Source organism: Salvelinus alpinus, chromosome 13 (genome assembly GCF_045679555.1).
Source record: "Salvelinus alpinus chromosome 13, SLU_Salpinus.1, whole genome shotgun sequence".
Lineage (NCBI taxonomy): Eukaryota > Metazoa > Chordata > Actinopteri > Salmoniformes > Salmonidae > Salvelinus > Salvelinus alpinus.
Window position 1 is genome coordinate 46933303 of NC_092098.1, and position 62594 is coordinate 46995896.

Below are 62594 nucleotides of genomic sequence, written 5' to 3' on the forward strand. Positions count from 1 at the left end.
TGCAGGACACAGGTAGCCTTCACACACCTGAATACCCCCAGGAGGCAGTCCCAGATGGCTCTGGTCACCCAACCTTGCAGTGCCCTACACGTTAACTGTAGGCAATCGTTTAGAAGGAATCTCCAGTTACAAGGTATCTAGGAATATGGAAGACAATGTCATGATTAGACTTACATCACCAGGTCATTGTGTATTACTAAAGTATAATATACCTGATAACAAATCATGATAACATTGGATTGATAGATGCATGGGCACACATATGTGCATGTGACAATAACAGGATAATATCAAGGATAGCATCACAAATGAATACATAAATATCACTTGAAGCTTGATGAGTTGATCATTTGAATCAGCTGTGCAGTACTAAGGCAAAAACAACAATGTGCACCCCTTTGAGTCCCCAGGACTGAGAACCACTGCTCTTCATATGTAGACAGGCTTGCATAGCTCTCTTTATCTGAGGACAGAAAACCTCACAAGAAACAGACTTCATTATAGTCAAATTACACCGAACTGAATATTATGTTACTATTATCTCCGTCCTCACTTCTAGGGACAGGAATTACACAAGTACCTGCCCTATCCAGAATAGCCTACTCTCTCACTGACAGTTGGGGCTGCTCTCCTTTCACCCTCCTCCATTGCTGTTAGCAAGCTACCTACAAATGCATTTGGAGTTTGTTTTTTACAGTGATAAATACATCAAGATAGCTAGCTAATATGAAGTTAGGTAGCTGATGATATTTAATTCACTTAGCAATCTATACAGTATGTCAAGTTGGCTAGATAGCGAGCTAGCCGACCGGCTAGCTCATTTGAGTTAGTCTGAACTGTAGCTAGTTAGCTAATAATACATAGCTTTTTTTTACATTTTCTAAATGTATTTACTTACTTGAATAGGTTCTCCCAGCCATGTGGACAATTGGAAACAAGGCAACAAAGACTTTGTCACTAGAGCGTTTTAGAGGATATTACTTTTGAACTATGTACCCATTTAATAACCACACCTTCATACAAACATGGTATGCCGAATTCTTGACGCACAAGCTATTTGCTGCCATATGCTGCCAGCACGCCCACAAGCGAGTCACAATGGACGGCCAAAGCGGCACGCGGCAATTTACCGCTATCTAGTGTACATGTACCGTTAGGCCTACTTGTAGCTAACAATTTGGTTAACATTAGCTAACAGTTTCAGCTACTTCTGTGGCTTAACAGTAAACGGACAGGAGGGAGTATGCCAGACCCCCCTAAAAGAGGCTTACCCCCACCTAGCCATGAATCTCTATTAACGTCCCTGGTGTGTACATACTAAAAGGTAATTGTCCAATGAACGGAAAATAAATCTGAAAAACACTTGGTTTATCTCAGCTTCAAGATTGAGTTTTTCTGCTCTCGTATTGTAAATGCAGGCTGATCTGCTCCGCTTGCATCTCTTGCACTGAGATGCAGTGCCTTAGACCGCTGCGCCAATCAGGAGCCCAAGGAGGTGTGGTATATGGCCAATATACCACGACTAAGGGCTGTTCTTATGCACGACACAGCGCAAAGTGCCTGGACACAGCCCTTAGCTGTGGTATAGTGGCCATATATCATAAACTCCTGAGGAGCTTTATTGCTATTATAAACTGGTCACCAACATAAATAGAGCAGTAAAACTCAATGTTTTATGGTCTGATATACCATGGCTTTCAACCAATTACAATTCAGGACTCAAACCACCCAGTTTATAAAAGCACATAATCCCAAAGTAAGTGCTCCAAAACACTCCTTTCTTAGATTCCTAATCCATGTGCCAACCAGGAAGAATAGAGTCCTGACCCATTTACATTTTAGCAGACACACTTACCCAGAGTTCCTTACAATAGTGAATGCATACATTCTTATACTTAATTTTTCTTCTTCATACGGGTCCCCTGTGGAAATCAAATCTACAATCATGTGGCTTTGCAAGCGCCATGCTTTACACAGGACTCTACAAGGATATACCAGTGGGAGCACAATGACATATTGATCCCAAAAACCAGGACTGCAATCCAACTGTAAAATGATTACAGTACAGCATGCCAGCCTGATTCTGCTAAATTGGCAGAGTTATGATTGGGACTAGTTCCATTAAGTATTTGTGTGCGTGTGTGCGTGTGTGTTTTCATGCCGGGGTGCTTTGTTTTTGTTGTTTGGTGGCAGTTACAGAATATCTTATTGTACAGATCAAAGATACATATGCCACAGCACATGTCGAAAAACTGTCAACTACAGCTGGAGACTACAGCATTGCATAATTAAACCTCTCTGCTCAAGCTGCTTTAACTCTGACACATACTGATGTTATGTCACCATCTTGTGGCCTATTGGTGGTCTAAATCTGGAAGATTTAATTACTGTGCACAAACCATCTCTGAGGCAACATGAAATGAATACAATCCATTAATAAGCATAACTGCATTGTGAAAAAGACAATGCCGTACAGAGGGTGTACCTCGACTCTCCATGTTGGTATATGCATATGTTATACACAAACAAGGTGTATGAAAAAATTGGTTTGAGATCATCTGATTTGCCTCTACGGCTCTGTCATTTCCAAACACGTTGACAAATTGCAGAAGGGTTGTCAATTCACAGTAGCCAATTTGCATTTTTTTCTCTGCCAATGAGAGCCAAACTAAACAGTCCTCCAGGTTTCAAGTTAATTTGTCACATGCACAAGTACAGTGAAATTATTAATATGCAAACCCTACCCAACAGTGCAGTACTCACTATCAAAAAAGTTTAACTAATTAAAAATGTGAACATTTAAAAAACAGACAAAATAAGAGAGGAGGCTATATACAGGGTATACTCCCAGTACAAAGGGTTACAAGACCATGGTGTACTTACATGGAAACAATGTTACAATACATAAAGACACTGTCCTCTTCATCAGACCCCACTTGTTTCTCCATCCTCTTCCCTCAGTATCACCATGGTTCCTCTCCCTAGTTGCCTGGCAACCAGCTACTCCTGGAAATTGAGGAGACTATAGTTGACATTATAATTAAAGACCACCCCCACCATTTACAATAACTACATTTATTAAAGAAAATAATTGCAAAACAAAATCATATCTCTGTAGTTAATTTTTGTAATATAGGCCTAAATTACAAAACAATTCACATTTAGGTTATTTATAAATCAGCCACATGGCCAATAGTCTAACACTTGAATTACCTCAAGGGTTTTTTAAAAGAGCCATGTGGTATTATTATTCAAATAAACAGAAGATGCTGTCTGACAATGTGAGTCAGATAAACATAATTGAGTGTGCAAATTGCAGCAATTGGGGTTGTTATGTAACACTCACATGGCCATAAAAAAAAAAAACATCACAAATACAGATGTCTTTTTTCCCAGTCTCACCCACACCAGACCTATAATCACCATCCCATCTTAGATGGACACTGTCTATTTGATCTGTCACATAGGAAATGTATGAATTAATTAGGCACAAACTGATTTCATCATTATGCAAAACCAAGTCCTGTAATCCATAGGCCTATATCTAAGTTGTTATGAGGTGGTCTACATTTACCAGTAGGTCTATGCAATTTACAGGAAAGATATAGGTACATTGTGAGTATTGCTGACAAAAGACATTCATTTTTTATCAAACAAGACAATGAATATGAGCTGGTCATTACTCCCTGTCATCAGTACATTTGGTATTTTTTAAAGTTTGAACTGTGTTTACTAACCAAAGAGTTCCCTCTTTGTAACCAAAAGCTAAGAGCCATTTTATTCTTGATCTGAAAATGTGGTCTGAGGCGCGGTGTGGATGGTGTGGCGCAATAGCGAAGCCTCCAGAGGCACGCAGAGGCCAAATTGAGCTCTGTACCGCATCGCGGTGCTCCTCTCAAATGTTTTAACAATGCGGAGTGCTCCGTATAGCTCCGCATTGACATGATTGTTTGACGGTCGGTGAGGGCGGGAGGTCATGTATAACACAAACACAATAGCGCTGCTCGGCGAAACGAAATAAGTATGAATGCCCCGACTTCTGCAGAGTCCATATCACCGTAAATGCTGCACGGCCAAAGCAGAATTCGGAATGACCATGCAGGGCCTATCAAGATGAAAGGCCTAGCGTAGTAACTAGGTAGGACACTACCCAATAAGCAACTTCCGTATTGCAAAGCATTTTGGTACTTGTGTACACTTCCAAATCATTCTTCCACATAACTAGATAGTTTGTAGTTTTAGACCCACGAGCAGTTCTTTTGTGTCGTTTCCTCAATTGATATCATTAGTGTTACACTGGTTTATGAACAACGCTGAAATTAAACAAACATCGGTATGGCGGAGGGTGCCAGCGGTAACGCGGTGAATCTTCCTCCCGGAGATCCTCAGCTAATCGGTCTCATCGTGGAACATCTCAAGAACCGAGGCTTGTTCGACGAGTTCCGCAGAGATTGCCTGGCAGATGTGGATACAAAGGTACTATATATAGGTTTTTTTCCTGACTAACTGGCTGTCAACATTTATTTTACTCAGTTAACTAGCACGTTTACGCTTTGTGTCCAATCATGTTTTTAGCATAGCTAGCTAACGTTAGCTAGCCAGTTGTGCTGGAAAATGTTCTCAGCTATTGATCAATGCCGGTGTACTTCTGTCATTGCCGTCAGCCTGCCTACCAGAATCTGCGACAAAAAGTTGACAACTTTGTATCCACTCATTTGAGCACTCAAGAATGGAACCCATCAATCAACAAAAATCAAGTGCGAAATGGGCTAAGACAAAGCGTCGTGCAGTAAGTAGCTACAGTACTTCATATACTCATAACTCTGCTTGTAAGTGTCAAATGCGTTGCTGACAGTACATATTACAGAGGATAGTGAAATCTGCACATTGGATGGCTACGCTCATGTCCCCAGTCTGGCCTGCGGTATGTGCTATCAGTTGCTGCTACTTATGTCACAGTCATTAGTCATCTGTACTGTCTCTGCTGTCTGTCAGGTCAGGCATGCTGGAGTCTGGAGTGGACAGAATCATCACCCAGGTGGTGGATCCCAAATTGAACCACACTTTCAGGCCCCACATTGAGGATGCCATTCATGACTTCCTGTCTGCTGAGAAGGAGGAGGGTCCATCCAACACTCAATCAGAGACTGAGCAACAAGAGGCTCCAAGCCACACTGGACCCAAAACGCTATGAGGTCAGTGTGTTTTTTAAAATTTATTTAATTTTATTTCACCTTTATTTAACCAGGTAGGCCAGTTGAGAACAAGTTCTCATTTACAACTGCTACCTGGCCAAGATAAAGCAAAGCAGTGTCACACAGACAACAACACAGAGTTACACATGGAATAAACAATAAACAAGCCAATAACACAATAAACAAGTCAATGACACAGTAGGAAAAAAAGAAAGTCTATATACAGTGTGTGCAAAAGGCATGAGGTAGGCAATAAATAGGCCATAGTGGCGAATAATTACAATTTAGCAGATTAACACTGGAGTGATAAATGAGCAGATGATGATGTGCAAGTAGAGATACTGGTGTGCAAAAGAGCAGAAAAGTAAATAAAAACAGTATGGGGATGAGGTAGGTAGATTGGGTGGGCTATTTACAGGTGGACTATGTACAGCTGCAGCGATCGGTTAGCTGCTCAGATAGCTGATGTTTAAAGTTGGTGAGGGAAATAAGTCTCCAACTTCAGCGATTTTTGCAATTCGTTCCAATCACTGGCAGCAGAGAACTGGAAGGAAAGGCGGCCAAATGAGGTGTTGGCTTTGGGGATGATCAGTGAGATATACCTGCTGGAACGTGTGCAGGTGTTGTTATCGTGACCAGTGAACTGAGATAAGGCGGAGCTTTACCTAGCATAGATTTATAGATAACCTGGAGCCAGTGGGTCTGGCGACGAATATGTAGCGAGGACCAGCCGACTAGAGCATACAGGTCGCAGTGGTGGGTGGTATAAGGTGATTTGGTAACTAAACGGATGGCACTGTGATAGACTGCATCCAGATTGCTGAGTAGAGTATTGGAGGCTATTTTGTAGATGACTTCACCGAAGTCGAGGATCGGTAGGATAGTCAGTTTTACTAGGGTAAGTTTGGCGGCGTGAGTGAAGGAGGCTTTGTTGCGAAATAGAAAGCCGATTCTAGATTTGATTTTGAATTGGAGATGTTTAATATGAGTCTGGAAGGAGAGTTTACAGTCTAGCCAGACACCTAGGTATTTATAGTTGTCCACATATTCTAGGTCGGAACCGTCCAGGGTGGTGATGCTAGTTGGGCGGGTGCGGGCAGCGAACGGTTGAAAAGCATGCATTTGGTTTTACTAGGGTTTAAGAGCAGTTGGAGGCCACGGAAGGAGTGTTGTATGGCATTGAAGCTCGTTTAGAGGTTAGTTAGCACAGTGTCCAAAGAGGGACCAGAAGTATACAGAATGGTGTCGTCTGCGTAGAGGTGGATCAGGGAATCGCCCGCAGCAAGAGCGACATCATTGATATATACAGAGAAAAGAGTCGGCCCGAGAATTGAACCCTGTGGTACCCCCATAGACTGCCAGAGGTCTGGACAACATGCCCTCCGATTTGACACACTGAACTCTGTCTGCAAAGTAGTTGGTGAACCAGACGAGGCAGTCATTAGAGAAACCAAGGCTATCGATAGAGTCTGCCGATAAGAATGATTGACAGAGTCGAAAGCCTTGGCCAGGTCGATGAAGACGGCTGCACAGTACTGTCTTTTATCAATGGCGGTTATGATATCGTTTAGTACCTTGAGCGGGCTGAGGTGCACCCGTGACCGGCTCGGAAACCGGATTGCACAGCGGAGAAGGTACGGTGGGATTCGAAATGATCTGTTTATTAACTTGGCTTTCGAAGATTTTAGATAGGCAGGGCAGGATGGATATAGGTCTGTAACAGTTTGGGTCTAGGGTGTCAGTTTGGGTCTAGGGTGTCACCCCCTTTGAAGAGGGGGATGACCGCGGCAGCTTTCCAATCTTTAGGGATCTCGGACGATACGAAAGAGAGGTTGAACAGGCTGGTAATAGGGGTTGCAACAATGGCAATAGTTTTAGAAAGAGAGGGTCCAGATTGTCTAGCCCAGCTGATTTGTACGGGTCCAGGTTTTACAGCTCTTTCAGAACATCTGCTATCTGGATTTGGGTGAAGGAGAAGCAGGGGAGGCTCGTGCGAGTAGCTGCGGGAGAGGCGGAGCTGTTGGCCGGGGTCTAACACCTTAACATAAACATCATGGGCACATCTATAGGCATTGAACTAGAGTATAATCTCAAAGTTTCACGTTCTCACAGTTTGTCTTCTCTCCTTTTACTTCAGGTACAGAGAAACGTTTTCTGCTGAAGGTAGAAATCTTCTAGTGCTCCATCCGGCTGGATGTACAAGGACCTACTGTCTAGTAATCATGGAGCAAGAGGTTTGCACAACTCTTAGTCTTTCTTCATGTGGAGAAACCAAGCCGTGGATGTTAGCTGTCAATGCTAACAGCTACCAAATAATGCCCATAACAAGTCAAAGGGGTGCAAATGACACTATGGTATTGCACCCTCAAACTCAACTCTGGACCTCGAAGCCAGTTCCGCTGCATTTTTTCATTGTTCCCTTCTAATCAGGGACTGATTTTGACCTGATACACCAGGTTGTGTACAATTCATTATCAGGTAGAAGAAAACCTGCAGGCAACGGACCTCGTAGGCTAAGAGTTGAGTACCCCACCCAGGTATAGCACATGGAATTTTGTTTGTGGTTATTGAATTAAAGAGACTGGTAACTTTTTTTCTTTTCTTTTTTCTTAAGAGCAGGAAGTAGCCATTGTAATGTTGGCTTACAGATTTTGTTCCTCAGTTTGACACTTATTGGTGAATATTGTAAATGTCATTCACCAATAAATTAATGATTTGGTAGAAATGTGTACACTGCCCTGTCATTTGTTAAACTGTGTCAATACTGTGCTGTACTGGCTGTGGTAAGACTACATAGCTCAGTTAGCCTAGAGCAGCGTTTCCCACACTTTGTCCTCAGGACCCCAAGGGGTGCAAGTTTTGGTTTTTGCCTTCGCAGTACACAGTTGATTTCCTATATTTTTATTAGATTGGAATGATCACAGCATTATCACATTTGGATCCATCCAGAGCACAATCAGTGAGATCTCTTCAGGGTAGGAAGGTGTACTGCGTTACATAGAAGACACAGTCCATAAAAGGGAGTGCTGCAGTTTTTGCTAGTTCAAGACTTAACATCTGGAGTACAACCCAGGTTATGAAACTAGCTGCCAGGGCGGAGGGAGTAGAACAGGCTGCCTCTGACTGAGGCTTGTTGGCATTCCTCTGGGCAGGCAGGGTGCAAGTTGATTGGCAGTGCCTGGGAGCACGGCATGGTTGCTGTCTCAACACATCCATGCTATATTTCTCTCGCTGCCCTCAGCCGTGTAGGAGTGAGGCTTAGCTCCATGGCCCTAAGATGCAGCTCCAAGGCCCCCAGTAAAGGGAGGGGGACGAGGGGCTCTGGATGAGCTGTGCAGAGTGTTCCCGCCTGGCTGGGACAAAGGTTGAATTGTCAGAGCTGCCTGGATGGAGCTGCTTCTGTCATTCACCACCTCGCCTCTGAGGACGTGCATACTAGCAGGCCCGCTGTGCTGCACCACTGAGAACTGGCAAGCAAGGCCTTTGTTCTTTTTTTTTTAATCAGAGACCTCCACACACCGACACTACAGAATGGCTTTTAGGAGTGGTATAAAGAATTCTGTAAGGAACTTCTGTGTAGTAGACCGATAAGCATTTATGGCAAGTGGATACTAGTGACACATTGGACTTTGAAAACACACATACACAAATTGAATAAAGGACCTGGTGGTGTGTCAGCTTTTCAGAGACCAGCAGCATGGCTATGTGACTCCAGCCCCCACCCTGACATCAGTGTCTGCTGCTCACGCTAATTAAGATGCTTTGCCACAGTTCCTCCATCTGGGGAAACTCAATCCTGTCCTGATTTTAACGCTACAATTGTCAGCTGTCTGGTGTGAGTAATCAGAATCCAGGGTGAGGAATTTAATGCTCTGGCTCCACTGCACTCGAGCTGGAAGTCTCTGGTCTTCACTTTGTCTTGTCAGTAGCGGAAAGTGGGGTAAGTTGAGCCACCCTTGTTTCTAGGAAACCATACAAAAAATTAATAATTTTACCAAATATTTAGGAAAAGGTAATTTCATGGAGTCTAAAGGAAGAAACCACATGGAAAAAGTCAAATTAATATATACTAGAGGTTTCATGATGCTTCTATCTAAACCAAAGTAGATAATTTTATACATCAGTTGGGGTCTCTAAGTTTCAGTATGAGGTCCTAAACCTGCATAAAAGTGCATCCTTGTAGCTGTGTGGGCTAATTTAGACCAAATGTTTGCCTTGGGGTAAATTTAGCCAATGTTTGAGCAAATTGAAGTGTTTTCTTACCAGGTGTAGTGCAAGGCATTATCAACAGGGCCTGGCCAATGTTAAGTGTTAAAAAAAGTGTTTGTTAAAAGATGCTTAAAATGTTAAAAAAATATGGAAAAAATGTGATTGTGTTGAATTGTTTGGGAAATAAAGTTAGACATGGTTTCAAAAAGTTAGTGGTAAAATGTCATTCAGTACATACATTTGTAGGTGGCTTAACTTACCCTGTCCTGTGGCTCAACTTACCCCATACCCGGAGTAAGTGCCAAGAGACCTTTTTTTCCAAAATGTTCTTAACTGTATGTTTACATGTATTTTGAATATTTCTAGGGATACACAACATCCTGAAATATATGTAGATATCTTTGTTAGAAAGAATACTATACTGAACAAGTGAGCCATATCAAGAAGCTGATTAAAATGCATGATCATTACACAGGTGCACCTTGTGCTGGGGACAATTAAAGGTCACTCTAAAATGTGCAGTTTTGTCACACCACATAATGCCACAGATGGCTCATGTTTAGAGGGTGTGTGCAATTGGCATGCTGACTATATGAACGTCCACCAGAGCTGTTGCCAGATGATTGAATGTTAATTTCGCTAGCAGAAGCCGACCTCCCAACGTCGTTTTAGAGAATTTGGCAGTATGTCCAACTGACCTCACAACTGCAAACCAGGTGCAACCACACCTGCCAAGGACCTCCACATCCAAGCTTTTTCACCTGCAGGATCGTCTGGGACCAGCCACCTAAACAGTTGTTGAAACGGAGGAGTATTTCTGTCTGTAATAAAGCCCTTTTGTGGGGAAAAACTCATTCTGATTGGCTAGGCATGAAATTGTTGCATAATGTGTTTATATTTTTGTTCAGTCTATATTTATCTTGACAGAGTAAAGCTGAATATATAAAATGGCTAAATTTAAACCACTCTCCACTACCTTTTCTACAGGTCACAGTATGTGGTTGGGATTACCCATGAACCCTTATTGAATTTTGGTCACTTATTACGCATGCATTATACAATTAAAAGCAATGCCAATTTATGACCAGATGGTCTCAACACAATCACATTATTCTGAACAGTAAAGGTCAAGTTGTGTTCCAGTCCAGAACTCTCACAACAGCAACAGCAACATCTTCCTCCCACACAATGGAGGAGCAGAGTGTACAGGGCTGTACAGTACCAGATGCTTTGGCAGTATCTGAAATGTAAGACAACCCCCACTAGGGGGCAAAGTGATCCTAACAAGCTCAGGGACATCCTCCTCTAGCTGTTGGTCGAGTCTGGCTTGACCCGGCTAAACTGCAAAGTATCATGTATAGTTTCTGGAGAATAACATAGTATCATGTATAGTTACTGGAGAATAACAAAGTATCATGTATAGTTTCTGGAGAATAACATAGTATCATGTATAGTTTCTGGAGAATAACAAAGTATGCAACCAATACAACAGGGAGAGGTATGTTTTTATTTGAATATAGCTGGTCAGCTGTGGGGTTTCAATCAATCAAATTTATAAGGCTCCTTTTTATATCAGCCAATGTCACAAAGTACTATACAGAAACCCAGCCTAAATTCCCAGACAGCAAGCAATGCAGATGTAGAAGCACAGTGGCTAGGAAAAACTCCCATAGAAAGGCAGGAACCTAGGAAGAAATGTAGAGAGGAACCAGTCTCTAAGGGGTGCCGAGTGGAGATTATAACAGTGCCAAGATGTTCAAATTTTCATAGAGGACCATTGTTGTGCTGCTGCTCTGTTCCTGGTCACTATCTTGTGTCAGTATGTGAGCAACACATCATGACGTAATCATGACTCCCTAATTAGAATTTTGGAATATTGCACAATCATAGCAATCATTTCAATTATTTAGAAAAAACTAATATTTGTAGGACATAGCAAGCCGATTTACCATCATCGTCAATTGTAAACAAACAAAAAAAAACTCAAAACCCAAACTCTGCCCAGTACTAAATCGCTCACGGATGAGATAGGACACAGGGTTGAACTATGCATTGTGTAAGAAACCAAGTGACACAGCACTTTTGGCCTCAGATTTGCAGCAATTAAGTTCAGGGTCCTTGGAGGGTACTGGTAATATAGTGTGAAATTGTGTGTTGTGTTCACTGCACATCTTGGGGGCAAAAGTCTCAGCTGTCATTGCATTGGTTTTCTGAACCAGAGTAATTATTGAAATGGGACAGAGTAGGGGTAAATTCACCCCCTCCCCTTAACCCCATTAGAGCACAGCTGCACGTTGGACCCAGAGTTGTCCCTCAGAGGCCCAAGCCACAACAGTTAAATCCCCATTCCTCTGCAAAGCCTTGGTGCATCTGTTCATTTAATTACCCCTCATATTTCTCACACGTTAGTGGGGGGATTCATTACATATAGTGGTACACTGAGGTTGCCCGATCCAGGACCTCTCTGCCCAGATGTGCATTAGGCAAGGTCATTTTCACCACTAGACACAAGCTCCTCAGTCTCCACTCTCTTCTTCAGCCAGGGACTATACAGACGTAATGAGTATTAAACGCTGTGGCGTGATGATCTTGGCTGCCTATGGAAGCAATCCCCTTTTAAAACTTTAATGGAGGACATACTGTATGTATGATGAAATGTGTTAGCAAATGTTATTTGCGAATTTTTGTTTTGGAACATATTTGCAAAATTATATCTTGAAAGTAATTAGTTGTGAAATAAGCACTCCATAAGGACTGAGAGGATAGTGACTGGCTACAGTATATCTATCAAAATACATCTAGGATCCATTCATTATTACATAGTGAGAATTATAAGCAGGCATATGTACTTATTAGAAAATTGTATTTATTGTACATTGTCGTTACAAATATTGTGAATTTTGCCATTACAGGTACATTCGGCCCGCTTATTCATAGTGAGAGGGAAGAAAGCAAGTTAGCAACATCAGCACAGCTTGGCTATCCCTCTGCAGATGTCAGCTCTTGTGTAATTTCATTGATTTATCCACTTGTTTTTGGCATGAGTCTGAAACACACGTTCAATGTCAGGCAATGTGCAGATTGGAGGAGACGTTGTGTGGAGAGTGAGGCCCGTGGTGTTTTCCCACGTGGTCGGGGTCCTCTAGTAGGGGACACAACAAGCCCTTTCTCTACTCTCTCTGCATGCATTGTCTGAGCCTTCCTGACCTATTACAGCAGAACACAAACCAGGTGCCTTCAACAATAACAGGAGGTTTTATAGAAGTATCACACGTCCTCCATCCTCAACCCACGTCCTCCATCTCTTTACTTTGAAGCAATAGAACAGGTGGTATCATACAACCTTTAGTCCTCATTCATGAGGACATTCCAATGAGTTGTTGTTGATGCTGCAGGGTATCTACAGTACAGTCCCATGACTTACAGTGCCTTGCAAAAGTATTCATCCCCCTTGGCGTTTTTCCTATTTTGTTGCATTACAACCTGTAATTTAAATGGATGTTTATTTGGATTTAATGTAATGGACATACACAAAATAATCCAAATTGGTGAAGTGAAATGAAAAAAATTACTTCTTTCAAAAAATTCAAAAGAATAAAAAAATGAAAAGTGGTACGTGCATATGTATTCACCCCTTTGCTATGAAGCCCCTAAATAAGATCTGGTGCAACCAATTACCGTCAGAAGTCACATAATTAGTTAAATAAAGTTCACCTGTGTACAATCTAAGTGTCACATGATCTGTCACATAATCTCAGTATATATACACCTGTTCTGAAAAGTGTCTGCAACACCACTAAGCAAGCGGCACCATGAAGACCAAGGAGCTCTCCAAACAGGTCAGGGACAAAGTTGTGGAGAAGTACGGATCACGGTTTGGTTATAAAAAAATATCTGAAACCTTGAACATCCCACGGAGCACCATTAAATAAAAAATTGAAAGAATACGGCCCCACAACAAACCTGCCAAGAGTAGGCCGCCCACCAAAAGTCAGGGGCCAGGCAAGGAGGGCATTAATCAGAGAGGAAACAAAGAGACCAAAGATAACCCTGAAGGAGCTGCAAAGCTCCACAGCAGAGATTGGAGTATCTGTCCATAGTACCACTTTAAGCTGTACACTCCACAGAGATGGGCTTCATGGAAGAGTGGCCAGAAAAAAAGCCATTGCTTAAAGAAAAAAATAAGCAAACAAGTTTGGTATTTGCCAAAAGGCATGTGGGAGACTCCCCAAACATATGGAAGAAGGTACTCTGATCATATGAGACTAAAATTGAGCTTTTTGGCCATCAAGGAAAATGCTATGTCTGGTGCAAACCCAACACATCATCACCCCGAGAATACCATCCCCACAGTGAAGCATGGTGGTGGCAGCATCATGCTGTGGGGATGTTTTTCATCGGCAGGGACTGGGAAACTGGTCAGAATTAAAGGAATGATGGATGGCGCTAAATACAGTGAAATTCTTGAGGGAAACCTATTTCAGTCTTCCAGAGATTTGAGACTGGGACGGAGGTTCACCTTCCAGCAGGACAATGACCCTAAGCATACTGCTAAAGCAACACTCGAGTGGTTTAGGGGAAACATGTAAATGTCTTGGAATGACCTAGTCAACGCCCAGACCTCAATCCAATTGAGAATCTGTGGTATGACTTAAAGATTGCTGTACACCAGCGGAACCCATCCAACTTGAAGAAGCTGGAGCAGTTTTTCCTTGAAGAATGGGCAAAAATTCCAGTGGCTAGATGTGCCAAGCTAATAGAGACATACCCCAAGAGAAGAGACTTGCAACTGTAATTTCTGCAAAAGGTGGCTCTACAAAGTATTGACTTTGGGGCGGGGGGGTGAATAGTTATGCACAAAAAGGCTTCTGTTCTTTTGTCTTATTTCTTGTTTGTTTCACAAGAAAAAATATTTTGCATCTTCAAAGTGGTAGGCATGTTGTGTAAATCCAATGATACAAACACCCCAAAAATCCATTTTATTTCCAGGTTGTAAGGCAACAAAATAGGAAAAATGCCAAGGGGGGTGAATACTTTCGCAAGCCACTGTAGGTGTCTAGAGAGTTATGTTTCAAATGATTTCCATTAAGACATGTAGTATTTCAATGAACTACGTCCGTCTCCCAACTATATATTGATTGTTGGTACTATAGCTGTGCTATACAGAGCAACTGTCCCTGCCTCAACTCAGTTACGTCATATCAAAATGCAGCCTCTGGGATGTGTGTACTATACCTGCTTTACCCTTTCTCTTCTCTTTAGTCCATCTACATTAACGAGCTACTCGAGTTGTGTTTATACAGCGTGCACACACACACAATGCTGCATTCTACAACTCTGACAGTTAGGCAAGACAACAACCGTGTTTACATTTTGCATTTTTCATAACACGGTCATGTGAGGGACAGGCGGTACAAGAGTGCACTTGAACATTGTGTGTTTGAGCATAAACAATGTTTATGCTTATGTTTGCAGGTCAGGGGTCATTCAGTGGGAGATCAACACTGTTCTGTTAGGTTGTTTTTAAAGCTCTCTGCGAGGATAAAAGAGAGTCCAAATATGGGGCGCACTATTTGTAAACCCACCCACACACAAGACCTCTTCACCCCCTCCCCCCACCCCCTTAAAACAAAACAACTCCCCCTCCTACCTCCAATCATCCAGGGTCAGGGGGAGGAGACTAGGGACTGCCATGTCTGTGTGGCGCTGTTCCACTGGGGCCCTGTGATGTCATCATGGTGTGCTGCGCATGGTCCTGCTGCCCTTGGGCTTACTGTGCTGTCATAAGGTCCGGAAGAATCATTCACAAAAACAGGTAGGACACCTTGTGACTGTCAGGGAGCAGGGGGTCAGCCCCTTATGACGCTGGAAAGGGCTCATGCACATACGCTTGAGTTGGATGCCTCTCATGTTTGACACACCAGGCCCACGAGATGACATTTTCTACACGGAGATCTGGTTCAGAATTCGGCCCCTCCAGTGATTTATGGACACTAGCTCATTCAACAGTGCTATGAACATAGGGATAACTCATATGTGCGGTCGTATTGGAAATAGCCACCTCGTCAGTCAGTGCCAGTCACTATGTTTAAATCTACTATTTCGGGGCCTCCCGAGTGGCGCAGCGGTCTAAGGCACTGCATCGCAGTGCTCGCTGCGTTACTACAGATCCTGGTTCGATTCCGGGCTGTGTTAAATACCGGGGTGTGTCGGGATGTCCTTGCCCCTTTGCGCTCTAGCGACTCCTTTGGCAGGCCGGGCGCATGCATGCTGACACGGTTGCCAGGTGTACGGTGTTTCCTCCGACACATTGGTGCGGCTGACTTCCGGGCTATGCGTGCATTGTGTCAAGAAGCAGTGCGGCTTGCGTTTCGGACGACGCATGGCTCTTGACATTCGCCTCTCCCGAGTCCGTACGGAAGTTACAGCGAAGGGACAAGACTGTAACTACCAATTGGATATGACGAAATTGGGGAGAAAAAGGGAGAAAAAAATTCATTAAAACATTTCTATTATTTCTCTGAATATGCCCTTCTGCTGCCCCTCACTTTGTACCCATAACATTAACTCTCTCTTTACTCTACTTAGGAGGGACAAATCACCCGGGGATCAAAGGGACTCTGTAGTGTTAGATACATCTAAGCTGACTGATACACTTGAAATCCTGTAACGATGTGCGCTGAGAGTCGAGAAGCAAGTTCAGGGACTGAGTGTTGAAATAAATAAACACAACATAATACAAACGAAGAAACACCAACAAAGCACAGACATGAAACAGAAACAATGACGCCTGGAGAAGAAACCAAAGGGAGTGTCATATATATATATATATATATATATATATATAGGAAAGGTAATCAGGGAAGTGATGGAGTCCAGGTGAGTCTGATGACACGCAGGTGCGCATAACGATGTTGACAGATGTGCGCCATAACGAGCAGCCTGGTGACCTAGAGGCCGGAGAGGGAGCACAAGTGACAAATCTCCTATACACTAAGCTCAACTGGCATTGGACAATATGTCCCTCCACTTTCATGACAATTAAACCAACATCACCCATCATGACAATGTGTCTGTAGTTGATCACATTGAGAGTTTCTCTATAGCTTATATTTGGTAGTTGAGGCTGAAAGATGACAAGTATAGGAGGCAGGGTGAGTGGACAGACTCAATCTACTGTGCAGCAACACGAAATGGGATATATTGGAGAGCCTTTAAGTGACTGGAATATGTAGGTGTATCACCTGCCTCTTACACTGGCTGGGTAAAGGACGTACACTGAGCGCTGCTATCAGTACATAGGATATCCTTCCAGGGAACATAACCCACTTCCTTGCATACATATAGACAAATACAACACACAACAAATTGACTGTGCTATGGTAGCAATGAGAGAGTTCTGAAGGTAGATTTTGGAGTATGTGTGTGAATATTTGGGGCCAAGACCTCTCCAGCTCTGCTGTGCCAGCACTATGGCAGAACCTGGAGTCAGGCCAGTGTTGCACTTGGCCAGATTCAGCAAATGCCCTGTCTGGCAGAGCGGCCTCTTTTTTCAGAGTGCTTGCAAATGACTGGAGGGCTGACACGAAGAGGGGTAATGATTTAAAGCCCACGTAAGGGTCAAAGCACAGTCAGAGCTCGAAAAAATGTTATTTTCTACAAGGGTGCCAAAAGGGATTACCTTCACTCCCTCGGCAGGGTCACCTAGAATACTATGCCCCACAGAGCATGTGAATGCCCTGTTCAATACCTTGCTGTAGTGTGCACGCACACACACACACACACGTAGCCTTGAAACAGGTAGCTGTCCTGAAGGGTACGTCATGATACAGAAAACAAACTATAAATCAAGGAGAGCTCCTAGCTTTCTAAAAACATTGCTTCTCTGCACCGGGGACATGGTGTGCTGCATCACACAAGCAACTGTGACAGAGGGAAGGCCTGCCTGGCCTGCAGCCTGTGCTCTGTCTTTTCTCAGCCTGGTAAAGTGTGTTTATTTTAACGGCAGCAGCAACCCTCCTGGGAAGCCTGCTCCTTTTCTTGGCAGGGTGCGGGGCCTGTTAAAATGTGCCCTGACGTAGGAGGCCGAGACTATCGTCGCTTAACTCCGACGGTTAAGATTCACTCTGCAGAGTCGGCATCTGCTGCCACCAGAGACAAGAGCCCAGCTCCATTAGTCCCGCTGTCTGAGAGTAGAACACCCAGAGAACACTGCCCCTTAACCCCTGTGTCACCACTAGACTTTACAACAACTACTTAACTGGCACCAATTCATGGATTATATAGTAATTTGGGGTGTAACATTTATTACAACCTATCAGTTAATGTGTGTCACAAATTTTCATCCTGTGTCATTGTGTTGTCACAGCTAACGAGGAGATGTGCGTGTAGGTATAGGAAAACAAGCTATTCAGTACCTTGCATCAGTCACCAATAGACAATTTTACTGTTTTCATGAAGTAATGTTGTTTGATCTGACTCCAGAGTGGTTACATGGGTTTTACTTGTGGTGGTATTGGGATTACACAAGAGACGCATGCTTCAGACTGTTGTGAGGACCACAGACGTTGTCATATTCTTTGAAAAGCGGTGGATCAGAAGGCTAAACAGTATGGATTTACAACAGAGGGCGCCCAGTATGCCTGTATCAGTTACCTGCATGTAACATTCACATAGATAAATATTATTGGGGGGGGGGGGGGAAACTGCGGGCGAGCAAAACCAGATTTTTGGGATATTCTCTCTTTCAACATTTTGGAAACAAATCCCCCTGATTTCAAGCAGAGATCTTGGAAAAACAGAATTATAGGATAGTAATAAGCCCTCAATATAGGCTCCTCGCTTTAGCAGTTAAAATGTTTTTCTGATTGATAAACCAAAACATTGTGTTCTTCCAGCATAACTCATCTACTGTAGGGTTCTATTGTCTCAATGTTAAAAACAACCAACCACTTACCATGACACAACACATAGCTATAATGATGTGGTCCTTGTTGTGGTCACCTTCACTGTTGACTGCCATCACCCCTGCCTGATATGCAGTAGACAGGCCCCTATTTGACTGTTTTTCTGTGTCGCTTATGCTCCTGGCACCGTTGGGGCATTGAACACTTTCACTAAGGAGAGCAGTTTACAGTGTAAACACTTGAGATGTTGTTGATAAAGTAAATATCTGTATCTTCAACAGCCTAAACATTCAGCACCAGTGCTGTAGAGGGAATTAATTCAACTGGGTTCAACTGGAGTTTCGTAATCAGCTTGCAAAAGTCTTGCAACCCCCCACCATCCGCTCCGACAAAAATCATCCAAGAGGCTGAATCTACACTGAACAAAAATATAAAAACGCAACATCCAACAATTTCAAAGATTTGACTGAGTTGCGCAGAGATCTCCCGGGTGGCGCAGTGGTCTAGGGCACTGCATCGCAGTGCTAGCTGCGCCACCAGAGTCTCTGGGTTCGCGCCCAGGCTGGGCTGGGTTCGCGCCCAGGCTCTGTCGCAGCCGGCCGCAACCGGGAGATCCGTGGGGCGATGCACAATTGGCATAGCGTCGTCCGGGTTAGGGAGGGTTTGGCCGGTAGGGGTAGGGATCCTTGTCTCAGTATGTAAAAATGTAATAAAATGTATGCACTCTACTGTAAGTCGCTCTGGATAAGAGCGTCTGCTCTTGGCCGGTAGGGATATCCTTGTCTCAGTATGTAAAAAAAAAAGAAAATGTAATAAAATGTATGCACTCTACTGTAAGTCGCTCTGGATAAGAGCGTCTGCTAAATGACTAAAATGTAAAATGTAAATGTAAATGAGTTACAGTTCATATAAGGAAATCAGTCAGTTGAAATACATTAATTAGGCCCTAATCTATGGATTTCACATGACTAGGAATACAGATATGCATCTGTTGGTCACGGATACCGTAAAAAAAAAAGGTAGAGGCGTTGATCAGAAAAGGAGTCAGTATCTGGTGGACCCCCTTTTACCTCATGCAGCGCGACATCTCCTTCGCATATAGTTGATCAGGCTGTGGCCTGTGGAATGTTGTCCCACTCCTCTTCAATGGCTTTGCGAAGTTGCTGGATATTTGGCGGGAACTGGAACATGCTGTAGTACATGTCAATCCATAGCATCCCAAACATGCTCAATGGATGACATGTCTGGTGAGTATGCAGGCTGTAACGATCGTTGTTGGAAGGATTGGACCAAGGTGCAGCGTGGAAGGCGTTCATCATGTTTATTAATGTGAACCAGCAACAAAACAATAAAGAGTAACAAAACGAACGTGCAGCTTTGTAGTGCAAAAAGGCTACAATTCAAAAACAAGATCACACAACAGACGGAAAAGGCTGCCTAAATATGATCCCCAAACAGAGACAATGATCGACAGCTGCCTCTGATTGGGAACCATACCAGACCAACATAGAAATACAAAAACTAGAGTACCCACCCTAGTCACACTCTGACCTAACCAAAATAGAGAATAAAAAGGCTCTCTAAGGTCAGGGCATGACACAGGCCATGGAAGAACTGGAACATTTTCAGCTTCCAGGAATTGTGTACAGATCCTTGCGACATGGGGCCGTGCATTATCATGCTGAAACATGAGGTGATGGCGGCGGATGAATGGCAAGACAATGGGCCTCAGGATCTTGTCATGGTATCTCTGCGCATTCAAATTGCCATCGATGGTGTATTTGTTGTCTGTAGCTTACAGTACCAGTCAAAAGTTTGGACACACCTACTCATTCAAGTTTTTTTTCTTCATTTGTACTATTTTCTAAATTGTAGAATAATAGAGTAAGATGGCGCCAGAGAAGAAGACAGACGTTTTACGTGCCCCCAACCGATTGTGTTTTTTTGTTTGTTTATTTGCAATGTTTGTCACTTATTTTTTTACTTATTTTGTACATAATGTTGCCGCTACCGTCTCTTATGACTAAAAATAACTTCTTGACATCAGGACTGCGATTACTCACCACGGACTGGCAGAATCCTTTTTTTTCTTTTTTTCCCTGGCAAGCCTCTGAGAATTCGTAGGCAATCTAATAAACCCCCACTTCCTTCCATTCTGCTAGTAAACGTGCAATCTCTGGAGAATAAAATGGATGACCTACGCGGAAGACTAAACTACCAATGGGACATTCAAAACTGTAATATCTTATGCTTCATGTAGACGTGGCTGAACGACGACACCATCAACATACAGGCTGGTTATACGCTGCACTGGCAGGATAGAACAGCGGCGTCTGGTAGACAAGAGGTGGCGGACTATGTATAACAGCTAGTACACGATATCTAAGGAAGTCTCGAGCTGTTGCTCGCCTGAGGTAGAATATCTCATGATAAGCTGTAGACCACACTATCTACCTAGAGAGTTTTCATCTGTATTTTTCGTAGCTGTTTTACATACCATCACAGTCAGAGGCTGGCACTAAGATAGCATTGAATGAGCTGTATTCAGCCATAAGCAAACAAGAAAACAGTCGCCCAGAGGCAGCGCTCCTAGTAGCCATGGACTTTAATGTAGCAGAACTTAAATCTGTTTGACCAAATTTCTATCAGCATGTTAAATGAGCAACCAGGGGGGGAAAAAACTCTGGACCACCTTTACTCCACACACAGAGACGCATACAAAGCTCTCCCTCGCCCTCCATTTGGCAAATCTGACCATAATTCTATCCTCCTGATTCCTGCTTACAAGCACAAATTAAAGCATGAAGCACCAGTGACTGGATCAATAAAAAAGTGGTCAGATGAAACAGATGCTAAACTACAGGACTGCTTCGCTAGCAAAGACTGGAATATGTTCCGGGATTCCTCCGATGGCATTGAGCAGTACACCACATCAGTCATTGGCTTCATCAATAAGTGCATCGATGACGTTGTCCCCACAATGACCATACGTGAATACCCCAAACAGAAGCCATGGATTACAGGCAACATTCGCACTGAGTTAAAGGGTAGAGCTGCCGCTTTCAAGGTGCGGGACTCTAACCCGGAAGCTTATAAGAAATGCGCTATGCCCTCCGACGAACAATCAAACAAGCAAAGCGTCAATACAGGGCTAAGCTTGAATCGTACTACACCGTCTCCGATGCTCGTCTTATGTGGCAGGGCTTGCAAACTATTATAGACTACAAGGGGAAGCACAACCGTGAGCTGCCCAGTGACACAAGCCTACCAGACGAGCTAAATCCCTTCTATGCTCGCTTCGAGGCAAGCAACACTGAGCCATGCATGAGAGCATCAGCTGTTCCAGACGACTATGTGATCACGCTCTCCGTAGCCGACGTGAGTAAGACCTTTAAACAGGTCAACATTCACAAGGCTGTTGGGCTAGATGGATTACCAGGACGTGTGCTCCGAGCATGTGCTGATCAACTGGCAGGTGTCTTCACTGACATTTTCAACATATCCCTGATTGAGTCTGTAATACCAACATGTTTCAAGCAGACCACCATAGTCCCTGTGCTCAAGAACACTAAGGCAACCTGCCTAATTGACTACAGACCCGTAGCACTCATGTCCGTATCCATGAAGGGCTTTGAAAGGCTGGTAAGAGCTCACATCAACACCATTATCTCAGAAACCCTCGACCCACTCCAATTTGCATACCGCCCAAACAGATCCACAGATGATACAATCTCTATTGCACTCCACACTGCCCTTTCCCACCTGGACAAAAGGAACACCTATGTGAGAATGCTATTCATTGACTACAGCTCAGCGTTCAACACCATAGTGCCCTCAAACCTCATCACTAAGCTAAGGACCCTGGGACTAAACACTTCCCTCTGCAACTGGATCCTGGACTTCCTGAGGGGCCGCCCCCAGGTGGTGAGGGTAGGTAGCAACACATCTGCCACGCTGAGCCTCAACACTGGAGCCCCCCAGGGGTGCATGCTCAGTCCCCTCCTGTACTCCCTGTTCACCCAAGACTACATGGCCAGGCACGACTCCAACACCATCATTAAGTTTGCAGACGACACAACAGTGGTAGGCCTAATCACCGACAATGACGAGACAGCCTACAGGGAGGAGGTCAGAGACCTGGCCGGGTGGTGCCGGAATAACAACCTATCCCTCAACGTAACCAAGACTAAGGAGATGATTGTGGACTACAGGAAAAGGAGGACCGAGCACGCCCCCATTCTCATCGATGGGGCTGTAGTGGGGCAGGTTGAGAGCTTCAAGTTCCTTGGTGTCCACGTCACCAACAAACTGGTCCAAACACACCAGTCATGAAAAGGGCATGACAAAGCCTAGAAACTAAAAAGATTTAAAACCTCCTCAAAAGGTTCTACAGCTGCAACATCGAGAGCATCCTGACTGGTTGCATCACTGCCTGGTACGGAAATTGCTCGGCCTCCGACCGCAAGGCACTACAGAGGGTAGTGTGTACGGCCCAGTACATCACTGGGGCTAAGCTGCCTGCCATCCAGGACCTCTACACCAGGCGGTGTCAGAGGAAGGCCCTAAAAATTGTCAAAGTCCCCAGCTACCCCAGTCATAGACTGTTCTCTCTATTACTACATGACAAGCGGTACCGGAGTGTCAAGTCTAGGACAAAAAGTATTCTCAACAGTTTTTACTCCCATGGCATAAGATTCCTGAACTGGTATACAAATGGCTACCCGGACTATTTGCATTGTGTCCCGCCACCCACCATCCACCAACCACTCTTTTACGCTACTGCTACTCTCTGTTTATCATATATGCATAGTCACTTTAACCATATCTACATATACATACTACCTCAATCAGCCTGACTAACCAGTGTCTGTATCTAGCCTCGCTACTGTTATAGCTTCTCTACTGTATATAGCCTGTCTTTTTACTGTTGTTTTATTTCTTTACCTACCTATTGTTCACCTAATACCTTTTTTGCACTGTTGGTTAGAGCCTGTAAGTAAGCATTTCACTGTACGGTCTACACCTGTTGTATTCAAATAAACTTTGATTCGATTTGATTTGTGCACAACATTTTACAAAAATAAGCTCATGAAACATGGGACCAACACTTTACATGTTGCATTTATATATATTTTTCAGTTACCTACCCCCTACATTAGACTTTATTCGGCCATGGAGGGACATACAGTACATCTTTGGACAGTGGGTGAAAGGCGTTGCTGAACTTGTCTTCTGCTGGCACTGAGACTCTCGCTGAGAGACAGATACTGTAGCTTCTCATCCTGTCCCATTATCGGATCTCTCCCCTTCTGTAAATACATTAATATTAGCCTAACTAAACACTGGGGCCATTTCTAGGACCCTGTTATTACTGGGGGAAGTATGCCATCATGCCCAGACCTCAGTACACAGCCGTTGATGATATATGCTGTGTAACAGTCAGACCCCCCCCCCCCCCCCCTCTCTCTCCCTACCAGGCCTCTGGGAGTAATACTAATGATATTAGCTTAGCCAGTGGTTCCCAAACTTTTTATAGTCCCATAACCCTTCTAACATTCAACCTCGTGCTGCGTACCTCTACCTCTAGCAGCAGGGTCAGCGCACTCTCAAATATTGTTTTTGCCATCATTGTAAGCCTGGCACACACACACACACACACACACAAACTATACGATACATTTATAAAATATAAGAAAGAGTGTGAGTTTTTGTCAGAACCCGACTCGTGGGAAGTGTCAAAGAGCTCTTATAGGACCAGGGCACAAATAATAATATAATAATAATCAATAAACTTACATATAAAACCTTATTTGTTCATCGAAAATGGTGAATAACTCACTACAGGTTAATGAGAAGGCTGTGCTTGAAAGGATGAACATAACTCTGCAATGTTGGGTTGTATTGGAGAAAGTCTCAGTCTTAAATCATTTTCTACACACAGTTTGTGCCCGTATTTAGTTTTGACGCTAGTGAGGGCAGAGAATCCACTCTCACATAGGTACGTGGTTGCGAAGGGCATCAGTGTCTTAACAGCGCAATTTGCCAAGGTAGGATACTCTGAGCAAAACCCAATCCAGCAATCTGGCTGTGGCTTCTGATTAAATTCCATTTTCACAGAACCGCTTGTTGCAATTTCGATGAGGCTTTTTTGTTCAGATATTGGTAATTGGACTGGAGGCAGGGCATGAAAGAGATAACGAATCCAGTTGTTTGTGTCATCTGTTTCTGGAAAATACCTGCGTAATTGCGCATCCTACTCACTCAGGCGCTATTTCACGTTTGACATTGTCCGTAAGCTTGAGTTCATTTGCACACAAAAAATCATACAATGATGGAAAGACCTGTGTGTTGTCCAGACAGAGAAGAGCTCCAACTTCTTAATCATAGCCTGGGTCCCGTGTGGCTCAGTTGGTAGAGCATGGCGCTTGCAACGCCAGGGTTGTGGGTTCAATTCCCACGGGGGGACCAGGATGAATATGTATGAACTTTCCAATTTGTAAGTTGCTCTGGATAACAGTGTCTGCTAAATGACGTAAATGTAATAGCCTCAATGTTGTCCCACACATTGAATATAGTTACAGAGAGTCCCAGTAATCCTAGATTCAGATCATTCAGATGAGAAAAAACATCACCCAGATAGGCCAGTCATGTGAGAAACTCGTCGTCAGACAAGTGAAAATTATGGTCAGTAAAGAAAACTTTAAGCTCGTCTTTCAATTTAAAAAAAATGTGTCCATACTTTGCCCCTTGATAACCAGCATACTTCTTTCTGTATGTTGTAAAAGCGTTACATGGTCGCTGTCCATATCATTGCATAGTGCAGAAAATACACGAGAGTTCAGGGGCCTTGCCTTAACAAAGTTAACCATTTTCACTGTAGTGTCCAAAACGTCTTTCAAGCTGTCAGGCATTCCCTTGGCAGCAAGAGCCTCTCGGTGGATGCTGCAGTGTACCCAAGTGGCATTGGGAGCAACTGCTTGCACGCGCATTACCACTCCACTATGTCTCCCTGTCATGGCTTTAGCGCCATCAGTACAGATACTGTAACGTTCGTCATCTGGAGGAGAAGAAGACGACCAAGATGCAGCGTGGTAAGTGTCCATAATGTTTTAATAATAAAGCTGAACACTGAAACAAAAACAATAAACCGACAAACGAACAGTCCTGAGAGGTGAAACACAAAAACACTAAACAGGAAATAACCACCCACGAAACCCAGGTGGAAAAAGGTTACCTAAGTATGATTCTCAATCAGAGACAACTAACGACACCTGCCTCTGATTGAGAATCATACCAGGCCAAACGAAAAAACCAACATAGACAAACGAACATAGATAACCCACCCAACTCACGCCCTGACCACACTAAAACAAAGAAATAACAAAAGAACTAGGGTCAGAACATGACAGATACCAACATGAGCAGCAGCTACGTTTGGCTACATACGGACTGTTAGTGGAATTCCCGCAAGAGAGTAACGGTTAATGTGTTTGGATGTTAATTATTTGACTAGGCTACCTGCATTTGACATTGTGTTATTTCGCTGAACACTAGATGGTTTAATTGTACTTTTGGCAGTGAAACGAGGCTACTCAGGCGAGAGAAAAACCTCACCCAAATGTATAGCCCCTTTGGAAAATACAAATGGACTGTTTGAAAATGTGAATACTTTTAATTTAAAAAAATGTTTATTTGGCATACCCCTGACAGCACCTCTGTTTGGGAATACCTGAGCTAAGCCAATGGGACACAGTTGCTTTGTGTGTCACACAGGCCAACTACTGTAATATCTGTAAGGTGACGGATGCTGGATGACATTGAACCTCAAGTTATGCAATATTTTACAGAACCCTTTGTGATTCACCATACCATTGATCTTGGTTCTTGGAATCTATCTCCCCTTCCATCTTCCAATAAATATTTTTGGATGAGGCCAGTGTTGTGAGGTTGTCGTAGTAGGACCAGCTTGTCCTACTCTGTTCTCTGTGTGACCTTCCCCCGACCTCCACCTTCTCTGACCACTAGGCCCACATTTCAGGTGTAGTTGACAGGAGCATCCTATACCACTTGAGTTTTAGGAAACCTCTCCCCACTGCCTCATGTCATTTATAATGCAAGATACAATGGCTTGGGCCCATGATTAGTTTGCTACCTTTGTATGTTGAGGTGCCGGGCCTATGAAAAGTGAATACATCTATTGAAGCACGAAAAGGATACATCACACCTGTTTGCTTCAGATGGGTGTACAGGTGGAGGATCTTAATTTTCCCTATATTCAGGGGCGCAACTTTCACTGGGGCCAGGTGGGGACATGAACCCCCCCCCATTCTGAAATTGTTTTAAAATTGCACTGTGATACAAAACATGGCACCGGTGTGATTTAGAACCATGTGGGAGCCTCAGATTGGTTGGGTAGGCAGTTTTCCGGTTTCACCTGGCTGGATTTAGGACAGCATGGACACCACAAAGGCTCTGTGAAGGCGAAGCTTCTGAAAGGCTGGCATATATTAGTGTCTTATGAATCTAAAATATTGCAGAGTGGAGTAATAGTATATGGAATCAGTGATAATTGTATTACATTTTGCACAAGGAGGATTTTTAAATATATATTTAAGTGTCAAAAAACTGTTAGAATCAGAGGACTCAAAAAATACTGTGCTGAAAAGTTTAGGGAGGAAGTGGGTAAAATAGACTGGTCACCTGTGCTGGATAGTGTAGGGGTAGACAGTGTGTCTTTTAAATGTAGATTCCTTGATGTGGTGAATGTGATGGCTCCCATTAGACGGGTCAGGGTAAAGCAGAGATCTAGCCCTTGGTTTAATCATGAGATTCTAGAATCTATCCAAGCAAGGAATAAGGCCTTTAAAAAATGTAAGAACTCTCAAGAGCAGCCTGATTTTGTCCTATATTTTTTTATTTTATTTCACCTTTATATAACCAGGTAGGCTAGTTGAGAACAAGTTCTCATTTGCAACTGCGACCTGACCAAGATAAAGCATAGCAGTTCGACACATACAACAACACAGAGTTACACATGGAATAAACAAACATACAGTCAATAATACAGTAGAAAAAAAGAACAAAAAGTCTATATACAGTGAGTGCAAATGAGGTAAGATAAGGGAGTTAAGGCAATAAATAGACCATGTGTACCGATCGTCTGTTGAAGAAGGTGTGGACCAAAGCGCTGCGTGGTAAGTGTTCATGATATTTATTAAAAACTGAACACTGAGACAAAATAACAAAATGTAACAACACAAAACAGTTCTGTCTGGTGCAGACACAAAAACAGAAAACAACTACCTACAAAGCATCGGTGGGGAAAAGCTACCTAAGTATGGTTCTCAATCAGAGACAACAATAGACAGCTGCCTCTGATTGAGAACCACACCCGGCCAAACACAAAGAAATACAAAACATAGAAAATGAACATAGAATGCCCACCCAAATCACACCCTGACCAAACCAAAATAGAGACATAAAAAGCTCTCTACGGTCAGGGCGTGACACCATATTGGCGAAGTAATTAAAATATAGCAATTAAACACTGGAATGGTAGATGTGCAGAAGATGAATGTGCAAGTAGAGATACTGGGGTGCAAAGGAGCAAGATAAATAAATAAATACAGTATGGGGATGAGGTAGTTGGATGGGCTGTTTACAGATTGGCTATGTACAGGTGCAGTGATCTGTGAGCTGCTCTGACAGCTGGTGCTTAAAGCTAGTGAGGGAGATATGAGTCTCCAGCTTCAGTGATTTTTGCAGTTCGTTCCAGTCATTGGCAGCAGAGAACTGGAAGAAAAGGCAGCCAAAGGATGAATTGGCTTTGGGGGTGACCAGTAAGATATACCTGCTGGAGCGCGTGCTACGAGTGGGTGCTGCTATGGTGACCAGTGAGCTGAGATAAGGCGGGGCTTTACCTAGCAGAGACTTATAGATGACCTGGAGCCAGTGGGTTTGGCGACGAGAGTGAAGCGAGAGCCAGCCAACGAGAATGTACAGGTCGCAGTGTTGGGTAGTATATGGGGCTTTGGTGACAAAACGGATGGCACTGTGATAGACTGCATCCAATTTGTTGAGTAGAGTGTTGGAGGCTATTTTGTAAATGACATCGCCGAAGTCGAGGAAATGTTTTTAGAAAAACATACTCCACTGATTCATGTCTACTTTACTTGACTGACTTCATCAGGAAAGAGATTGATGAGGGAAATCTCCATGGAATGGTACTGCTTGACCTACAGAAGGCCTTTGATACAGTCTCCAAACTGGAGGCACTGGGGTTAAGCTTAAGCAGTATCCCTCTAGGCTGGGTAAAGTCCTATTTATCAGGAAGGAAGCAAGTAGTAGAGGTTAATGGGTCACTGTCTCAGGCAAAACCAATGAGTTGTGGCGTTCCGCAGGGGAGCGTGCTTGGGCCTCTGCTGTTTTTATTGAATATTAACGATATGAAAGATGTTTGTTCTTGCCGTCTTTTTCTTTATGCGGATGACTCTATACTTCTGGTGTCTCACAAAAGTAAAACTATGTTGGAGAGCATAATTAGCACAGAGCTTACTAACATTAGCAAATGTCTTGGAGATAATAAGCCATCTCTGCACTTAGGGAAAACTGATGCAATTATTTTTGGATCCAGGCCTAAATTGAGTACGTCCTCTGAAATCAGAGTGGAGTTAGGGGTTGAGGTGCTGACTACTAAAACCTCTGTTAGCTACCTAGGATGTATCCTTGATGGAAGCTTGGGAGGTGTGAGCATGACCAATAAAGTGCTAGGGAAGGTTAATGCCAGGACTAAGTTTTTGGCTAGAAAGTCCAAGCTGCTTGATAAGGACTCCATGAAAGTGCTAGCCACTGCACTCATTCAATGCCATTTTGACTACTGTAGTACTTCCTATTTGGGGGCTTATCTAAATTTATGAAGGGGAAGCTCCAGATAGCCCAGAATAAGCTGATCAGGGTAGTATTGAAGGTGAGTCTACGTACTCACATAGGCAGGAGCTGCTTTCAGGAACTAAACTGGCTGGCTGTTGAGGCTAGGGTGTCCCAGATTAGACTAGGTTTGGTTTACAGGAGTATTTATGGTCCTGCACCCAGATATCTAAGTGATTACTTTCCTTGTGTTAGGGATGCACACAATCACAATACCAGATCAGGGAAAGGTACTTTTTTGTACAGTATACTGGAGCCTCAGAATGGAATGAGTTGCCTCTGCCCAAAGCAACGTCCTTTCTGGGCAGCTTTAAAAATATAGTAAAAATATGTTTGATGTCTTCTGTGCCCATATGAATAACCCCTATGATGTAACTGCAATGGTGAGATAGATGTTCTTCTTTTTTTGTTTTATTATTTCACTGCCATACTATGTTTAACTGTGTTCGATCTTGTCTCGCCATCTTGTCTCAAGAGGACCACAATGAAAATAAGTCCCAGACTTTATTGTGTGTTATCCTCGATGATTTTACTCATGTGCATGTATGGCTTTTTCAAGTTGTATGTGTTTTTTTTTTAAATGGTCGAATTAATAAACTAAACTAAAAAAAAATAAAAAATATAGGACCAGCATGGGAGAGATGATCAGAGGCAGCTGCTGTCTGTGTTGCGCTTTTTCCCTGAGTTGTAAAAGTAAGCAAAGCAAAAACTGGCTACTCCTTTAGTTGACTGATCTAGCTGGCAAGGTAACTGCTGTTTGACAGAAAACAACTTTTTATTCCCAGCTAGTAGTGTAACTGATATGTTACGTTAGCCAACATATCATCCCCTCTCGACTGAAGTAAATTAATTACTAGCAGCTAGTTAGCTAGCTAGTAGCTACCACAGCCAGTTCAGCTCTAGTTAGCCTCTAGTTATCTGTCATTGCTAACAGCTGTTGTGTGCATAGAAATGTTTTGTAGCTTTGTTTTGTCCTGTTTCAACAGAAGTAAATTTGATGATGTACCATTAGCTAGAGCCAGCCAAAAGTTTGCTAACGTTATCTAGCTCGCTAGATAGCTCACTAACTTTAGCTATTATTTTTGACTCAATCACACTCGACCTGAATCAAATGATGAAACCAGCGGCCAAACGATTGAAGACTGATATATTCTGACGTTTCTTCAGCGTAATGTGAATTTTTATTTGTCAGTATTGCAATGTAACATTATTGATCTGTCAGTTTCCGTAGCTAATTTCATACTTTTCACACTGACATGTTATAAACAGCTCTACAGGCTTCAATGAGATAGGCGTTCTCTTCACAGTCCCCAAGTCCAGAACAGACTATGGGAGGTGCATAGTGCTACATACAGCCATGACTACATGGAGCCATGACTACATAGAACTCCACATTAAGTAACTGATGCAAGCAGTAAAATTTGATTTAAAAAAACAGATAAAAATACACCTTATGGAACAGCGGGGACTGTGAAGCAACTCAAACACAGGCACAGACACATGCATACACACACGATAACATAAGCACTATACACACATGTACACATGGATTTTGTACTGTAGATATGTGGTAGTGGTGGAGTATGGGCCTGAGGGCACACAGTTTGTTGTGAAATCTGTGAATGTATTGTAATGTTTTTAATATTGTATAAACTGCCTTCATTTTGCTGGACCCCAGGAAGAGTAGCTGCTGCCTTGGCAGGGGATCCATAATAAATACAAATACAAATGTCATGGTGCACAGTCAGTACACAACCCTATGCTCATCATGTCTCAGCAGGATCAGAAGCTGACAGGTGTCCCAACAGGGTCAGACAGCCAAGGAAGACCAGTCTACGGAACTTTTTTGCAGTATATTATTTTGGAAATTTTGCAGTATATTATAACAATCAGTAAATGGATACAAAGTTCCATCTTGAGGTGATGGGTAGGCTACAGTAGCTACAGGACAGCAGGTTAAAGCTACAGTCTGGGATCTGGGAATAATGGTCACTTCAATTACTGAACCATTGATTCTATTCTTCAAATCAAATGTTATTTGACCAATGCGCCGAATACAACAGGTACCTTACGAATACAACAAGACCTTACCGTGAAATGCTTACTTACAAGCCCTTAACCAGCAATGCAGTTTTAAGAAAATAGAGTTAAGAAAATATTTTCTAAAATAAACAAAAGTAAAAAAAGAAATACAAAAAGTAACACAAAATAACAATAACGAGACTATGTACAGGGGGTACCGGTACCGAGGCAGTGTGTGGGTCTACAGGTTAGTTGAGGTTATTTGTACATGTAGGTAAGGGTAAAGTGACTATGGATAGATAATAAACAGCGAGTAGCAGCAGTGTAAAAACTGCTGCTACTCGCTGGGGGTCAATGCAAATAGTCCGGGTGGACATTTGATTAATTGTTCAGCAGTCTTATGGCTTCGGGGTAGAAGCTGTTAAGGACCCTTTTAGACCTAGACTTGGCGCTCCAGTACCACTTGCCGTACGGTAGTAGAGAGAACAGACTATGACTTCTTGGATAATATAATGTATAAATGCAAGATAATGTTTTGTCATGCCTCATCTTAGCAGGATCAGATGGTGACAGGGGTCTCATCAGGGTCAGGCAGCCAGGGAAGACCCGCTTGTGACGGCGCAGAGGTGAACTTTTGCAGAACACTTTATTCTCTCGGTGCAGCGAACACTGGACAAGCAAGAAGCTTCAAAGATTGAAACTATTTTAAGGCAGTCTGACAAACCTCTAAAGTTGATTTCCTAACTGTATCAAGGGTTGACAGTGGCTTTTCCCTATGACACAAAACATGTAAAACAAAAATGTGAGGAAGACCTGGGAAATGCTATTGATGATGATGAATAGATACAGATGTGTTAGAATGCCCAGTCATGTTCATATAATCTCAGATATAAATGAAGACCATCCACAGACCATTCTATATGCCAGTGAAACTGAATATCATGCACCCAGAAATGTCATTCCTCTGCTGGAAGTGTAAAACACAAAAAGGGGACATATTTGCATATGTTATGGTATTGTGAAGCCTGGCTAAATTCTGGCAGAGTATGTTATTTTATCTCAGCATGGAGACTGTTATCAGAAGCAACGGTGTAACCTAGCATTTATAAAGGCTAAGAGATGCATTGCAATTAATTGGAATGTTTGTTATCCTCCCACTATGTCACAATGGATGGCAGAAATGTCAAGTTATGTATCACTAGATGTGATTTATTACCAGACTAAGTGTATACTAGTAGGCCTATGATATGAATTATACGGAGGGTGAACTGTTTCTGTGTGTTAATGTGTAGGCAGTGAATGTGTGTTTTTATTAAACTTTTGATTTCCAAACCTTTCCATTGAGACTTTGTGTTGGGAGAGAGTTGAGTTATTGACTAGACTGGTGGGGGTCGGGCGTGCAGGTGGCTTGGGCTGGTCTGGCTGAAATTTGATATAGAGTCTTTGTACTTTATTTGTAAGAGTTGTTCATTTGTTAGGCTATTGGTTAAAGGTGCAGCACAATATTGATTATTGAATTATTATTGATCTAGTTCAGTCTTATCAATCACTTAAAACATATTTAGTAATGGTCTCTTGCCAAGCTTGATGACCGTGGGCATTTGTACTTACTTTTTGTTGTTCTAAATAGAGTTAGCTAGAAGGGTCACAGGTCATATTAGATTGTGTAGTTATACAGGAAATTAGCTTTAGATGCCCCAGAAAAACGGGTGGACCCCCGCCAAGTTATGTCCCTCCCACTTCTAAAACCAAAGTTATGTTGTCACAGGATTTGATCGTTTACTCCATAATGTTGCTTGATCAGTGGTTAGGCTATTAGCCAAAAGTAGGCCACGTGAAAAGTGCAATACTGTTAATATAACTGTGTGTTAGTTTGAAGTTTCAGTGAATTTATTTAAATCACAAATCTCATCTGCTTATCCTGCAGTGCAGGAATATTCTCAGCAACAAAAGAGTGATCAAATTAAGATGCTACATCTGTAGTTGATTCTTTTGGGAGTAGTGGAGCGACTAGCAGGGCTGACTCAGTTATCTGTGTGTGACCCTGCTAATGAGTGCGGGTCCTTTATCATTTAGATTGATGTATGGTGATGATCTGGGTTGGGTCAGCAACCAGACCTAGGTTTGATTCCCCCTCCCCTGACTTTCATTCAATATAATCTTAAATTGCACCTTACTACTGAAAGCAAGTACAAATTTGGCTTGAAATGTATCTATGACGTTTCAGTTTAATTTCAAAACTGGACCAGGACAGAACGAGCTGTCACTCAAGCGACTTTAAGTGTCAGCTTTAGGGATTATCTCAGTTGCTGGCCCTTCATATGGCCTTTTGTTTAGGATGGCAGGTAGCCTAGTGGTTAGAGTATTGGGCCAGTAACTGAAAGGTTGTTAGATCAAATCACCGAGCTGGCAAGGTAAAAATCTGTCATTCTACCCCTGAACAAGGCAGTTAACCCACTGTTCCCCAATAGGCTGTTATTGTAAATAAAAGTTTATTCTTAACTGACTTGCCTAGTTAAATATAAATAAATGTTTTTTTAAATACACAAGGAGGCTGTATTTACCTTCATCATGGCATATTATCCACATTAGTCAAGTTTCTGACACATAGTGCTAATATAAGGATGACGGGATATGTTTGGCTTGGCCCTGGTAAAGGCATCGGAGTCTCTCTCACCTCATGTTCCTTTGGGATCCTTTGCCACTTTGACGCATTCAGGTTTCCATGGTACTATGCCGCTCATGCAGTTATAACCTTGAGGCAAGACTGCAAGATGTTTCGCACAAATCACGGGCCTGCCGCCTGGGCCGGGGTAAGTGAGGCTCCTGACTTTCACTCAATTGTTTTGAATAGCACCACTTCAAAGTACACACCCCTTGGCTGACTCTCTCCCTGTTAATAAAGAGTCACAACTAAGTGACTCATGAAGGCTACTACCTAACAGCTGCCTACCTTCACACTGGCTGTCAAGACATGCTGACTTTCTCTCGCACCCACTTAGCCGACTGGTTAATTGAGGCTAGTTATGATAATCCCATCAATTCAGTGTAACTGACTTAACATGTGTGCTTAGGCACTTTAGGGGTAAGGGAATGTCATTCTGTGCCACCTGATACCTTCAGGCAATAGCATGATTATGTTTTCTAGTAGCATTGATGTCCAGTCAGGGTAGGCAGTGTTTACAATCAACAACAACAAAAAAACATATGAAAAGCCAAGTAAAATAAAAACTATATATATATAACTTTTGACTGGTACTATATATATATACAGTTGAAGTCGAAAGTTTACATACACTGGAGAAATGTCCTCTGGTCTGATGAAACAAAAATAGAACTGTTTGGCCAAAATGACCATCGTTATGTTTGGAGGAAAAAACGGGAGGCTTGCAAGCCGAAGAACCAACCGTGAAGCAACCGTGAAGCACGGGGGTGGCAGCATCATGTTGTGGGGGTGCTTTGCTGCAGGAGGGACTGGTGCACTTCACAAAATAGATGGCATCATGAGGAAAGAAAATGATGTGGATATATTGAAGCAACATCTCAAGACATCAGTCAGGATGTTAAAGCTTGGTCGCAAATGGGTCTTCCAAATGGACAATGACCCCAAGCATACTTCCAAAGTTGTGGCAAAATGGCTTAAGGACAACAAAGTCAAGGTATTGGAGTGGCTATCACAAAGCCTAAACCTCAATCCTATAGAACATTTGTGGGCAGAACTGAAAAAGCGTGTGCGAGCAAGAAGGCCTACAAACCTGACTCAGTTACACCAGCTCTGTCAGGAGGAATGGGCCAAAATTCACCCAACTTATTGTGGGAAGCTTGTGGAATGCTACCTGAAACGTTTGACCCAAGTTAAACAATTTAAAGGCAATGCTACCAAATACTAATTGAGTGTATGTAAACTTCTGACCCACTGGGAATGTGATGAAAGAAATAAAAGCTGAAATAAATCATTCTCTACTATTATTCTGACATTTCACATTCTTAAAATAAAGAGGTGATCCTAACGGACCTAAAACAGGGAATTTCTACTAGGATTAAATGTCAGGTATTGTGAAAAACAGAGTTTAAATGTATTTGTCTAAGGTGTATGTAAACTTCCGACTTCAACTGTATACATAGTACCAGTCAAAAGTTTGGACACACCTACTCATTCAAGGGTTTTTCTATATATGTACTATTTTCTACATTGTAGAATAATAGTGAAGACATCAACACTATGAAATAACACATACAGAATAATGTAATAACCAAAAAAGTGTTAAACAAATCAAAATATATTTTATATTTGAGATTCTTCAAAGTAGCCACCCTTTGCCTTGATGACAGCTTTGCAAACGCTTAGCATTCTCTCAACCAGCTTCATGAGGTAGTCACCTGGAATGCATTTCAATTAACAGGCGTGCCTTTTTAAAAGTTCATTTGTGGAATTTCTTCCCTTCTTAATTCGTTTGAGCCAATCAGTTGTGTTGTGACAAGGTAGGGGTGGTATACAGAAGATAGCCTTATTTGGTAAAAGACCAGAGCTGTGTTCGAATACTTAATGAGTATATACTACCAGTTAATTTTAATATACTATAAACGAACAGTATCCTTTCAGTTGAGCGTACTAGCTCTTCGCCTGTCTACCGGAGGTTGATGCTGTTGCTATGCAACCTCTTGCTAGCTAGTTAGCATAACAAATTACTAGTTAGACATTTTACAACTTCGGGTGTGTTCTTAAATTCAATCTGGAGTGCCAGAGTGCGCTCGTATATTCAGAACGTTGTTTGTAAATTCAGAGCGTTCTTCTCTCGGAGCGCACACTGGACGCTCGGGCCGAGGAGTAGGGTTGATTTGAGCGTTCTGACCTTACAACAGCAGTCAAGCACCCAAGCTAACGTTGGCTAGCTTGCTAGTTACTCCCAGACACAAATGAGACCACACTGACCATTTTAGTTACCCTAGCAGAGCTGGTTAGGTAGTTGTCATGGTATCCAGAGCATTGGTGACTGGAACTGTACTGCTGGAAACAATTTAATTACACTTTTTTGCCGACGTTTACTGACACCGGCCATATTCAACGGGCGTTGAGCGCTTGTAAATTCATTACTCCGCGCTCTGGTACACTCAGACGAGAGTGCTCTGAAATTGGAGTAGATAACCAGAGTGAATTTACGATAGCACCCGAATGTCCATTGAGAACGCACAACGACTATACCACTTAGCTATGCTAAGAATGATGGGAATAATCAAGTCAATAAACGTTGGGTATTAGTTAGATAGTGTGACAGACCTCTTCAAGGGTAGGAGAGTTTGTCACAAATTAAGCTGGAAACCATCACCAAAATCACCCCAGAATGAGAGTTCTTTCAAACAGGACAGTATCTGTATGTTGGTTTCTCCGTCCTGGTCCGCCCAGGCCGCAGGCGTGGTCAAGGATAGCAGGGTTCGATACACAAATCGGGTTCTCGGTAGGTCCAAGTCCAAACGCCAACAGGTAAGTCCAAACAGTCCAGGTCATACACAGAACATTCAGCCGATATCTATCTTCTCACTTTCTCTTTCCCTATGGTTCACAGATCCCCCAGCCCCCTCCTCTCTCTCTTCCTGGTTTGTCTTGACCCCTTATCTGTGCGTCGGCCCCACCTTCAGAGCGACAATCCCCTTGCTTCTGGGGATTGTCGTTTTGGCGGTTGGCCATTTCGTGATCTGTAGTTCTTGTCGGGGTGGCCATTTTAGTGAGAAGGCAGAGCCTGTTCATTAGTTCTGCCCTCAAATATCTGACATTTGGGCCTCCCGGGTGGCGCAGTGGTCTAGGGCACTGCATCGCAGTGCTAGCTGCGCCACCAGAGTCTCTGGGTTCGCGCCCAGGCTCTGTCGCAGCCGGCCGCGACCGGGAGGTCCGTGGGGCGACGCACAATTGGCATAGCATCGTCCGGGTTAGGGAGGGTTTGGCTGGTAGGGATATCCTTGTCTCATCGCGCTCCAGCGACTCCTGTGGCGGGCCGGGCGCAGTGCGCGCTAAACCAAGGGGGCCAGGTACACGGTGTTTCCTCCGACACATTGGTGCGGCTGGCTTGGGTTGTGCTTCGGAGGACGCATGGCTTTCGACCTTCGTCTCTCCCGAGCCCGTACGGGAGTTGTAGCGATGAGACAAGATAGTAATTACTAGCGATTGGATACCACGAAAATTGGGGAGAAAATGGGATAAAATTTATAAATAAATGTTTTAAAAAATATATATATCTGACATTTATCACTCGGACCCCTTCATTGCCACACATCTCCCCCCTAGCTTTGACCCCCGAGGTCGGGCTGCCGCAGCAAAATAGGCGTGCATGCGGGATAACCCATCCCCATTTCCTTCCCTGCTCTGTGTTTTAAATCAAAGTGAAACGGTTGGAGACTCAAAAAAACCCGCATCACCCGAGCATTCTTCTCTTTAGCCCTATGCATCCAGTTGAGTGGGGCATGGTCACTGATGAGGGTGAAGTGGCGCCCTAGCAGGTAGTATTTCAGGCTTTCTAGAGCCCACTTTACTGCCAACACCTATTTCCCAACGACTGAGTAGTAGTTCCACCCCTACTACGGGAGAGCACGGCTCCCAAGCCAACCTCTGAGGCATCTGTATGAACAACGAACTTGCGCTTAAAGTCTGGTACCACCAGCACTGGATTACAGCAGAAAGCCTCCTGTAATGTCTGGTACCACCAACACTGGATTACAGCAGAGAGCCTCCTGTAATGTTCTAAATGTTTTGGTGGCCTTTTCATCCCATTTGACCATGTTTGGCCCTCTGGCTCTAGTCATGTTGGTGAGTGGGGTGGCCACTGTGGCATAACTTGGGATGAACTTCCGGTAGTAACCGGTCAGCCCTAGGAAGAATCGAACCTGCTTCTTATTTACTGGTTTCGGCCATCCTCTAATTGCCTCGACCTTCTTAAATTGGGGTTTGCTTAACCCTCTTCCCACGGTGTATCCCAGATACTCTGTTTCCTCTAACCCCACGTAACACTTGGCAGGGTTTGCCGTGAGCCCTGCCTTCCTAAGGGCATTTAACACTGCCTGTACCCGGGGTAAGTGGGATTCCCAATCAGGGCTGTAGATCCCCACGTCATCTAAATAGACTGCGGCGTAAACTCGGTGCGGTTTTAGGACCTGGTCCATTAGCCGTTGAAAGGTGGCTGGGGCCCCGAGTAAGCCGAATGGCATGACGGTATATTGAAACAACCTGTCAGGGGTTGCAAAGGCTGTTTTTCTTTGGCCCTGGGGGTCAGTAACCAGTAACCTTTGGCTAGGTCCAGGGTCGTAATGTACCGAGCTTTACTAATTTTCTCAACAGTTCATTTACTTGGGGTAGGCATCAAACTTGAAGATTTAATTTACCTTCTGAAAATCATTACAAAACCGTAAAGACGCATCGGGCTTGGAGACCATCAAAACTGGGCTAGACCACTCACTATGTGACTCTTCGACCACTCCATCTGCCAACATTTTCTCTGTCTCTGCTCTAATCCGGCCTGTCGAGCCTCGGGTACCCGATATGGCCTCATGCTCACTTTTCTCCCTGGGAAACAATATCATGAGCTGTAACCTCAGTTAGGCCTGGTATCCCTGAAAACACATCTCTGTTTTTCTGGATCAGGGTCTTTACTTCCTGTACTTGTGCTGGCGACAGAGTAGGTGAAACATGCACTTCGGCTGCCTCCTGACTGTGTGTGCGGTACGTGACAATTAGGAGAAATACTGACAATCAGGAGAAATACTCCAGATATAACAGTCTGACCCTAGCCCCCCGACACATAAACTATTGTAGCATAAATACTGGAGGCTGAGACAGGAGGGATCAGGAAACACTGTGGCCCCAACAAGTGCTCAGCATATGTGGGAACTCCTTCAAGACTGTTGGAAAACTATTACAGGTGAAGCTGGTTGAGAGAATGCCAGGAGTGTGCAAAGCTGTCATCAAAGCAAAGGGTGGCTACTTTGAAGAATCACAAATATGAAATATATTTTGATTTGTTTAACAGTTTTTTGGTTACTACATGATTCCATATGTGCTTTTTCATAGTTTTGATGTCTTCACTATTATTCTACAATGTAGAAAATAGTCATAATAAATAAAAACCCTGGAATGAGTAGGTGTATCCAAACATTTGACTGGTACTGTTTATAAAACATACCATTCTTTTTTGTTACCTAATGATTCTGGTGCTTAAAATCTCAAAATCTGCTAAAACTGCATCAAAACCTCAGATAAGGCACCGTATTCATGCCTTTCTTTCCATCTTTTCAAAACCTCAGATAAGGCACCGTATTCATGCCTTTCTTTCCATCTTTTCAAAACCTTTACAATCTTTGACGAGCCCGGCAGTTATTTCCTCGTCACTTGTTAACGGACAGAGTCAGCATAGGTGTCGCTGCTTTCCCTAGTTTGAAGTAGCGGATTTCATATTTTGCGTGTATGCATATTGCCTAAACATGTTGTGTGGGTAATGCCTGGGGTAAGCTCTGCACATTTGGGCGTGTCTACTTAATTTGTCGTTCGCATTCCTTGAACTGAACAAAGCTAACTAGCTAGCAAAAACAACCTATCAAATCAAAAATGTTCCAAGTTGGAATAATGTAACATGCCGTATTGAGGGTTCGAACGGGGGACGTCAACTATAATGAAAGTTAAGAACATTGGCAGTATGCAGGAGCTGTACAAGACGTGGCATGACAGGCAACAACCATCTACCTCATTGCTAACTGTCGGACAGGCGAACAGTGAGTCCTGGACTGACCACTTGTCTGAAACGTCATTACCAATGAATACCTTTTCACCCTGACTTTTACACATCTTGGACATCTACTTGTACTTCGTGAACGTAGTGGGAGTGGGGCTTCTCACACTACTCAATACAGGCCAGAGCCTTGGCTTCTACAAGATGGATGTGACTAACCACGCTACAACTATTCTACGTGAGTGGCTGCATGGGGGCGCGTGAGGATTCTACTCTCCAACCGGCTTGAAGCCCTATCAGGGATCATCAACTAGATTTAGCCACGGGCCAATTTGTTCTTGAGCGAATGGTTGGGGGGCGGAACATAATATAACAAAAAATTGACTGCAAATTGAACGCAAGAAGCCTAAACATATATAATATTTGACTAAAACATAATAATTTCAAATCTTGATTATATTTGGGAACATTGCCCTGTATAGGGTGCCGTCTTTCAGATGGGATGTTAAACGGGTGTCCTGACTCTCTGTCGCCACTAAACATCCCATGGGGCTTATTTTAAGAGTAGGGGTGTTCACCCGGTGTCAGGGCCAAATTCCCAACCTGGCCCCATTCCATAATGGCCAACTAATCATCCCCCTCATTCCTAATTGGCATATATCCCTCCTCACCTCTCCACCATAGCTAATGTGTGGTGAGAGTTCTGGTACAACAAATGGTCACTGTCCATCACTAAGATGTGTGCTACACATTGATGGTGGATGAGGTGAGTTCCCCCTACTATGTAAGGTGCTTTGAGTCCCTCAGTTGGTGCAATAGTGCTAGATATAAATCCAATAAATTATTATGAATTCTTATTATTTGTATACGATCACATATGTCTCTCTATTATGCGTGGGAATACTTGCGAACAGATTAACAAAATTAAAATCACTTTGAGCTGATTTCCTGGTGTTTTTACAGTCTTTTATGTCCAATAATTAAATATTTGGTTTTTTTTAGCTCAGAAAACATTGGGGGCCAAATAAAACCACCCGCAGGCCACCAGTTGGGGAACCCTGACCTAATGGATGGAGCTGCCTACCTGTGTGCTGCGTGGGAGAACTGTGCTACTGTTTGTGTGCGTGACGTTTTGTGTTAGTGTGAAAAAAGCTTTTATTTCTTTCATCACATTCCCAGTGGGTCAGAAGTTGACATACACTCAATTAGTATATGGTAGCATTGCCTTTAAATTGTTTAACTTGGGTCAAACATTTCAGATAGCCTTCCACAAGCTTCCCACAATAAGTTGGGTGAATTTTGGCCCATTCCTCCTGACAGAGCTGGTGTAACAGAGTCAGGTTTGTAGGCCTCCTTGCTCGCACACGCTTTTTCAGTTCTGCCCACAAATTTTCTAAAGGATTGAGGTCAGGGCTTTGTGATGGCCACTCCAATACCTTGACTTTGTTGTCCTTAAGCCATTTTTCCACAACTTTGGAAGTATGCTTGGGGTCATTGTCCATTTGGAAGACCCATTTGCGACCAAGCTTTAACTTCCTGACTGATGCCTTGAGATGTTGCTTCAAAATATCCACATAATTTTCTTCCTTCATGATGCCATCTATTTTGTGATGTGCACCAGTCCCTCCTGCAGCAAAGCACCCCCACAACATGATGCCGCCACCCCCGTGCTTCACGGTTGGGATGGTGTTCTTCGGCTTGCAAGCCTCCCCCTTTTTCATCCAAACATAATTATGGTCATTATGGCCAAACAGTTCTATTTTTGTTTCATCAGACCAGAGGACATTTCTCCAAAAAGTATGATCGTTGTCCCCATGTGCAGTTGCAAAACGTAGTCTGGCTTTTTTATGGAGGTTTTGGAGCAGTGGCTTCTTCCTTGCTGAGCGGCCTTTCAGGTTATGTCGATATAGGACTCGTTTTACTGTGGATATAGATGCTTTTGTACCCGTTTCCTTCAGCATATCACAAGGTCCTTTGGTGTTGTTCTGGGATTGATTTGCACCAAAGTACATTCATCTCTAGGAGACAGAACGTCAACTTAGTGTATGTAAACGTTTGACCCACTGGAATTGTGATACAGTGAATTATAAGTGAAATAATCTGTCTGTAAACAATTGTTGGAAAAATGAGTTGTGTCATGCACAAAGTAGATATCCTGACCGACTTGCCAAAACTAGAGTTTGTTAACAAGAAATTTGTGGAGTGGTTGAAAAACAAGTGTTAATGACTCCAACCTAAGTGTATGTAAACTTCCGACTTCAACTGTATATATGTGGGTAATAATATTATTAGTGTGTGTGTGTGTGTTTGCTTGCGTGTAGTGCAGTGCATTGTAAGAATTGTAAATCCCTTGTAAAAGGCTATGGAGTTTTAAATGTGCATATATTGGTATTTTAGTGCCACCTATCAGTTGTAACTGTGGATGCTACATAGGTCTATGGCTGAGCTGAGTGGGGTGTCATTTTGTCAGATACGAAATATGCTATCACTTGTATGTTTTGCCTACATTGATATTTACATTTGGTGAACATTTTTGTAAATTTTGTCACTTTGGTTGTTGGAGCTATCTGTTGTATGGGGAACTTGGGCTTCATCAAGGTTTATTTGTGAATAAATCTGGCTTTAATAATAGCCAGTGACTACCCATCCACCGACCTCACCACAAGTCACTCCATGCAGTCCATAAGCATCTATTGTACATTTCTCTGGGTATGCACAAACTATTCTAACATTTTTTTCTGTGTTTTTCAAATGCCACCTCAGCAGCAGCAATTACTAAAAAATACTATACGTGAATAACAACAAATGATTCAGAAGATGAACCAAAAGAAAAAACCTAACCCCACCCTTACTTTTGTATTCTTACAGACAATAATTAAAAAACATCACGATATCAATGCACCACCGCGTTGTGGTAATATGTCACTAATTGCTTCTAATTATTCAGTACAGGATAGGCGAATATTTAATTGAGCACACGCCCTTTAAACTTGGTGGTGAATGCCTGCCACTGTGATTGGTCGGCAGCCACGAATGACAGCACCTGCTTAGCTACTTAATCAAAACTGACAAGAGTTGAGGGAGTTATAGGAAGCATCATACCCTCTCGGTACTCACTCTCGTCATTAATGCGCGGTTCCATACGGCAAAGTTATCAAGTTGAACTTAATTCAAAAGTAATATTTTTCTAAATTTCCTTTTTTTTTTTTGACTGCGTAATAGTGCAAATGGAGATGCTACTTACATTTTCTTTAGCGCTCTTTTTAATAGCGTTTCAGCAATTATTGGCGACAGATCCAATCGAATTTCACGAAATCCCTCAAGACATACATTTGAACCAGCAGAAAAGACGACTCTCACTGCAAAACACAGGTAAGTGAATGCTGCTATGTATTGCATGTCTAAAAAATAACAATAATGCGGATTATAACTTTAAACAGGTGAAGTCTAAAAAAAAAATTAAAAAAAACATACAAAAATCCCTGCTTGAATTCTGAGGTTCACATTCTGTCACGTTGTCATAAAATGCCATTGTGTTTTTGGCTCATGTCCTTTGGGGTCATTTAGTCTCATGTGGAGTAGTTTTTCAATGTGGATTAAACTGTCTTTTTACTTAATTGTAAAACCACCTGTGGTCGAAATGTGGTTTTATCATAGTCTCTTCCTACGCAGGTACCCAGTGATCTCTAGTTCTGTCACTTCACTGTAATTCCATACGCCTAGTGGCCAGCTCTTATCCAAGCACCTTCCCGTTCAAATGCCAACACAAGCTCTGACGGCAAGCTGTTTTTACCCCCGGCGCAGGCACACCAGCGGGAATATGATAACAACCATTTAGAAATTGTAGCATTGTTATGATACATTTGCATGTCTTCGAATATTTTATTTGCGCCCTATATGACCTATAAGCAGTTTTGCTAAGAAACATAAATGCCAAGATGGTAGGTTGTGTAGACTACAAAGGAATGATTATATTGTTTTTACATATTTCTAACTATAGGATACCTGAATGTTTGCTATTGGGTTGATTTTTAAAACGAGCAAGTAGCCATTTGTGCGCAATTACGCACAAATACATTGAATGGAAGCCCCTGTTTTATTTGTCTTTCAAAGCTGTTCTGATACTATTAGCAATGTACTTTTGCGTATCCCCTGCGTTTATGTAATCACCGATGCAATGCCACATGGCGTCGGGCACTCGAGTGGTCCCAGCATTCCATCTTCCTAGTCATAAACACTGGTGTAACCCTATTGTAAAAGCTATTTGCGTGATTGGCTACTAAATCATGGACATTAAAACATTTACTGTATTTGGAAATTGATCATTATTTATTGAAAGTATCAGTAAAAATTAGGGCACTTTTTTCCTCATCCCCCTAGGAACCACAACATTGGCACCAGGTCAACTTCTGCATTATTATTAAAACGCTACTGTTCCCTTGTAGATTTCCCTTCTAATGAGACTACTAACATGCCCTCCCTCATGTTAACTAACATGTTCCCTCCATCAGCGGAGATCCAGCACTGTCTGGTGAATGCTGGGGATGTGGGCTGTGGCATGTTCGAATGCTTCAACAACAACTCGTGTGAAATCCAAGGCCTACATGACATCTGTATGACATTTCTGCACAATGCCGGCAAGTTTGACTCCCAGGTATATCCCACTTCTTCCAAACCTCCCAACTAACCTCCTGGATTGTGAGTGACTCAGGAGTATGCTTCTATCGTAGAGGGTGAAAGAAAGTGACCGTATCCCAATGCCCTACTACAGCCTACATACAGTACATGCTTTATGGAACTGTATAAACATGTGTTATGCTTATTAGTTATAGCACAACACAATTTGGAAATTGCCACTTCAGATGTATAGCTGTGACGATTATGGAAATTTGGTTTATGAATATTTGTCATGCAAATTGCCACAGTTATTGTCATAATTGCTGAAAAAGTGTGAACTCATGAGTCTTTGAAAATGAGCTACAACATACCTAGCATTGGGCCAGTAACCAAAAGGTTGCTAGTTTGACTTATATTTGACCACTTGGAACTTTCGTAAATTAAGCTTCTCTCGACTGTGCCGTTCTGCTTGAAACTATTACCAACTTTAGCATTGTCATGTAAAAATGAGACTGCTAATGGGTGAACTATATCTACTTGAAAATGAAGTTTAATCCCCCCGCTAAAATACATGTAAGAGGATATGACGATTACAACTTTAGTTCACGGTTATTGTCCGTAATTGTCAGCTATACTATTGTGCAAGCCCTAAGGTGATGTCAACTGTTGTTACGTTGAACTCTGAAGGGGAAGTCCTTCATCAAGGATGCCCTGAAGTGCATGGCCCACGGCCTGAGGCACCGGTTCAGCTGTGTGAGCAGGAAGTGCCTGGCGGTTAACGAGATGGTGTTCCAGCTGCAGAGAGAGTGCTACGTCAAACACAACCTTTGTTCTGCTGTCAGGGAGAACGTCAACGTCATGGTGGAGATGATCCACTTCCAGGACCTCTTCCCCAAAGGGTGGGCATGAGGCCTTCCATTTCATACTAAACCCATTCGGTGTAGTACGTTTTAATGGTCCAGAGTCCACATGCTCTGAATTAAATTACTGTAGTAATCTGCATTCAGAAATATAATTGTTCCTCTTCCTATGTCAGGCCTCATGTGGAGCTGGTGAACATCCTGCTGGGCTGTGGCGAGGAGGTGAGGACGGCCATTGCACGGCGAGTGAGGATGCAGTGTGAGCAGAACTGGGGGGCCCTGTGTGGCAGCCTGAGTCTGTGCTCCCTGGGCCGCTCAGATGACACCCAACACATCACCATCACTTCCGCCACTCTGCAGGGCAAGAGCGCACTGCCCCCTGCTGGCCAGCTCTCCCTCCCCAACACCGAACAGGACCAACCAAGAACAGACCAGCAAGGAGAAGAGGGGAGCCTTCACCCCTCTGAGAGTCTCAGTCATAATCCCCTGGATGACGCCACAGACCCTGGGCTCGCTGTGCCCAGTCAAGCACCCAGTACCGCCGTCCAGGGGTGAAACTGAGTGCAAGGTCCCTAGCCTGAACACACAACAGATTAGCCCCTAACCTCTGACCCCCTTTCCCCTCAAGCAACCCTACTACAGACTACCTCTGACCCCCTTTCCCCTCAAGCAACCCTACTACAGACTACCTCTGACCCCCTTTCCCCTCAAACAACCCCACTACAGATGACATCTGTTGTAAACAAGGGAGAGTAATGACCCTGTACCATGCTTCTCCATTCCTACTCTCCTAAATGGTACAGGTGACAGGGTATGTTTGGTAAAATGTAGATTTGAGGCCTTGTTTTTCAGTAGTTCCTTAATTTTTTTAATTATAAGTGATATTTGAAACATATTTTAAAATAACATAAATTTCATTTGATTCCTTTTAAAAGTAAATCATGGGCATATCAAACTTACAGTATAAACAACTTATACAGATCCAGGTATCTATGAGTTCAGTAAAGGTTTAAGAGTTTGTCACAGCAAGGACTCTATTGGAACTGGTTGGAAGTTGTCTTACACTTCTTCCCAAAATTGTGACTGCAATATTCTAGGTTTAGCTAGACTAACTTGGTATTACACACTCAAAGTTATGACTTATAGTTTGATAAAAATAGGTTTTAAAGAGACAATACACTTAATTAAACTCACATCTTGGATGGCTGACTCGCTCCAGGTCCTATTTTTCTAGGTATCCAGAAGTTGAGGTAAATTATAAGTAAACGGTCTATTGTGCTTTACATTCTGTCAACTAGTTTCAATACTGCATTTGTTTGAACCAAATACTATCGCTACCGTAAATAAACTTGCGTAGAGCATTGTGCTTACGCAAGCTGTCAATGTTTCTGCGGAAACTATTTTATTTGCAGTACAACAATGAACCGTACAACTCAATGTCACATCAACTCTGCAGCGAAGTCCTTTACTGGCCCATATGATGCACTGTGTGTGCGATTACTCATCACAAGTAACAACTTGGCTGACAAGTGGCCCTTCTACCACAATCAGGAAAGCTCAGTATAAAGAATTCTCACAACCATAAACTCAAACATGGTAATGCGCGTTCACTCAAAGGCAAACATCAGGAAACCTCAGGTCATAACAAAACAATGAGACCCATCAATGTATTAGTTAAATGGAATGTTGTGAGTCTTGGCCTGTTCTCACTGAGGCCTTCACTAATATGTATCAGGGTCTACTGCAATGCATTTCAACTTCTTTTTTCACACAGGATGACCACAGAATGTCTTGTCAAACATTTTCAAATCTGACACTTTGAATGTTTTTACTAGCTTTATATCCAGCTAGCTTGTTCTTTAGTAACCTCATCAAAAGTACTCCAAGGAACCTACCTCACCTCTCACCAGTCATGCCAGCTCTAGAGATGTTTGATACTGGACACATTGAGGACAATGAACTGGTATGAACACAACAGACACTCTGCTATCTCACACATTCATTTTTTTTTTTTTACACATTTTGTACAGTTGGCTTGTATGATGTGGATTTTCTTTTGGTATGTCCAGTTGTGCATGTGTAAGATGAGCATCAACTGCCCTCTACACAACTTCTGTCAGTACTATCAGCTACATGTAATCAAGTGGATGACTGCATTCACAGACTCTGTACTTGAAAACAGCAACTTATTTCTTACGAAGTTTGTTTGTACTCTGATTCAATGTCTGTATTTAACTTTTATTTATTTTGACTACTTTTCTTAAGCTATGCATTACCTTTTTTGTTGTTTATGGTTAGGCCTTGATACAAGCAAACGACCATTTTATACATCACTTTTCATTTGAGTTATTTTGGACTTTAAACATTTTGGATACTTTGCCATTTTAAATCTATGGCAACGCATTGTAATCATTGTATAAGCATAATGTTGAATAAACTAACAAATTCTACTAGTTGGCTTGAGTCTCAACTCAGATTTAACTATTTGTACTAATTTAAATAACTCTGTTCTGCTCACGTTAGTGTCAATCAACAAACGTAAGGTTGCGCAAAAGTTGTATCGCGTCAATATTGTAAAATTTGCTAAAATCAGATGTACATAGACACCATCTGTCCATAATACTGTTGCTTACTGCCATCTACTGGTAATACACAGAACACATATTGGAGGAATCCAAAATGGACGCTATTCAGACAGTAAATCTTGCGCTGAGTGAGGGACTGATCACCCTCAAGTTGTCGATTTAATTTTTTTAAATGCACCCCCTCCCCAAAGTTAAATATTCACATGACCCTCCTATTAAATGTCTTGAACACCCTCTCATAGACTTGACTCATGTTTACGACCACAAATAACCGTAGCGACCCGGTTTATGAATATCGACTTCTGTGGCACAAGTCACTGCTGCTACGGGCCGGAAGGTTGAGGGTTTCCGATCACCACAGATGAGAACTCTCCATCCTGGAGCCTGTTTCATTACACTACGATCAGAGCCGGCTGCAGACAATGATCAGCTAGGGGTTAATCAGATTTATAGTTAAATAAAATGGATGCAACAATTTCCAAGTTTCTCTGCACCAACCAATAAACAAAGCATACCGACTACGGACACTTCAATATCATGGTTTGCGATTTCAACACCATAATAGACCTACGTTAATCTCAAACTAAATGCATCCCTCCATACCTTGTAGGCTTACCCAGGATCGAAAGCTTGGTTGACATTTTCCGACTTAAACTTTTTGGTGTTTTGTAACATGTCGCTTTCCGTTCAATTGGCCGCTGCAGTTTGGATTTATTTTATTTGTCAGTTAAATACATATACACAAATATTATTTTTAAACTGACTCGGATTGCATAAAATTGGTGACTTAATTCTATTGTGGTCCCTTATTTTTTTACATTTATACTGAACAAAAACCCAAATGTAACGCAACAATTTCAAAGATTTTGACTGAGTTAATACTGTAAATCAGTCAATTGAAATAAATAGGCCCTACTATATGGATTAAACGTGACTTGGGCAGGGTTGCAGCCATGGGTGGGCCTTGGAGGGCATAGGCCCACCTACTTGGCACCCACAAAAGGGATTTATTACAAACAGAAATACCCCCCTCATATGATCCCGCTGGTGAAGAAGCTGCATGTGCAGGTCCTGGGCTGGCTTGGTTACATGTGGTCTGCGGTTGAGACAACAGCTTTGGTAGACATTCCTACAGTTAGCATGCCAATTTCACACGCCCTCAAGGGATGTAAACAAATTTGTGCACAAAATTTGAGAGAAATAAGCTTTTTGTGCGTATGGAACATTTCTGTGATCTTTTATTTCAGCTCATGAAACATGGGACCAACACTTTATATGTTGCTTTATATTTGTGTTCAGCGTAGATAGACACATTACATAGATAATTTTTTGTCTCTATCAACCTCCAGAGAAGTATAAGGGGAGAGTTTAAGTACAATTCTTACAAGCTTGTTTGGGTGGTAACTTATTCTTTAGACGTTTGGGGCTGCTGATGAATCATGATGTGAAGGCATATTCAAAGTGACACTGGACTAGTGAGTTGCCGGAGTCTTTAGGGTGTCTATAGCTAGGTTTCCTTCCAATTGGCGACAGATTTATGTGAATATTCAAAAACCTTCATAAAAACAATATGCCATTTCAGAGTTTCCTTTAAGACAATTTGGCACCGGACAACATGACAGGGAAGATTTTAATTTACTGGACAAATGACAAATTTAATGGACATCCATATGCATTCAGATCCAACACAGCTAGCACCGTCAATAACCAAGGGATGTTTGCCAAATGAGACACATTTATATGTCCTTAAAAACAGCCTATGACAAAAACCCTATTCCTTGTGTTTCGATGTGTAGCATATGCAAAACTTTATAGCCTATAACCTGGGGCGATTCCTAAAACAATAATTGTCCACCTCAGAGTTCAGGTCTCAGATTTGAGCACTAAATGTATCAGGGCACTGCATGCAAAGACCTACAGGCTTAGTTGTCTATTGTATGATATTCATATTTTAATAAATATATATAGCCTATATATAAACAAAGAGAAGCTTAGGCCTAACCCCAGAGAGATGGAGATGCATTTCTTAATGTCAGATGGCTACTGCATCTGCTATACAGATAGACATACAGAAGGAGGGTAATTTGTTAATTTCTCTGAATATTTTGTATAAAGATAAGCATTATATTATAGCAGTAACTCTGGTAGGTCTGAAACTTCCTCAAGTTCAACTGTTATTTGGAGCGTCAGGGCGCACGGCCTTCATATCGTAGGCCTGAGTAACTAAAGCTTAATAATAGCCACACCAAACCTTCACAAACGTTTCTAAACTTTATTAGGGTAAATGTATATCTGTCCCTATGTCATGTGAAAGTGGACAGATCTTTGAGCTAGTTAGCAATAATTAAAGAGACTTAAACATATTTGTTTATTCAAAATGTTGTAAAACGGTTGATTCTTTTATACAATAGTCTCTCTCACAACAATTTGCTAATTTCATGTGTTTTGGGAACACTATTCCATCAGCAATACTGATCTACAGTAACCATTTCCTTACTGTATATGGACTAAGGCCAGGGTGTACATTCCAGATATACTGTACAGTAAGAATAAGTAGGGCAATGGGATAAAAAAAAATGTAAGTGTCCCTGCCAGCTATGAGCCCTTAAACAAGGTCATTCCTCTGTGGTATAGATAGATAATGCATGTCAGTCTGACACAGTTCTGCAGACAGTCTGACAGTTCTGGGCCAGTAACTGAAAGGTTGCTAGATCGAATCCCCGAGCTGACAAGGTAAAAATCTGTCGTTCTGCCCCTGAACAAGGCAGTTAACCCACTGTTCCTAGTCCATCATTGTAAATAAGAATTTGTTCTTAACTTACTTGCCTAGTTAAATAAAGGTTAAATAAAATAAAAAATAAAACAGTCTGACACAGTTCTGCAGACAGTCTGGGGAAGGTGCATAATGGAAATGCACAAGACTGTATGGCAAGAAAAACCCATTGAAAGGTTAGAAAGGCATGCCTGCAGTTATATTACAGACCTAGTTTTGGACAGAAATATCAAGGGACAAAAAAAATGTAAGAACAGGAAACTGCTCACAATTTTCTCTAAATGAATGGGAACAGCCTTTTTTTCAAAATGTACAAGACAGTTGCTAAAAACAAAGCTACTGCTAGAAAGATGAGTAGTTTGTCAGTTAATTCTCGTCTGTTATATTTTGAGATCAGTTTCCTTCCCAAATGTATGGTTCCTGTCATGGCTTTGAACTCTTCATCCGTTTCCAGGACTGTTCTTGAAGACGTAGCTACATACAGGAGAAAATGTGTACATAATGACTCATTTATCCGAGATTAATAAGAGCGTTGCTGGCATGAATTACAATACGTGCTGGAAATGCAAAGTGTTCTAGACTAGTGGACAGAGCCTAGCACCAACAGGGACACTAGGGGCAGTATGCCAAAGGGACTAGGCTATGTGAATATTTGTGTGCTCACTTTCCAGCTATTTTTGTATTGTACTATAGTGTATTGACTTTGTGTATTTTGTATGTGAACATTATAACATACATTTTCAGATAAATGGACAATAAAGTTATCATATCTTATATTTGATTGGTTGTAGGTTCGATTCCTGGGACCACCCATATGTAAAAATGTATGCAAGTATGACTAAGTCGCTTTGGATAAAAACATCTGCAAAATGGCATATATTATTATACGTCTGCAAGCCCTAACCATTGGCACCCATTTTGTGACCGTTCTCCCTTCCCGATTGAGTAGTCTCTTACCCAGAGTGCCGATGGTCTCCTCGCTCTGCGAAACCGACTGAGCCATCATACGACTGATGCTCATCAGGCTCTCTGTGATATCACCGGATGTCTGGACCAAACTCTCCTTAGTTGCTTTTCTGAGAGGACACACACAATGCAATTAATTCTAATGCAATTCCAACTTTCTGTCCCTGTCACCCTGTCAAAGGGGTATTTTTCCACTTGCACGTTAATAAGTTTCTTGAAAAAGTGCAGAAGAATGAGGATTGCAGGAATAAGAAACTGGACATATAAATAGAGGGTTAATAAAGCAGCTGTGCGTGAAGAGAAGAGCACCACACACCGTTGTCGCACAGTGGAGTCTCCACCATACAACAGCTCATCTTTCTCAAGGTTGTCAATGGACAGTTTACATGCCAGGTTTGCCTTCCTCCAAGCTGTCTGGTTACTGTAGAGGGAATATTTTGAAAATATTCAGTTAAGGAATTCCAAGAGGAATTGTGAGATCAATGACATTTTAAATATGAATCTGGATTCCAGTCTCATACCTCAGCATCTGTCTACGATTACTCTCTGTCTCACTCAAGATGGCTTGTTTTTCTGTTTCTCTGTCTTGTTCCTTGGCCATTTGCTCCATATTCTGTGAATTGAATGTATAGTTCAGAAGAGTTTTATCTAGCTGATCACAATGAATGCGATGTAAAGTAAGTTAAACTACTGCATTGAATTACATACCTGGATTCTCAGTCGCAGCTGATTGAATCTCTCTTTTACTTCGGAGTTGAAATCCTTCAACACACTTTGTGGCCCCGGACATTCTCTAATGTCCTAAGCAAGATAAGATACATACTTTTTAAATTTAACTGACAATTCAATATAATCCACATTTGTTTAATAGTTTATTGCATTGCTTTCTCTCCACAATTACAGTAGCTAGCTAGCCAACATTAGCTAGGCTAGATTAGCTTGCCAAATGTACACTGACAAATTGTCCCCCAATCACAAATTAAAATTACACAAAATGAATAAAGAAAATATGTAAACTGTTATTAAAATATAGGTACCTGAATGAGAGCTTTAATTTCGAGATCATATTTGATTATTTCTTGTCCACAAATTCGAACGTGGACATCCTGGGAAGAGGCCATTTCTGTTGTTGTTGTACGGCTAACCACAAATCCAAAAAGCGCGTGCTATTTGAAGCGCGTTTTTAAATGAAAATATTGTCTGTTCAATATAAATGGGAAATGCATTATATGCAATATCAATATAACTAATGAACACATCGTATTAAAATATATATATAGCATAAGCACCAATGCATAGTCTATATATGAAAATGTACTTCTTTGAATAATCTTTTTTTTTCTTGTGCATTTTGCTATTTGCCTCATGACTCCTGCATGCTTTGTTGACTACAAACTTTCTTTACCCAACCGTGAGACAGACTATGTTTGTTCCCACACTCGGGACTAATCCTGATAGATATCAGTCTGGTGTTTTCTGTAATGACCTTAGTGATCACTGTTTTATAGCCTGTGTTCGTAATGGCTTCTCAGTGAAACGACATGTCCTGATTTGTCATAGACACTTGCTAAAAAACTTTAATGAGCAAGCCTTCCTTCGTGAACTGGCCTCTGTAAAATGGTATAGAATCAGCTTGATCCCCTCTGATCCCCTTCTTTTTTGATATTTTCAGTGTTATTGTTAACAAACACACCCCATCAAGAAAATGAGAATTAAAAACAGGTTCAGCCCCTAGTTCGAACGTGATCTTGCAGAGTTACTCCACCTCAAGAATTGCATTTGGTGAAAGGCTTAGCACACGCATATTCAGGCTGACTGGCTCTCGTTCAGGCAAATGAGAAATAAGTGCACTCAGGCTATCTGGAAGGCCAAAGTTAGTTACTTTAAGGACCTGTTCTCTCTCTGTGGGTCTAACCCCAAGAAGTTCTGGAAAACGGTTAGAGACCTGGAGAATAAACCCTCCTCCTCACAGCTGCCCTTGTCCCTTAATGTTAATGATGTGGTTTTTACTGACAAGGATCACACGGCTGAGCTCTTTAATCACCACTTCATTAGGTCAGGATTCCTATTTGACTCAGCCATGCCTCCTTGCCTGTCCAACATTTCCTTATCTGCCACCCCTTCTAATGCGACTATCCTCGATGCTTCTCCCTCTTTTTCCCCTGCCCAGCTACAAAGTTTCTCCCTGCAGGCGTTATCTAGTCCAAGGTGCTAAAGGAGCTCCTTAAACTTGACCCCCAAAAAACATCTGGGCCAGATGGTTTAGACCCTTTTTTCTTTAAGGTTGCTGCCCCTATCATCGCCAAGCCTATCTCCAACCTTTTTAACCTGTCTCTCCTTTCTGGGGAGGTTCCCATTGCTTGGAAGGCAGCCATGGTTCGTCCTATATTTAAAGGGGGAGATCAAGCTGATCCTAACTGTTATAGGCCTATTTCTATTTTGCTCTGTTTATCAAAAGTGTTGGAAAAACTTGTCAATAATCAACTGACTGGCTTTCTTGATGTCTATAGTATTCTCTAGGGTATGCAATCAGGTTTCTGCTCAGGTCATGGATGTGTCACTGCAACCTTAAAGGTCCTCAATGATGTCACCATTGCCCTTGATTCTAAGCAACGTGCTATTTTTATTGACTTGGCCAAAACTTGTGATACGGTAGACCATTCCATTCTTGTGGGCCGGCTAAGGAGTATTGGTGTCTCTGAGGGGTCTTTGGCCTGGTTTGCTAACTACCTCTCTCAAAGAGTGCAGTGTATAAAGTCAGAAAATCTGCTGTCTCAACCACTGCCTGTCACCAAGGGAGTACCCCTAAGGCTCAATCCTAGGCCCCACGCTCTTCTCAATTTACATCAACAACATAGCTCAGGCAGTAGGAACCTGTCTCATCCATTTATATGCAGATGATACAGTCTTATACTCAGCTGGCCCCTCCCCGGATTTTGTGTTAAATGCTCTACAGCAAAGCTTTCTTAGTGGCCAATAAGCTTTCTCTACTTTTAACCTTGTTCTGAACACCTCCAAAACAAAGGTCATGTGGTTTGGTAAGAAGAATGCCCCTCTCCCCACAGGTGTGATTACTACCTCTGAGGGTTTAGAGCTTGAGGTGGTCACCTCATACAAGTACTTGGGAGCAGTGGCAGATTTAGGTATAGGCTACATGGGCAGCCGCCCAGGGCGGCGTCTTGCCGGGGTCGGCACGGGGAGCCCACACAAAAACATTTGGATTGGTGACAATTGTGCGATCGGTTTTCTATCGCTCATTTGCACGTCACGTTAATGATATCATGTCACCGTGTGGGACTGTGGGTCAAATAACCTTGTCGGAGTGGGTGCCCTGATTCTAGTTTGTGAGCTAGGCAGGCTACTGCCTGGGAAGGTCTCCCACTCAGAAGTACGAGATGGGGAGGGGGCGGGGGTAGGTTGACCTCAGGTCTCCCCACTGGAAGCCCAAGGTGGGGGGAGCAGGGGAATCTATCAAATAGCGCACCTCTAACTTTGTACAGTACTAATGCAATTAGTAAAATCCGTCACACTATGAAATACTACTAAATAAACCACAATTAATTCATAATACTGTGAATATATAGTTTCACAGACATATTGTTGCATTTTTTTCTGGTTTGTGTGAAATCGTTAAGAATAATATAAAACCAGTCTGCACACCACCAAGGTGAATTGGTTTAGTCTTTACTCTTGGTTGACAGTATTGGGGGATGGGTAATGTAGTCTTGACTCTTGGTTGACAGTGTTGGGGGATGGGTAATGTAATCTTGACTCTTGGTTGACAGTGTTGGGGGATGGGTAATGTAGTCTTGACTCTTGGTTGACAGTGTTGGGGGATGGGTAATGTAGTCTTGACTCTTGGTTGACAGTATTGGGGGATGGGTAATGTAGTCTTGACTCTTGGTTGACAGTGTTGGGGGATGGGTAATGTAATCTTGACTCTTGGTTGACAGTGTTGGGGGATGGGTAATGTAATCTTGACACTTGGTTGACAGTATTGGGGGATGGGTAATGTAGTCTTGACTCTTGGTTGACAGTGTTGGGGGATGGGTAATGTAGTCTTGACTCTTGGTTGACAGTGTTGGGGGATGGGTAATGTAGTCTTGACTCTTGGTTGACAGTGTTGGGGGATGGGTAATGTAGTCTTGACTCTTGGTTGACAGTGTTGAGGGATGGGTAATGTAGTCTTGACTCTTGGTTGACAGTGTTGGGGGATGGGTAATGTATTGATGCTCCAGTACCAAATCAACACAAATGGATAAGAAAAGGTCTAAGCCATCAGGTGCCCAGTTTAGGAAAAAGAGGAAAGAGGAGAAAGTCGCAAAAGATAAAGTTATGCAGCTAAGTCCTCTCTTTATGAGTATAATATTATGCATGTAATGAAATAGGCTAGTATAACACTTAGCCTATGTTGCTTTCTATGCTATTACACATAGGGTGACAATATTCAGTTTTCTGTCCAACTAGCTTACATAACATTGGATATAATTTCACAGTTTCATCATGATAATGTGTGTAGCCTGCAGCAAAATGATTACAACCTAACTAGCACATTATTGATTTGGTTAACGTTCATTGAGGTGACATCATAAAGGTATTCTGTGGTTGTATTCACTAGGTCCTGAGTTCAGTCAGGGGAATTTCCAATTTACATTTACATTTAAGTCATTTAGCAGACGCTCTTATCCAGAGCGACTTACAAATTGGTGCATTCACCTTATGATATCCAGTGGAACAACCACTTTACAATAGTGCATCTAACTCTTTTAAGGGGGGGGGGGGGGGGTTAGAAGGATTACTTTATCCTATCCTAGGTATTCCTTAAAGAGGTGGGGTTTCAGGTGTCTCCGGAAGGTGGTGATTGACTCCGCTGACCTGGCGTCGTGAGGGAGTTTGTTCCACCATTGGGGTGCCAGAGCAGCGAACAGTTTTGACTGGGCTGAGCGGGAACTGTACTTCCTCAGAGGTAGGGAGGCGAGCAGGCCAGAGGTGGATGAACGCAGTGCCCTTGTTTGGGTGTAGGGCCTGATCAGAGCCTGAAGGTACGGAGGTGCCGTTCCCCTCACAGCTCCGTAGGCAAGCACCATGGTCTTGTAGCGGATGCGAGCTTCAACTGGAAGCCAGTGGAGAGAGCGGAGGAGCGGGGTGACGTGAGATAACTTGCTGTAAGAACAAATGCTGTAAGCTGACTTAAAAGATGTCTATATTATGCTGATATTTTGTATCTTTTGTGATATATTGAGTCTGTTGGGGTGTCTTATGCCTAGAATTAACCAAGGTTGTATGGTTCATTTGGTTCCTATTCTGAAAGTTTGATAAATTGTGCATAATGACATGCATATTTAATTGTGCAACAAATGTATTTAGGGTGTCAGACTCACATACTGTATTTCAATGCAAATTCAGGGGCACTTCTGAAATATTTTGGAGCACCCTCTGGCACTGGCCAGGATGAGGAGCCATCCACCTCCTCTGCCACACAGGCCTCTTCAGAAATGATCTCGGAGCCTCAGGATGAGGAGCCATCTACCTTCTCAGCCACACAGGCCTCTTCAGAAATTATCTCAGAGCCTCAGGATGAGGAGCCATCTACCTCCTCAGCCACACAGGCCTCTCTCAGAAATTATCTCGGCACCTCAGAATGAGGAGCCATCCACCTCCTCAGCCACACAGGCCTCTTCAGAAATTATCTCAGAGCCTCAGGATGAGGAGCCATCTACCTCCTCAGCCACACAGGCCTCTCTCAGAAATTATCTCGGCACCTCAGAATGAGGAGCCAGCCACCTCCTCAGCCACACAGGTGTCTTCACAAATGTTGTCTGAGCCTGAGGATGAAGACCCATTTGCTTCCACTTCTACCCAGCAGGATTCTTCAGGTGTGTTTGTGCGCACGCGCATGTGTGTGTGGGTACAACGTTTTAAGTTTCCTTATTGTAGGTAACAATGCTAATTTTATTATTACTGGGTATGTACAGTATGTGGAATGTTCCACCGCTATAAATGCTGTGAATAACGTGTGTAAACTAATGCCCATGTGCTCTCCATTATAAATATCTGTAGCAGCATCCCCACCAAACCCTGCTGCTGAGGATGAACCACTGTCTACAGACCCCGCTGACTGGCCTTCTGTTCTGACTGACAGAATTTGGACACAACTAGTTTGCAGAGGACCAAGTGAGGTACCACCTAACTTTGTTTTCCCAAGGAATGAGAGTGATGGAAGTTGCCACCACCAGTATTTTTAGGAAAACCTTGGTGAGTGGTAAAAAAATCTCTAGAAGTTGGTTGGTGTATTTTTTTAAGAAACAACAGCCTCTTCTGCTTCTAAGAAGAAAATGAATTTAGCAAACTCAGGACAGACAGACTGAAAACATGCAAGTTCTTTGCTGACTTCCCACGACAGCAGTCCAGAACACCAAAACATGGAAAGAACTGGCAATGAGGATAAAAAAAGGGAAACAATTGATAAGCATGAGATGGCACTTATGGGGACTGAGAGCATAAGAGAGAGGTGTTGACACGTCTGACTGCTATTGTGCAGTCTCTGGCTATTAGAAATCTGGCACAAAGGGGCCACAGAAAGACTGTACTCTCCATCAAATGGTAATTTCCTAAAAGAGGTTGCTCTGATGGCACAATTTGATCCAGTCATGAAAGAGCACCTTAACCGTGTCCAAAAAGGGACCTCGAGTCACACCACCAGCTACCTTGGCCACCAAATACAAAATTAACTCATTGATTTGTTGAGCAGCAAGGTAATTTCAATAATGGTGAGTGACATCAAGCTGGCAAAATTCTTCTCTATCATTCTAGATTGCACCTCAGATGTCAGCCACACTGAACAGTTGTCAGTTGTGATTAGAATTGTGTCACTGAAGGAGGAGCCCCGCATAAAGGAACATTTTATGTTTTTTTTTGGAGGCAGAGGAGTCCACGTACATTTGGCATCCTTGATTCTCAAAAGATTAGAGGAGCTAAAAATTCCTTTTGAGGACTGCAGAGGACAGTCTTATGATAATGGGGCCAACATGAGAGGCAAAAACCAAGGTGTCCAAGCCAGACTCCAGGTAATGAATCCAAGAGCTCTATTTGTGCCATGTGGGGCTCACACATTGAACCTGGATCTGGCTGATGCTGCTAAAAGTTCTGTTGATGCCTCATTGCTAATAATTATATTTTTTAGGGTTATCTAAATGTATGTATTACCATTAGTATGTTACCATAGGTATTTATATAGTCCTGCTACCAGTCATTTTTCAGCCCTGTTAACGCGTACACAGTGTACAAAACATTAGGAACACCTTTCTAATATTGCGTTGCACCCCCTTTTGCCCTCAGAACAGCCTCAATTCGTCAGGGCATGGACTCTACAAGGTATTGAAAACATTCCACAGGGATGTTAGCAGTTGTGGAAAAAGTACCCAATTCTCATACTTGAGTAAAAGTAAAGATACCTTAATAGAAAATTACTCAAGTAAAAGTGAAAGTCACCCAGTAAAATACTTCGTTTTAAATATACTTAAGTATCAAAAGTTAATGTAATTGTTCAAATATACTTACGTTTATCAAAAGTTAAAGTATAAATAATTTCAAATTCCTTTTACTAAGCAAACCAGAATGCATCATTTAAAAAATATATATATTTACAGATAGCCAGGGGCATGTTCCAACACTCAGACATAATTTACATATGAAGTGTTTGTGTTTAGTGAGTATAGGTTTTTATCTACATTTTTGCAAATAGAACCAGATGGAAACTTCTAGTCCCAAGCTGTAGATGTCCTCATGCATCTCAACCGTTGTAAGAGCTTTCTGCGAGTGACATAATAAACCACTTGACCATTGCTTTTGTTTGCTTCCGTTAAACATTGTCATGTCATGCCGACTCTGACCAGTAAGATCTGAGATGATACTGGCATCCACACAAGACAGATATTGAGAGGAGATTGTATTGTGATTCACACTAAGTGAAGCTGCCAGGCTATTTGAACTTGCTTTTCAGTACAGTTGGTCAGTTCATAGAACTAGAATGTGATTGAATTTCTATGATTCAGCCTCTAAACATCAATGCTTATGCAATTCAATATTATGTCATATGTCTGGACTGGATTTGAACTATGCTTTGTAGTATGGAAGACGTAGGTCATGAATGTCCTTCAAGGTGTTAATCATACAAATAAACTAATAGCCCAAATAAAACATACAAATGGTAAAAGAAGGCAAATAGTGGTTTTCAAATGTTTTTATTTTGATATTAAAATCGACAATAGAATCATGGTTACAAGCAAAATTGGGTTGTGGCTAGATTGAGTACGGCTACGGACCAAAAGTTGCATGTTCGAGTCGCATCGGGGTCAGCTGTAGCATTTTTGCTAACCCTTACCCTTTTCCTAACCTTAACCTAATTCTCTTAACCTGCTACATTAATTCTCCTAACCTGCTACGTAAAGTCACTTCAGTCCATAGCTGTACTCCACCTAGCCACAACTGTGGTACCAACTCCTGGCTGATACAATTCTGTGAGAAAAAGTATGATAAAAAAACTAAACTAAATGAAGGAGAGGCACAATTACACAAGCAGACACATTTTTCCAATCAATCATAACTGAACCCAACCTACATCACATCTGTACATTTACAAGGATCATTATCCAATAACTGTTCTCCAACTAATTGTGCCTAAAAAAAAAAAACGGAAACAAAAATAAGAGCAAGAGATCGAACGACAAAAGTATAAACCCAGCACAACATTTAAAACAACATAAATATAAACAACTGTCAAGATATTATTGAATTTGAACAGGCATATATGTGAACTACAAATATAGACATTTCTAATAGGATCAAGTCACTGTTAGTTTCAGCAGGATACAGATTTGTTTATGAGTATCACCCAAGAGATTCATTACAGAGCACTTAGCAATGAAATACAGCCTTCCTACTGTGACAAATATTTTTCACTTGGGGAGTACACACACAGTACTAACTACTTAAAGTTCCCATGCTACATTATCTATTGAAATAGCATACGACATCAGAAGCATTACATCAAGGGCATGAATTGTGTAGTTTTAAGAATGGGTGAGATATCTTAAAAAATTGTCCTCATTGGGGGGGTTGTAAGGATTTCCCCCAAAAATAATTTGGCAAGTTTGGAAGGAAAATGTAAATCATTGCAGTGTGAATATGATGTGTATTTATGGTGCTTTGAAAGAGGGTTATCTGTTTTCTCAATGTAATTGGTAAATCATTGAATTGGTTTGCATGTGTACTATGCAGGAACACATATTCAAACAATTCAGTGGAGAGATGAGAGATCTCTGCCCAGCAGCCCTAGTGACCCTTACCGATCTTTATGCCTTTTCCTGAAGCAAAACAATTATAAATCCTATCAAAGCTACCAGCCAATCCACTTCAATTACATTTTTAAAAACACGGTCGTCAACCACCATTACTGAGGACAAGGCCTTACTGACACCGACACTGCAGTGGCTACAGCAGGTCTTAAAAAGCAGTCAGTCACTGTCCAAAGTTCACTGGGAACTGGTCAAGATTTGCAACACCCCTCGGGCAACGTTCCAACACAGCAACAGGGCCCGAGTGGCAGCTCTTGAGGAAGTTCAAGTATGTCTTTGAGATTCAGCACCACGGCTGGCGAATGGTGCCTCCTATCAGCCGTTTGCATTGTTTTGTTTTAAACTCACTCTCCAATTAGTGCACCCTTCAATCTTAAGTTACAAAGAACTGTGTGGTGGCACTTTGGAGCAATCTGGCGAAATCAAGGAACCTGGATTTGTGCAGATGCCCACCACCATCGCTTTAAGCGTTATACAGGCGTTGCCCCGTTTAAAACGCCGCCTACCCCTGCGTAATTACCATCGAGGTTTCCTGGAACTCCATGGTTAACATAGATCTATGTTGAACAATGCAAACCTCAACATGTGTCATTAAGAGTTGCTGTTTCAAATCTTGTTTGTTCATTGAAGAACGGCTGCTAAAGCCCATCTGCTTCTTTATGTGACACTGCTCGGGGTAAAGTGAAACCCAGCCGTTTGTGGAACAGTAGAAAATGGAGGACCAAAGAGGCACAATTATTTTGATCATTTTTGAGGGGACACAATAGGTTGGTAAATTGACAGTTTTTGCAAAGCAGATCTAGCGGTTCTATAGAAAACTCAACTAAATCAATCACCATTGGTGAATGTTCTGGGTCTGATAAATGTAATTCAGCAAGAACATATAGCTCGCTGCGGTATCATGACTATCTAAAATAATTTCTATAGGTAAACTAGAGGAAATATTTCAAATGAAATATAAAATAAATAGTATGGCAAGTAGGTAAGGTCTAAGTAGAAAAGGCAAAAAAATAATATTTAAATTCAAACGTGTGCAACAATTTACTGATTTTGAGCATAAATACAAAAGAAATAAAAAGGTTTACAGAAATAAGGACAACCATACAAAAAAGTTCAAATTCCTCTGATTCATGATTGCAGCACACTTTGGATAGTCTCTCTCACCCAATGTTACACTGGGAATCTGGGGTATAAACATATCCTTATATTGAATTGAATCCTTTGAAGGAAGACTACATTCCACTGATGAGAAAACTGTCTGAGGCAAAGCAGCATCAATTTTCATCTGTACATGAGATCACTGTTAAAACACCAGACAGAGTAAATGTCAGAATTCTTGGCATAGTGGGCAGAAAGATAGTAAATCTTGTATCCATACAAAACATCAAGACTTTGAAGGGTGTAGATCACATTTGGATTCAATTTTTTATTTTTTTAAGGCACCTGGTTTAGCAGGCATTGTATTAAA

At 42.3% G+C, this 62594-nt stretch overlaps 3 protein-coding genes, 1 long non-coding RNA gene and 1 other non-coding gene across 6 annotated transcripts in view; 3 read left to right on the plus strand and 2 right to left on the minus strand.

Annotated features, from left to right (window-relative positions):
* LOC139537805 (uncharacterized) overlaps window positions 1-1101 on the minus strand; it is a 2477-nt gene extending 1376 nt beyond the window's left edge. The window contains exons 1-3 of one of the 2 annotated variants that reach the window (XR_011667603.1): window positions 899-1017; window positions 395-478; window positions 1-137 (exon numbers count right to left, since the gene is read on the minus strand). The exon at window positions 1-137 is cut by the window's left edge and continues 923 nt beyond it. This is a non-coding gene — a long non-coding RNA (uncharacterized lncRNA). Of the gene's footprint in view, window positions 138-394; window positions 479-898 lie in introns of both variants that reach the window. The other variant, XR_011667602.1, reaches the window with a different exon arrangement.
* A 2908-nt stretch (window positions 1102-4009) lies between these two features.
* Window positions 4010-7924, plus strand: bod1 (biorientation of chromosomes in cell division 1). The gene is made up of 4 exons (XM_071339600.1): window positions 4010-4476; window positions 4665-4789; window positions 4996-5195; window positions 7333-7924. Exons 1-3 carry the CDS (start codon window positions 4336-4338, stop codon window positions 5192-5194), a joined length of 465 nt encoding a protein of 154 aa, XP_071195701.1. The 5' UTR covers window positions 4010-4335; the 3' UTR covers window position 5195; window positions 7333-7924.
* A 16777-nt stretch (window positions 7925-24701) lies between these two features.
* Window positions 24702-24778, plus strand: trnaa-ugc (transfer RNA alanine (anticodon UGC)). Its single transcript has one exon. It is a non-coding gene; the product is annotated as a tRNA-Ala (tRNA).
* An 18266-nt stretch (window positions 24779-43044) lies between these two features.
* stc2b (stanniocalcin 2b) lies at window positions 43045-47899 on the plus strand. Its single transcript, XM_071339598.1, has 4 exons — window positions 43045-43341; window positions 44481-44623; window positions 45274-45485; window positions 45623-47899. The coding sequence occupies exons 1-4, from the start codon at window positions 43197-43199 to the stop codon at window positions 45999-46001; spliced, it is 879 nt and encodes a 292-aa protein (XP_071195699.1). The 5' UTR covers window positions 43045-43196; the 3' UTR covers window positions 46002-47899.
* A 2390-nt stretch (window positions 47900-50289) lies between these two features.
* On the minus strand, window positions 50290-52940 carry LOC139537803 (vesicle transport protein SEC20-like). The gene is made up of 6 exons (XM_071339599.1): window positions 52808-52940; window positions 52479-52571; window positions 52292-52383; window positions 52087-52191; window positions 51762-51880; window positions 50290-51278 (listed from the first exon to the last, which is right to left on the minus strand). Exons 1-6 carry the CDS (start codon window positions 52889-52891, stop codon window positions 51082-51084), a joined length of 690 nt encoding a protein of 229 aa, XP_071195700.1. The 5' UTR covers window positions 52892-52940; the 3' UTR covers window positions 50290-51081.
* Between the last annotated feature and the right edge of the window lie 9654 nt (window positions 52941-62594).

Coding starts and splice junctions, on each gene's coding strand:
- bod1 (XM_071339600.1), top strand. CDS start 4,336: ATGGCGGAGGGTGCCAGCGGTAACGCGGTGAATCTTCCTCCCGGAGAT. Junction 4,477..4,664: donor TGGCAGATGTGGATACAAAG/GTACTATATATA, acceptor CATTGCCGTCAG/CCTGCCTACCAGAATCTGCG. Junction 4,790..4,995: donor CTAAGACAAAGCGTCGTGCA/GTAAGTAGCTAC, acceptor GCTGTCTGTCAG/GTCAGGCATGCTGGAGTCTG.
- stc2b (XM_071339598.1), top strand. CDS start 43,197: ATGGAGATGCTACTTACATTTTCTTTAGCGCTCTTTTTAATAGCGTTT. Junction 43,342..44,480: donor ACTCTCACTGCAAAACACAG/GTAAGTGAATGC, acceptor TCCCTCCATCAG/CGGAGATCCAGCACTGTCTG. Junction 44,624..45,273: donor CCGGCAAGTTTGACTCCCAG/GTATATCCCACT, acceptor TGAACTCTGAAG/GGGAAGTCCTTCATCAAGGA.
- LOC139537803 (XM_071339599.1), bottom strand. CDS start 52,891: ATGGCCTCTTCCCAGGATGTCCACGTTCGAATTTGTGGACAAGAAATA. Junction 52,384..52,478: donor AGCTGCGACTGAGAATCCAG/GTATGTAATTCA, acceptor TTCAATTCACAG/AATATGGAGCAAATGGCCAA. Junction 52,192..52,291: donor AATCGTAGACAGATGCTGAG/GTATGAGACTGG, acceptor TTCCCTCTACAG/TAACCAGACAGCTTGGAGGA.